Below are 72,089 nucleotides of genomic sequence, written 5' to 3'. Positions count from 1 at the left end.
TATTCACTACTATGTATATCAAATGACATAAGTCAAAAGTACCCGCCTCCAATCGAAAAGGAAAAAGTCCAAATCCAGTAATCAAGATACTCGTCAAGATACCGTCTCGAATCAGAGTCCTGTGTTATCAAACATACATTTTATTTAGCTACAAATGAAATGAATAGCTAAACAAAAATCCATAAGAACAATTTAGGGGAAAACCCTAAACCAAAATCTCAACCTTCCTAATTAAATCCAACGATTAACTAGGATTAATTTCCTTTAACCCTAATCATAACATTAGAAAAAATCTAAATCTAATCCAATCTACCAATTCCCAACATAACCAAATCAATATACATGAAGCTCAAAAACCCTAAACCTTACCTTACTTCTCAGCGGGGATGTTGCTGTCGGAGAAAGGTAGCCGCTGGAAGGTGGATGCCGGATCCAAGAGCAGAGTTGCTGCTGGAAAGTAGAAACAAATATGATCAACTAATCCACCAGCACGAAAATTTGGAAAACAAAACACCACCTGCCTTACCCTAGTCTCTTTTCCTCTCTGCCAGTAGACAGTAACTGGTTGAAACCAAAAATGGGTGGCCGGCAGATAGGGCACAGAACTAGCAGACCTGGGGTGCTCGATTTCTGTCGGCTACACCTTGACTGGCACCGCCAATCAAGTGGACCCAAACTAGGGCACGAAGCTAGGGAAGATGAAAAGAAACTTCGGTGGTTACTCGGGTCAAGAGTCGGCGGCGGCTGCAAAGCACAGTGGTAGTCGAGTGATGATGGCCGACGATCGGGAGGTAGAGCAGTCGGTCGGCTCTTGCTCTGCCAGAAGAAAGGAAGAGAGGTGAAACAAAAATCTTGGTCGGCGCTAGGGCATAAGTAAAACTCTCGTCGGGGATGGGAAGAAGAAGAGAAAAGTGGAGGCTCATGGCTCGCTGGGGCACAGAAGAGTGGTGCTGTGAGATGGGTGTCGCGGCTGAGGCTAGGGCACAGGACAATTGGGAAGAAGAAGAAGAGATGAGAAATAGTCGGGCGCGTCTTAAATCGCGAGGAGAAGGGAACTGCCGCCGGTTAGGGCACGGCGTCGGGCGCAAGGGGGAGAAGGCGCGCGGAAAAAATCGTCGAGGAAGAGAAAGAAAAGAAATAAAAAAAATGAAAAGAAGAAAAAGAAATAAAAAGGAAAAGGAAACTTTTCCTCGTTAAAATGGGGTAGCCTAAACAGGCTTTTTCCGTGCCCCGTTTTTATCCCCGTTAACTCGTCCGTACGAGCTCCGAAAAATTCCTGAAGAATTTCCAAAAATTCTGAAAAATTCCTTTATTCATATTCGCCTATTTTTGGTATTTTACATTCTCCCCCACTAATAAAAATTTGGTCCCCAAATTTCGTTATCTACCATCAGCAAATACTAACATCAGGTAAAGTGTACAAAATGCTGAACGGTAAATTAAATCACATACCTCAAGTGAAAAGATGGGGATATCGAGCTCGGATAGTATCCTCGAGCTCCCAAGTCGCCTCCTCGTTCGAATGATGCTGCCATCCGACTTTAACCAGCCGGATAGTCTTGTTCCGCAACTGACGCTCTTTCCGGTCGAGAATCCGTACCAGAACGTCCTCATAAGTAATGTCAGGCTGAACTGGAACTGGAATATCTCCCAGCACATGCGTCGGGTCGGGCACGTATCTCCGCAGCATAGATACGTGGAATACATTGTGAACGCCTGACAGGGACGGTGGTAGTGTCAGTCGGTAAGCTACCGCTCCAATCCTCTCCATGATCTCGAAAGGGCCAATGTACCGCGGAGCTAACTTACCTCTGAGGCCAAATCTCTTCACCCCTTTCGTGGGTGAAACTCGCAGAAACACATGGTCGCCAACAGAGAACTCTAGTGGTCTGCGTCTCCGATCAGCATAACTCTTCTGGTGATCCTGCGCCTTTGACATCCTCCGTCTGATAGTACGGACCAACTCTGCATCTTGCTGAACTCTATGAGGTCCCAACATCTGGGCCTCTCTAACCTCATCCCAGAGGACGGGTGTCCGACAAGGCATACCAAACAACGCCTCAAACGGTGCCATCTAGATAGTCGAATGAAAGCTGTTGTTGTAAGCAAACTCTACCAACGACAGATGGTCCTCCCAACTGCCTCTGAAATCCATAACATATGACCTCAGCAGGTCCTCTAAAGTCTAAATGTTCCACTTTGACTGTCCATCTGTCTGTGGATGGAAAGCTGTACTGAAACGGAGCTATGTGCCCAAGGCCTGCTGTAGACTCTGCCAGAAACGAGACGTGAACCGTGGATCTCTATCTGAAATGATACTCAACGGAACACCATGTAGTCGGATGATCTCTCGGCAATACAGATCTGTCAATCGATCCAGGGAATCAGTCCTCCTAATCGCCAAGAAATGAGCGGATTTGGTTAATCGATCAACGATTACCCAAATCGCGTCATGGCCTCGTCGTGTCCTCGGCAACCCTACCACAAAGTCCATGGTAATGTGATCCTACTTCCACTCAGGAATAGAAATCCGCTGAAGTAATCCTGCAGGTTTCTGGTGCTCAGCCTTCATCTGCTGACAAACATGACTTCTAGCTACGAAATCCGCGATGTCTTTCTTCATGTCGTTCCACCAATAGGAACGCCTCAAGTCTCGATACATACGGGTCCCGCCTGGATGGATCACAAATCGAGAGCGGTGTGCCTCCTGGAGTAGCTCCTGTAAGACCGGATGAGACTGAGGTACGCATAATCTACCTCGGAAGTATATAATACCCTCCTCGTCTCGTGTAAACTCGGTCTGCTGCCTGGAAGCTATCTGACTACTAATGAACTGCAAATGCTCACCAGCCTAGGCCTCACGGATTCTCGTCCTGATCGACGATTGAGCAACCATGGTAACCAGAATACCTTGCTCTGTCGGTCCCTGCTCCTCAAGATCTAACTCAGAGAAACCCTGAATCAAGTCCGTGACTGAAGTCCGGTGGCAAGCCAAAGTCCCTCTGGACTTTCTGCTGAGTGCATCGGCAACCACATTAGCTTTTCCCGGGTCATAGCTAATGGTATAATCATAGTCCTTTAGGAACTCCATCCATCTCCTCTGTCGGAGATTAAGCTCCTTCTGAGTGAAAATATATTTGAGACTCTTATGATAAGTGAGAATCTCAAATGTAATACCATATAAATGATGCCGCCAAAGCCTCAGAGCAAAGATGATGGCAGCTAACTCCAAGTCATGAACTGGGTAGTTCTTCTCATGATCCTTCAACTGACGAGAAGCATAAGAGACTACTCTACCGTGCTGCATCAGAACAGCACCCAAACCCTGAAGAGAAGCGTCGGTGTAGAGTACAAATCCGTCCTCTCCAAAAGGTAAAACCAAAACTGGAGCCGACACTAATCTTCGCTTCAGCTCATGAAAGCTGGTCTCGCAATCCTTGGACCACATGAACTTCACGCCTTTCCTGGTAAGGTGTGTCAGCGACATAGCAATACACGAGAAACTCTCGACAAAACGCCGGTAATATCCGCCAATCCCAGAAAACTGCGGATCTCCTGAACTGACTTCGGCTGCTCCAAACTGGTGACAGCCTCGATCTTCTGAGGATTAACTGAAATACCTCTGCTAGAAACCACATGTCCCAGAAAACCGACTGAAGATAGCCAGAATGCACACTTGCTAAACTTCGCGTACAACTGATGTCGTCTAAGAGTCTCCAAGACTATAAGAAGATGATGTGCATGCTCCTCCTCGGAATGCGAGTAGACCAATATGTCATCAATGAAAACGATAACAAACTGGTCCAGATACTCCAAAAAGATGCGGTTCATCAAGTCCATAAACACCGCTGGAGCATTGGAAAGCCCAAATGGCATTACCAAAAACTCATAATGACCGTATCTCGTACGGAAAGCTGTCTTCTGGATATCTGAGTCTTTGACCCTCAACTGATGATATCCAGATCGCAAATCAATCTTAGAATACACTGATGTACCTCTGAGCTGGTCAAACAAATCCTCAATCCGTGGTAAAGGATATTTATTTCTGACGGTTACTGCATTCAGTTGTCTGTAATCAATACATAACCTCATAGTGCCGTCCTTTTTCTTGACAAATAATACCGGAGAACCCCATGGAGAAACACTAGGGCGAATGAATCCCCTATCTAAAAGCTCCTGGAGTCGAACCTTCAGCTCGTTCAACTCTTTAGGTGCCATACGATACGGAGCTTTCGATGTCGGCGCGGTTCCCGGAATCAGCTCAATAACAAACTCCACTGGCCTTCTGGGAGGCAAATCAGGTAGATCCTCTGGAAGCACATCCGGGTACTCACGGACCACAGGAACGTCAGAGAGCTGCGAACTACTGCTGTCTTCAGTACTAATCAGAGATAATAGGAAACCGTGACAGCCGTGAGACAACAGCTTCTGCGCCAGAATCGCCGAAATAATCGAGATGCCATCATCTCTAATGCCAGTGAAACTCCACGAGGGTTGGTTCGGAGGCCGGAAGGTGACCACCCTCATCTGGCAATCAACGGTAGCATGATATACTGACAGCCAATCCATGCCAAGTATGATATCAAACTCGACCATCTCCAATACTAAAAGATCTACCGTAAGTATTATGTTGCTAAAGTCTAACGGGCAACCTCTGACCTCTTGGGTGACGTCTAAAGTATCACCGGACGGTAGGGAGACGGTCAATCGCTGCAGTCTAAAAGTAGGTAATCTACCAATCTCCCGCATAAAGGTACGGGATATAAAAGAGTGCGAGCTACCTGTATCAATCAATATATCAGCGGAAAATGCATAAATGGAAATCGTACCGCGGAAAACGGATCCGTCGGCTCGCTGCGCATCCTCTCTGGTAATCGCATGAACACGTCCAGTCTCTGGCGGAGGAGGAGGTGGTAACGCTGCCAGCGGCTACTGCGGCTGGGCAGAAGCCTGCCACTGAGGCGGTGCTGGATAATATGCTAGAGGAGACTGAGAGGACGGTGACTAATACTGTGCCGATGAATGGGACTGAGTCTGGTACTGGCCTAGAGGCTGAGGCTGCAACTGATACTGCCCCTGCGTCGGATAATAAGGTCCTAGAACATAACTCTGGGGTGCTATGGAAGCACTGGAGTACTCCTGTCCAAGCATGCTAAATGCTGCTGCTGCAGGTGAAGCTATCCCCTGCTGACGATGTGAAGATTGGGCTTTCTGCCCTCCTCGATATGCCCCTAACTGACTAGACTGTCCCCTCTGACCTGACCCTCCGGAAGCCGTGTGCTGATCCTTCAGCTGACAATCTCGGCTCTGGTGCCCAAGCAGTTTGCAATAAAGCAAACTGGCTGTCCCAGAGAGCAAGCTGGGGTGAGGTGATCTCTGGGCCCACATATGAAACAGTGAGTATCGCTGGAAGGTGGTTGCCGGTTCTGCTGAGAAAACTGGGAACGTCCTGAAGAAGACCGCCCTGACTTCTGAGGCCTACGAGATACCCCAGAAGTACCCTGACCTGACCGACTGCGACTACTCTGTTGCTGTCCTGTCGCCGGTGTCTGCTGGATCTATCCGGATGCCTGACCCGTATGCTTCCTCTTCCTGTCCGGAAATGCTCTCTGCTGAGCCAACTCTATCATCAAAGCTCGATCCAGTGCGTCTGAATAAGATACGATCCCTAAATCAGTAAGCCTTACTTGCAGATAACCATCCAGTCCCTGTATAAACTGCATCATGCGAGATCTGTCCTCCGCAACTAACTCTGGACAAAACTTAGCCAACCGGTTGAATTCAGTATTATACTCTGTCACCGTGTAATTGTTCTGACGCAGACTCATGAAATCCTGCCGGCGAGCCATCTGATATGATAGTGGGAAAAAACGGCTTTCAAAAGCCTCTCTGAACCTGGCCCAAGTAATGTTCCGCTCGCCGATGATGGAACGCTGAGTAATCCACTAGGCGTTAGCCTCATCCCGTAAGTGGAAAGCGGCCAGCTCTGCTTTCTCCCACTCGGAGCAAGTCATGTAGAAGAAAGTCTGCTCCATAGTCTCTATCCATGATAGGGCCATACCTGGATCAAGGTCTCCTCGAAAGAGAGTGAATCGAGTCTTCATCGACTCATCCAATGCTGGAATCTTAGCTCGTGCTGCGACAATATCAGTGAGCTATGTTGGGACGGCTGCAGTAACTGACGGAACCACTAAAACTGGTGCTACAAGTGGTACCGTGGAATAAACCGGAGGAGGAACTGTAAAATACCGGAAAATAGGCGAATAAGAATAAAGGAATCTTTCAGAATTTTTGGAAATTTTCCGGAAATTTTTCGGAGTTCGTATGGACGAGTTAACGGGGATAAAAACGGAACCCGGGAAAGCCTGTTTAGGCTACCCATTTAAGTGAGGAAAAGTTGGTTTATATTTATTTACTTTTCCTTTCTTATTTATTTTCTCCCTCATTTTTATTTTATTTCCCCGCGTGCCATTCTTCTTCTCCTTCACCGAATTCTCTCGAGCCCTAACCGGCGCCGAGCAGTTCCTTCTCCCTCTCTTCATTTCTTCTGCGACGTCGACGCCATTTTTTTTTCCCTCTTCTATACTTCTCCCTCGCTGAGCCTTTCCTTCTTCCCCACCGAATCTGTGCCCTAGCCTTCAGCCACCCGAGCCTAACACCGCCGGGAGCCACCCCTTCTATAGCCGTCACCTATGCCCTAGCGCCGGCAGCCGGCCTTTCCTTCTCCTCTTCTTCGAGCGTCGGCCACCAGGTCCACCGGGCTCTAGCCGCGTTGCCGTCACTCCGACCCGACGCCGAGCCTAAGCACTGACGCCCTCTCCGACAGCCACCTCTCGCCACCACCGAACCTCCTCCTCTGCCTGTGCCCTAGGTTTGAGCTCACAGCCGGCCTTGCCTCCTTTTTCTCGGAGACGCCCTATTCACGGCAGAAGCAAGACCTAGATGAGCCCTGCCGATCTTCGGTTGCCAGCCATTGGAATTTTTCCTAGCCGGCCAAACATTTCTGCCCTAGACCTCACCACCGGATCCTCCTTCTTCGTCACCAGCCACCGGCAGTGAGGAGAACAGGGGGTAGCGAGTTAGGTAAGGCAAAAAGGGGTATTTGGATTTTTGATTTGGATCCTGTGCTGAATTTGTTGGTTGATAACTATGGTACTTGTCACTGTTTTCCCACAGCAGTTTCTCTGGGTCTCGACAGTAAGTTCTTCAGGATTTGAGCAGCACTGAGGCATCAAAAAATTTGAGGTAAGGTTTAGGGTTTTTGAGCTTCGTGTATATTGATTAGGTATATTGGTGATTATTATTTAGGGTTTTTGCCCTAAATAGTTTTAAGGATTTATTTAGCAATTCATTTGAATTTTAGCTAAATAAAATATATCTATATGTTCGACACAGGACCTTGACACGAGACGAGTATCTCGACGTCGTGTTCGGACCAGATTGGACTTTTCTTATCGGAGGCGGGTACTTTTGACTTATTGTCTTTGATATGCTTAGTAATGAAATTAATATGTTGCATTAATTGTGTTTCTTATTTGTTTCGGTTAATCACTGCCCAATACATGTTACCTGTTTGATTGGTTGTTTGTTTGCATCTCGTATTGATCTTGTACCTGATTTTTTATGCTCATGTGTAGTGATATAACCATGTTTCACATGTTCAAGACCTAGGTTTGATACCTTATTGATCAGTATATCTTGATATGATTTATTCACTATGGTGTCCATTGTTATATGTCCAGAGGTTGGTTTAGTATATTACCATGCTTAGTGACATGCACCATTTGCATGATCGCATGCTGTGCGATAGATTGCTCCATTATTGTTGAGCACATTGCCAGTTTCATCACTGTTCGGTTCTCCATTGTGACGCTCAGAGGTAGCTTGACACAGCGTGGTAGCACGTCAGTTTGGCTCTTCCGGTGTTCCGTTGGTCCGCTCATGGGTAGTGTGACGCAGCGTGTAGCATGTTAGAGATCCCTCCCCGTCATAGCGTACCGGGAGATGAGAGCATTACGCTCCCCCATTTATGATTTGGGGTAGGAGTACGTGTGTACTCCGACAGCATCCCGTCCTCTCGGTCACTCATCAGGAGTAGTGATGCAGAGTGCACGGTCATCACAGCCCTACCCACTCGGTCCCACTTTTGTTGTGAGTTGGCTGACTGGCGTCAGGGGTGACCATGACATTGGCATCATATGCATGTTGCATTTATTGTTTGTGATTGTGTTTGCCGCATTTATATGCTGCATATTGTTTGGATACCTATGTTTGACATGCATACAGGTCTTCTATACCTTTCGGACTGTTTGTCCTTATACCGGGTCCTGGTTAGTACAGATTCTATCCTGTCTAATTCGGTTTGCATTTATCTTTATTTTTATTAGGAGACTGTACGCATGATTAGTGCTTGGTGTTATTTCTTTACTTTGCATATCAATTGTACCTACTGAGTGTTGGACTCACCGCGCCTTCATTGTTGTTATTTTTCAGGTTAATGCTGTCAGGAGAGAGTTCCAGTTGCTAGTCCCCTGCAGATCTCAAGCTGTATTTATCTTTTGGGTTTCTTATTTAGACTGTGTTAGACTTATTCTATTTGAGGATTTGGATATTGTATGGATTTATATGATCGATGGATTTTGTATGTTTTGGATTTGTTCTACTACATGCCTGCCTGGACGGCAGAAGAGGTAAGTTAATCTTATCGTCGGATTTTGAGATTTACGAGTGTAGTTGAGTAGGGTTATTTTTGAGTCATATGTTCATTGTTACAGTGTGTTTATTATTAACTGCGTGTGATGGTTATATATATGTTTGTTTATTTCTGTTATTATTCCAGTGGCATGTGGCTGAGGTATGTGACTATGTAGAAAGTTTCAGATTATCCGCCGTACAGAGGAGATGCTGCCGAAATTTCTTCGGACAGGGACTCCTCCGGGGCGTGACAATTTAGTGGTATCAGAGCACAGGTATACGATCTTTTATTTTCGTATTTTTGATGTTTGGGATAACCTGATACCAATTTATTTACTTGGTATCAGAGCGCCAAGTTTGGCGATACTTGTTGGATTTTTTTTGTATTTTGGATTTTTGAGATTTATCTGATACCAATTTATTGGTATCAGAGCTGGTTATGGATACCTGCTTTTGGTGTTGTGGATTTTTGGATGTCTATTTCGATTTGTACGAATTTCCGTTATGGTTATGTTTCGGACTTCCATTTCGGATTTATATGGATTCCGACGATTTTCTCGTTCGGAATTTTGAGGTCAAAAGTTGGGGACTGGACAGCAATGGAACATCTCCAGACGGTAAATAGGTATGATGTTTATTTTATGATAGTTAGGACATCTATTAGCACTTTATCTTTATTACCTGTCTGGTTATTGTGGCCATATTACATGTGATGGGTTAGCCACTGATCTTGGTCGACCCTAATAGAGATCAAGGATTATAGTCACTGGTGATTTTTCATATCATACCATCAGTAGTTTTAGCTTCTGTTACTACTATTAGGAGATGGAGACACATATCAGCCTCTGCTATTGTTAGCTGGGTAATGGATGATACCTATATATTCCTGTGGACTTAGCTAGTAGAGTTTTTATACTCGTATCTTTTGGATATTAGGGTATCCGATACGATGAAAATTGGTCATTGGAGAGTTATCATGTTTGATCATTGTTGAGAATGATTTGAGGTTGAGGGATATTGGGAGATCAGATATTGTGATATGTTGATTTCTAATGGTTTGTGAGAGTAAATGTTATGTGGTTGTCTGATGATCTATTACTGGATATATGTTTCGATGATCTATTAGTGGATAACTATTTTGATGATCTATTATTTGGGTTGTCGTTGATGGTGACATAGTGAGTGTCATGTATGATATTCACAGGTTTGATGATTATAATTCCTGATCAGATTATAAATTGGGTGCTAGAGAGTTTATGGTTTAGAGTGCCTATGAGATTTTAATAAATCTGGTTAGTTGTGTTTAGTTAACAGGATGATAAAAATTGATATTTGTTTCATCTGATATTGAACTATGTGGATAAATAATGATCGATGTTTTGAATGCTAATTTGCCCTCATGGGAGTAGAGACTGATTCATCTGATATTATGTGGGCTGATATTTTTGAGGATAAAAATGAGAGTGTCTTGATGTTCTTGAAATCTGACTTTATCTTTTGGGTTATACACATTTATACATATGATTATTGTGGGTTTCTAGTAGATTATACTCGAGTGGTTAGACATACATGTTTGATTGTTTATTGGAGGTATTTGTCAATTAAAAACTATGTTGTGGAATGTGCGCATATGTTTGAGTGTTTTATTGGATGTATCTTATCGATTCAATCTGAGTTGTGATATGTACATATGTGTTCGGTGTAATATTTGAGGTATCTTGTTTATTATATGATTGTTCTGAGAGTATACTCGTGTCGATTATGATTTGTTGGAAGTATTACGTTGATTATACTCTTGGCATAGGTGTATATATGCCATGTGAGGTTGTTTGAGGTGTATGTCGATTATACATATGTTGTGTGTGCATGTGTACCAGGTGTATGGTGGGTAGCATCATGATGATTCTACCTATGTTGAATGTAGAATGCTGAGTGTCTACATTATGTTATTGGTTGTATAACCCTGTCAATTAATTCTCCTATTAGTGGGTGACCAACCCACTAGGATGATGATAGAGTTGACTATGGATTTGATTTGTTTACTAGGTTGTTTATACCTTTGGCTGCCTACAGTGATATGTGGTTGAGTGATCTCGTGCAGCCTTTAGTTGGATAGTTAAGTGCCTTGGACACTAATGGATCGTTTGTGGTGGAGCGGAGTTCCCACATATACATATTTCGGATTGCTTGTAGCGGAGCATTGCTCCCATATCTATTGTAGATACATGTTATAGATTATTTGTAGTGGAGTGTTACTCCTACATATTGAGGATTTCTTGTGGTAGAGCGTTGCTCCCACATATATGGTATTTTCTGTGATGGAGCGTTGCTCTCACACTGGAGGATCTATGCTTAGATGATTTATATCGTTGGTGATCATATTTCAGATTTATTGTCGAGGATCTTATGGATTGGGAATGTCTGTGATACGGACATTATGTGTATTGGTTTTACCATTAGGGCTTGCGGAGCCTTAGATGTTTTCATGGACTAGATGATTTGGGTATCCCTAGGATATTGGATCAGAATTCGTTATCGTTATTGACGATGCGGTGTTTTATTCCTGATCTGAGGTGTATCACGCACATCATTTTTGCATAGTTCTAGAGATGTTTCGATGGAAACATCTAGATGTGAAGATCAGTAGTGCGTATTTTGATTGTCTTCTGTGAGATGTTTGAGACACACGGTCACCAGTAGGAGTATACCATGGTTCCACAGGAGATCGAGGTTATTACCGTTGGAAGTAGACGGAGTCTATAAAAGAGGCTCGCAACTTCCTTTATTTGGCTCGATATTTCCGGAGATACGTTTAGGGTTTCTCTCGGATAGCTATGTCACTGACACGCCTGACCTGGAAAGGCGTGAAGTTCACTTGGACTGAGGATGACAAGACCAGCTTCTAGGAGCTGAAGCGGAGACTAGTGTCGGCTCCGATTTTAAATTTTTACCTTCTGGAGAGGACGGATATGTCCTCTACACCGACGCATCTATTCAGGGTTTGAGCGCTGTTCTGATGCAGCACGATATGGTAGTCTCCTATGCTTCTCGTCGACTGAAGGAACATGAGAAGAACTACCCTGTACATGATCTGGAGCAAGTCGTCATTGTTTTTGCCATGAAGATTTGGCGACATTATTTATATGGCGTTACATTTGAGATTCTCACTGACCATAAGAGTCTCAAATATCTGTTTACTTAGAAGGAACTTAATCTCCGACAGAGGAGATGGATGGAGTTCCTGAAGGATTATGATTGTACCATTAGCTATCACCCGAGAATAGCTAATGTGGCTGCTGATGCACTCAGCAGGAAATCCAGAGGGACTTTAGCTTGCCATCGAGTTGTGGTCACAGACCTGATTCAAGGTTTCTCCGAGTTGTGCCTTTAGGGATAAGGATAGACAGAGCAGGGTACTCTGGTTACCATGGTTGCTCAGTCGTTAATCAGGACGAGGATCCGAGAGCCTTAGGCTGCTGATCAGTATTTGCAGTTTATTTACAGCCAGATAGCTTCCGGGTAGCATACCGAGTTCACACGAGACGAGGAGGGTATTATATACTTCCGAGATAGATTATGCGTACCTCAGTCTCATCCGGTCTTACATGAGCTACTTCAGGAAGCTCATCGCTCTCGATTTGTTGTCCACCTAGGCGGTACCCATATGTACCAAGATTTGAGGTGTTTCTATTGGTGGAACGACAAGAAGGACGACATGAAGGAAGACATCGCGAATTTTGTAGCTAGATGTCTTGTCTGTCAGCAGGTGAAGGCTGAACACCAGAGACCTGCAGGGTTACTTCAGCGGATTCCTATTCCTGAGTGGAAGTGGGATCACATTATCATGGACTTGTGGTAGGGTTGCCGAGGACACGACGAGGCCATGACGCGATTTGGGTAATCGTTGATTGATTAACCAAATCCGCATACTCATTAGCGATCCGGAAGACTGATTTCCTGGATTGATTGGTAGATCTGTTTTGCCAGGAGATTATCAGATCACGTGGTATTCCGTTGACTATTATTTCGGATAGAGACCCCCGGTTCACGTCTCATTTTTGACAGAGACTGCAGCAGACCTTGGGCACGCAGCTCTGTTTCAGTACAACTTTCCATCCGCAGACAGATAGACTGTTAGAGCGGACCTTTCAGACTCTAGAGGACTTGCTGAGGTCTTGTGTATTTGATTTTCGGAGGCAGTTGGGAGGACCATCTGTCGTTAGTAGAGTTTGCTTACAACAACAGCTTCCATTCGGCTATCCAGATGGCACCGTTTGAGGCGTTGTATGGTAGACCTTGTCGGACACCCGTCCTCTGGGATGAGGTTGGAGAGGCCCAGTTGTTGTGACCTCATAGAGTTCAGCAGGATGCAGAGTTGGTCCGTACTATCAGACGGAGGTTGTCAGAGGCGCAGGATCGCCAGAAGAGTTATGCTGACCGGAGTCGGAGACTCTTAGAGTTCTCTATTTGCGACCATGTATTTCTGCGAGTTTCACCCGCGAAAGGGGTGAAGAGATTTTGTTTCAGAGGTAAGCTAGTTCCACGATACATTGGACCTTTCTAGATCTCGGAAAGGATTGGAGCGGTAGCTTACCGGTTGGCACTACCACCGCCTTTGGCAGGAGTGCACGATGTATTCCACATATCTATGCTGAGGAGATACGTACCCGAACCGACACATGTGCTGACAGATATCTCAGTTTCAGTACAGCCTGACGTCACTTATGAGGAGATTCCGATACGGATTTTAGACCGGAAGGAGAGTCAGTTGTGGAACAAGACTATCCGGCTTGTTAAGGTTATATGGTAGTATCATTCGGACGAGGAGGCTACTTGGGAGCTCGAGGATATTATCCGAGCTTGATATTCCCATCTTTTTACTTGAGGTGTATGATTTAATTTACCGTTCAGCAATGATACTCTTTATCTGTTGTTAGTACTTGCTCATGGTAGATAATGAAATTTGGGGACCAAATTTTTATTAGTGGGGGAGAATGTAAAATACCGGAAAATAGGCGAATATGAATAAAGGAATTTTTCGGAATTTTTGGAAATTTTCCAAGAATTTTTCGGAGTTCGTATGGACGAGTTAACGGGGATAAAAACGGAGCCCGGGAAAGCCAGTTTAGGCTACCCATTTAAGTGAGGAAAAGTTGGTTTTTATTTATTTACTTTTCCTTTCTTATTTCTTTTCTCCCTCATTTTTATTTTATTTCCCCGCGTGCCATTCTTCTTCTCCTTCGCCAAATTCTCCTGAGCCCTAACCGGCGCCGAGCAGTTCCTTCTCCCTCTCTTCATTTCTTCTGCGACGTCGACGCCATTTTTTTTCCCTCTTCTATACTTCTCCCTCGCTGAGCCTTTCCTTCTTCCCCACCGAATCTGTGCCCTAGCCGTCAGCCACCCGAGCCTAACACCGCCGGGAGCCACCCCTTCTATAGCCGTCACCTGTGCCCTAGCGCCGGCAGCCGACCTTTCCTTCTCCTCTAGCCGCGTTGCCGTCACTCCGACCCGACGCTAAGCCTAAGCACTGACGCCCTCTCCGACAGCCACCTCTCGCCACCACCGAACCTCCTCCTCTGCCTGTGCCCTAGGTTTGAGCTCACAGCCGGCCTTGCCTCCTTTTTCTCGGAGACGCCCTATTCACGGCAGAAGCAAGCCCTAGATGAGCCCTGCCGATCTTCGGTTGCCAGCCATTGGAATTTTTCCTAGCTGGCCAAACATTTCTGCCCTAGAACGCACCACCGGATCCTCCTTCTTCGCCACCAGTGAGGAGAACAGGGTGTAGCGAGTTAGGTAAGGCAAAAGGGGCATTTGGATTTTTGATTTGGATCCTGTGTTGAATTTGTTACTTGTCACTGTTTTCCCACAGCAGTTTCTCCGGGTCTCGACAGTAAGTTCTTCAGGATTTGAGCAGCACTGAGGCATCGAAAAATTTGAGGTAAGGTTTAGGGTTTTTGAGCTTCGTGTATATTGATTAGGTATATTGGTGATTATTATTTAGGGTTTTTGCCCTAAATAGTTTTAAGGATTTATTTAGCAATTCATTTGAAATTTAGCTAAATAAAATATATCTATATGTTCGACACAGGACCTTGACGCGAGACGAGTATCTCGACGTCGTGTTCGGACCAGATTGTACTTTTCTTATCGGAGGCGGGTACTTTTGACTTATTGTCTTTGATATGCTTAGTAATGAAATTAATATGTTGCATTAATTGTGTTTCTTATTTGTTTCGGTTAATCACTGCCCAATACATGTTACCTGTTTGATTGGTTGTTTGTTTGCATCTCGTATTGATCTTGTACCTGATTTTTTATGCTCATGGGTTGTGATATAACCATGTTTCACATGTTCATGACCTAGGTTTGATACCTTATTGATCAGTATATCTTGATATGATTTATTCACTATGGTGCCCATTGTTATATGTCCAGAGGTTGGTTTAGTATATTACCATGCTTAGTGACATGCACCATTTGCAAGATCGCATGCTGTGCGATAGATTGCTCAATTATTGTTGAGCACATTGCCAGTTTCATCACTGTTCGGTGCTCCATTGTGACGCTCAGAGGTAGCTTGACACAGCGTGGTAGCACGTCAGTTTGGCTCTTCCGGTGCTCCGTTGGTCCGCTCATGGGTAGTGTGACGCAGCGTGTAGCACGTTAGAGATCCCTCCCCGTCATAGCGTACCGGGAGATGAGAGCATTACGCTTCCCTATTTATGATTTGGGGTAGGAGTACGTGTGTACTCCGACAGCATCCCGTCCTCTCGGTCACTCATCAGGAGTAGTTATGCAGAGTGCACGGTCGTCACAGCCCTACCCACTCGGTCCCACTTTTGTTGTGAGTTGGCTGACTGACGTCAGGGGTGACCATGACATTGGCATCATATGCATGATGCATTTATTGTTTGTGATTGTGTTTGCTGCATTTATATGCTGCATATTGTTTGGATACCTATGTTTGACATGCATACAGGTCTTCTATACCTTTCGGACTATTTGTCCTTATACCGGTTCCTGGTTAGTACAGATTCTTTCCTGTCTACTTCGGTTTGCATTTATCTTTATTTTTATCAGGAGACTGTACGCATGATTAGTGCTAGGTGTTATTTCTTTACTTTGCATATCAATTGTACCTGCTGAGTGTTGGACTCACCTCGCCTCCATTGTTGTTATTTTTCAGGTTAATGCTGTCAGGAGAGAGTTCCAGTTGCTAGTCCCCTGCAGATCTCAAGCTGTATTTATCTTTTGGGTTTCTTATTTAGACTGTGTTAGACTTATTCTATTTGAGGATTTGGATATTGTATGGATTCATATGATCGATGGATTTTGTATGTTTTGGATTTGTTCTACTACATGCCTGCCTGGACGGCAGAAGAGGTAAGTTAATCTTATCGTCGGATTTTGAGATTTACGAGTGTAGTTGAGTAGGGTTATTTTTGAGTCATATGTTCATTGTTACAGTGTGTTTATTATTAACTGCGTGTGATGGTTATATATATGTTTGTTTATTTCTGTTATTATTCCAGCCGCATGTGGCTGAGGTATGTGACTATGTAGAAAGTTTCAGATTGTCCGCCATACAGAGGAGATGCTGCCAAAATTTCTTCGGACAGGGACTCCTCCGGGGCGTGACAGGAACTCCCGGTGTTGCTGTATAAACTGGAGCATAAGCCGTCGGTGGTACTACCGGGTGAACATAGGTGGTCGTGACTGGAGGTACAGTAGGTAGTGATACCGGAGGTGGAGCAGCTGCTGCTACTGTAGGCACTGGGGGCACAGGTGCCACTGGTGTCGGGTACACTGTAGGTCCAGGTGGCGGTGGTGCTGAGTACGCTGTAGGCTGCGCTGAAGCAGATGTCGGGTATACCAATGGTACCCCTGGTGGTACCGGGAATACGGTAGGGATAGGTACACTCGGCACAGCCGAGGTAGGTACCTCTATAGGAGCCATCGGGGTCTGAGATCCTGACGCGCCCGCAGTATGCTGAGTCTGTCCCTGACTGACAGGCTCATCAACAGTAGGCATCTCTGGCATATCTAGAGATCTCGTGGTCCTCGTACATGGTCGTCCAGCACCACGTCTCGCCGCAATACGCGTAGATCTCCTCATATTTGTTAAGTTATATTACAGATATTACTACCAATAAAACAATAATCAAATAAACATCATACTTATTTGCTGTCTGGAGATGTTCCGTCGCTGCCCAGTCCCCAATTTGACCTCAAAATTCTGAACAAGAAAATCGCCGAAAATCCATATAAATCGGAAATGGAAATCCGAAACATAACCATAACGAAAATCCAAAAATGCCCAGTTTGACTCGCAAGCTTGGCTCTGATACCAAATAAATTGTCACGCCCGGAGGAGTCTCCCTGTCCGAAGAAATTTCGGCAGCATCTCCCCTGTACGGTGGACAATCTGAAACTTTCTACATATCCACATACCTCAGCCACATGCGGCTGGAATAATAGCAGAAATAAAATACAATACACAGACATTCCACGCAGTTTATATAACAAGTAAACGGAAGAATAATACTCTTACTCGAAATCAACCCTACTCCACTACACTCGTAAAGCTCAAATCCAACAAACTCACCTCTTCTGCCGTCCAGGCAGGCATGGAGTAAAACATATCCAGACCACAACAAAGTCCATCAACGATAGGAATCCATACAAGATCCATAAGTAAAACAATCCAAAACATAACAAGTTCAAAACATAGTCTAATAAAGAAGAAAACTAAAAGATCAATTAGTCCTCGTGGTTTGCAGGGGACTAGCAATTGGAACTCTCTCCTGAAAGCATCAACTTGGAAATAACAACAATGGAGGCGGGGTGAGTCCAACACTCAGCAAGTACAACTGATATACAAAGTAGGGAAATAACACCTAGCACTAATCATGCGTACAGTCTCCTGATATAAGAAAGATAAAAATGCATCTAAAGTAAACAGGAGAGAAACTGTACTAACCAGAACCTGGGTATAAGGACAAACAGTCCGAGTGATATGGAAATCCTGTATGCATGTCAAACATAGGTATCCAAACAATATGCAGCATATAAATGCAGCAAACACAAACACAAGCAATAAATGCATCATGCACATGATGCCAATGATGCGTCCTGGTCACCTCTGACGCCAGTCGATCATCTCACACAATAGTGAGGCCGAGTGGGTAGGGCTATGACAACCGTGCACTCTGTCGTCACTGCTCCTGATGAGTGACCGAGTGGACGGGATGCTGTCGGAGTACACCTATCCTCTTATCCCAAATCATAAATGAGGGAGTGCAATGCTCTCAACTCCCAGTACACGATGACGGGGAGGAATCCCTGCCGGATAACACGTTGTGTCACACTACCCATGAGCGGACCAACGGTGCCTAACAGAGTCCCTGCTGCAACACACTCTGCCTGAATCGACCACTAACCCATGAGTGGTGGTGTGTGCAGATCCATGTAACTGACGATGTGCTCAACAATAATGGAGCGAACTATCGCACAACATGCAATCATGCAAATGGTGCATGACACTAACCACAAAATATCCTGACCTAATCCATATATATATAAAAGTGCATCATAGGTCAACGAATCAAATCAAATCAAAGGTACACAGAAGGTATAAAACTTAGGTCCTGAACATGGTGAAGCATGGTATATCACTACCCCTATAAGCATGTATCAACCGGTAAGGATTACATGAGATGCAAAACAAGCAATCAATAAATCATGTAACAAGTATCGGGTAGTGATTAACCGGAACAAATAAGAAACATAATTAATGCAACTTGTTATATTCACTACTATGTATATCAAATGACATAAGTCAAAAGTACCCGCCTCCAATCGAAAAGGAAAAAGTCCAAATCCGGTAATCAAGATACTCGTCAAGATACCGTCTCGAATCAGAGTCCTGTGTTATCAAACATACATTTTATTTAGCTACAAATGAAATGAATAGCTAAACAAAAATCCTTAAGAACAATTTAGGGGAAAACCCTAAACCAAAATCTCGACCTTCCTAATTAAATCCAACGATTAAGTAGGATTAATTTCCTTTAACCCTTATCATAACATTAGAAAAAAAATCTTAATCTAATCCAATCTACCAATTCCCAACATAACCAAATCAATATACACGAAGCTCAAAAACCCTAAACCTTACCTTACTTCTCAGCGGGGATGTTGCTGCCGGAGAAAGGTAGCCGCTGCAAGGTGGCTGCCGGATCCAAGAGCAGAGTTACTGCTGGAAAGCAGAAACAAATATGATCAACTAATCCACCAGCACAAAAATTTGGAAAACAAAACACCACCTGCCTTACCCTAGTCTCTTTTCCTCTCTGCCAGTAGACAGTAACCGGTTGAAACCAAAAATGGGTGGCCGGCAGATAGGGCACAGAACTAGCACACCTAGGGTGCTCGATTTTTGTCGGCTACACCTTGACTGGGACCGCCAATCAAGTGGCCCAAACTAGGGCACGAAGCTAGGGCAGATGAAAAGAAGCTTTGGTGGTTGCTCGGGTCAAGAGTCGGCGGCGGCGGCAAAGCACAGTGGTAGTCTAGTGATGATGGCCGACGATCGGGAGGTAGAGCATTCGGTCGGCTCTTGCTCTTCCAGAAGAAAGGAAGAGAGGTGAAACAAAAATCTTGGTCGGCACTAGGGCATAAGCAAAAATCGCGTCGGGATGGGAAGAAGAGAAAAGTGGAGGCTCGCGCCTCGCTAGGGCACAGAAGAGTGGCGCTGTGAGATGGGTGTCGCGGCTGAGGCTAGGGCACAGGACAATTGGGAAGAAGAAGAAGAGATGAGAAATAGTCGGGCGCGTCTTAAATCGCGAGGAGAAGGGAACTGCCACCGATTAGGGCACGACGTCGGGCGCAAGGGGGAGAAGGCGCGCGGGAAAAATCGGTGAGGAAGAGAAAGAAAAGAAATAAAAAAAAAGAAAAGAAGAAAAAGAAATAAAAAGGAAAAGGAAACTTTTCCTCGTTAAAATGGGGTAGCCTAAACAGGCTTTTTCCGGACCCCGTTTTTATCCCCGTTAACTCGTCCGTACGAGCTCCGAAAAATTCTCGAAAAATTTCCAAAAATTCCAGAAAATTACTTTATTCATATTCGCCTATTTTCGGTATTTTACAATTACTTTTCCAAATTTAACAAGCTTTTGAGAGACACTTGGCATAAAATTTTTCTTTTTTGAAATTGCTTTAAATGTTAAGTTTGAAAAACTTTTAGCTAAGTGTGTTATTTTGAAAGTAACTTAGCTAATTTTTTAGATACACTGAACAAGAAAAACTTAGTCAAATTTGAAAGAATTTTTTTTATAAAATAATACTTAGATAATTTTTGAAAAATGCTTAACTTGAAAAACATGTAAAAATTTTAACTAAGGTCATTTTCACTTTGGAGAATAAACCAAATAGAAAAATATACCTAAAATCTAAGCATGAGTAACTGAAATTCCTTGACCACATGTCTAACCATTAGTTATTAGCTGATTACCTAGAGGGCAACAACTTTCACTTGGCTAGTCAAGTTAAGTTAGTGATCCAGTTATATTTGACTAAGTCTGGATAACTTAACTCAATTACTGTTATTTTGGTATTTATTGTCCAGACTTACTGCGATGCACAGAAATAAACATTCTGAAGTCTAGATTGTACCCTATGCATCTCACCCCATTCTAAGTGTTTCAAACACAAACAAGTTATGCCTAGTGTGTTTGTGAGATGCTTTGGCTGAAATATAGGGGAATATGATTTCTAGGGTTAATGCCTAGGCTAAATCCAAATTGTGAAAATCTAAGAAATTAGGATTTTTGGAAATGTCATTTTTCTTAGAATTTTGAAAACAAGATCATGAAAATCATAGCAACAACTAAGTACTACGATTTTAAAATAGAGGTACTATTAAGCATAAGGAATTTTGAAAGAGTAAGTACGACTAATCAAATATCTAAGTAAACAAAGTACTAGTGAGATGTCCAAGTCTAATATACAATGCATGGAAAGATAGAATCAGGTAGAAGGATCATCAGCTGGAGGATCGTCATCTGGTGGTGGGGGCTGCTCGGGTGCAGGCTGCCCTTGACGAAGAGAGGTAAAGCCAGAGGCTATCTCTGCACGAAGTATGTGAAATTTGTCCAAGATAAGCCATCGTGTCTGTGCGGACTGAACCTCGAGACGTGTAAGTCAGTCCTCAATCGATAAGGAGGTGGATGGCTGTGTCGAGGTCGAGGGCCCTGCCGAAGTGGAGGGCTATCCATGAATATCCTTGGTAGTAAACTCTAACCAGTCCTCTCCTTTGGCTGGAGCGAAGAAGGCAACAAACTTGTCATCTGCCTCGGGCTCTATCGGAGCAGCGGTTGGCTGTGGTCTACCTCTCCAAGCTAGGATCCCCTCTGCGGTGATGTTAATGCGGGCTAATCTAAGATTACGCTGCCCTAACTCATCATAAAGCCTCAGAGAGACAACTGTCCCCTGGGTGGTATCAATCCCAAGGGTCGAGAATATAGATGTCAAAATGTGACAGTAGGGCATGTGGATCTCAAGGGACATGACTAAAATAGATGCATGAATGATGTTATGGAACATATGTAATGCTATATCTATGTCTAAGTGCTGGCATAATGCATACAGGAAAAAGGAATGTTAAGGTCGCATCTTTGGGACATCCCGAGATGTGATCGGTAAAATACATGCTGTCAGGACTCTGTACTTAACAAAGTCCTGAATCCTAAGAGAGAGTGACCTGAACTCAGTCAGGACCTCTGGTCTCTCCTCCTCAAAAAATACATGTAGATGGTGTCTAATGTAATGGGAATAGGGGACACCAAATGGCAAATCCCTAGCAGGGTAACATATAAAGGGACATGCAGATGATCTAAGCTCTAGACTAGTGCAAATCAAGGAAGGGGTAAACTAGATATCCTGTCCACCAACTCTGGTGGAATAGGTTAGGTTGTCAACCTTCTCGAGGTTGTTGAAGAACTAAGCACATAGGTCCTGATTTACTGCATTACTACAGTAAACCAATTTATTAAGCTGATAGTGCTCTATCATCTGGACTATAGGCTAACAATACTGAGCAAAAAATGATCTACTCAAGTACCTAGGCTTAATATGGGAAAATTTATGTCTGGTGAACTCAATCCTATGTCGCTCTGAGGGAACCTAGGATCAGTGGAAGGTATACTAGCGGGAGCAGGACTAATGTTTCGTTGTTTCCTATTTTGATTCAAGCAACCCATACAGTAAAGAAATGGAAAAAATAATATATACAAATGATAGATAAGTTAAGATTATACCTAGGAGACATTCTGAGATTTTAATGGAGGTGTAGATCTCCAATCTGCTGGTATAAAAGTGGTGAACAGAAAGAACTAGAACTTCAGACAGATCTAGTAGCAGATACCACAGCAGCTATACAATATATCCGCCAGAGGATAGAGATAGCTCAGAGCTGCCAGAAAAGCTATGCTGATACACGACACAGACCCCTAGAGTTTTCAGTTGGGGATACAGTATTTCTCCGAGTGTCTCCCATGAAGGGAGTAATGCATTTTGGGAAGAAGGGCAAATTAAGTCCCAGATATGTGGGACCATACCTTATCACTAGAAGAGTGTGCAAGGTAGCATATGAGCTAGAGATACCCCAGCAGATGTCAGCTATCCACAATGTATTTCATGTCTCTATGCTGAAGAAGCATATCCCAGATGCCACCCAGGTGATTGAGCTCCAATCGGTACAAGTCCGTGAAGACCTCAGCTATGATAGTCGCCCTATTCAGATAATAGACCGAGCAGTTAAGAAATTGCGAAATAAAGAGGTACCATTAGTAAAAGTTATTTGGTAAAGTCACACAGCAGAAGAGGCAACTTGGGAGACAGAAGCCAGTATGAGACAGAAGTACCCAGAGTTATTCTAAGTTCGAGGATGAACTTTTTATAAGTTATGGGGGATTGTAACGCCCAAAAATTCTCAAAAGACTTTTATAAATATCCTACTATTTATCCGGAATTTTAGGATATTTTTATGGAATTTTTAGAGTAGCGGAAGTAGCAAAAACAAATAGAAACGCAAAATAGCCTAAGCGAGAATTGAACCCGAGACCTATAGGACTCTAAGTCTTATAGATAACTCTAGTAACCAAGTGAACCCAGCAGGGCCGTGCTGAAAGAAAAGGGAATCAATTATATTTATGTTAGAGTTGGGCCGAATTACCCACTTAATATAAATAGGAAAATTGTTAAGTGGGGGATGGGGTTTTAACGAAACTTTCTCTTCCTAAAAACCCTCACACGCCGCCCCTCTTCCTCTCCACCCTCTCGGCGCCCAAGACCTAGGAACCTAGGGTTTCGTTCAAAGGGCCATAGGAGCACCTTCCGGCGATGACTCCAGCACGAGAACGTTCCTCTCCGCGAGAAAGGCACGTAGACGTGAGGAGATCGACAAAGGGATCTTCTCCACCGGAAACCTAGCGTTTAGATTTGTAAGAAACTTCGAGCAGGAGGTAAGAAACCCCTCACCTGCAGTATAACTAGCTCTTTTCACGATTTTATGCCTTAGTTTAGTTGCATGCAGATTTTCAGCACATAGGGTGTGAATTAGTGCACACCAAATGTTTGATAAAATATTTAGCTCAGTTAAATGCAACATAGGCATTTTTAATAGCTTAGATAAATGCAATAGGAGCATTTTATAGCATACTTAGCCTTGCTTCAGCTTATATGGGACTATGGTCCAATGGGTGGGCTCCCACAGTCGCCTCTAGGTTCAGATAACCTAGTTCTAGGTTCAGATAACTTAGTAAGAGCAAGGTAAGGTGTATTAGCTACAAATCAGTATTTTACATTTCAGTGGCACTATACTGGACTTCAGTTGTCCTTAGGTTGGGCTCCCACAGTCGTCCCTAGGTTTAGATAACCTAGTAAACCCTACTAGAATCGAGATTTACAACCTCGAGTTTAGTTAGGGATACGCGCACAGCAAGTACAGTTGCCATGCCCAACATCAGCATGATTAGTATATTTATGTATTTATGATAAATAGTTTTTCAAAGCATCATAATTTAGTTATGTGATTACAGTTCAGAATTTGTATCAGCTTAGCATTAGTTTAGTTAGCTATCATATCCGTTTAGTTCTATCTTGTTGATACTAGAAGATATTGCCATGATCAGCTATGGATTTCTATGTTTTGTATGATAGTATGTCATGCCATGCTCTAACATGTTCAGTATATATTTCAAATAGCATGTTTTAAAAGCATAAGTTGCATCGTATGCATGTTTTGTGAGGTAGATGGTTTCTTACTAAGCTCTCGAGCTTATAGATAATTCTTTTCCTTATACTGCAGATAAAGGTAAAGGAAGGATGGATTAGCGGAAGTTGGAGGACAATGCTACAAAGATGTGTGTGGGCAGGAACTTGGAATAAAGATCTTAGGGTTCCAGCAAGTTTTGTTTTGAGCATTAGAACTCAATAGTATTTCATTATTCCGCACCTTAGTATGTTAAATGCCATGAACTAGCAAATTTAAAGAACTATAACCTTTTGTTCTTTAATGTTTATGCACCTCTAGAATGTTTAAGAATTCTGAATTGTGAAACCATGCTTATGCCATGCCTAGGACACTAGTTAGCTTATTGATGAGTAGTAAATCATGCATAATGTTAGTGAAGACCTATTACGATGTTCTCTAAGAATTTTAGGTTTATTATAGTGAGTTGTGTATGATCGAGCTCTAAAATCAGAGTTTTGCAGCGAAATCAGAAACTCCAATCGATCGACCGATCGATTAGAGGGACCTCAATCGATCGGTTGATCGATTGAGAGCTGATTTCCGCGAACAGTAATCTCTGGAATCGATCATTGGATCGATCGAAGAATTAGCCTCGCGAACAGAGAGCTTCTGAATCGATCACTGGATCGATTGGTATAGTTGGATCGATCAGCCGATCGATCCATAAATTCTTCCGTGCACAGTAGCATGCTGAATCGATCAGGGGATCGATCAGATGACTCCAATCGATCAGCCGATCGATTGGAGTGTCTGATTTCAGCTGGAAGGGTCTCATTTCAGTCTTTCGATCAAATTGAAGGTTCGGGTTCCTTCCCTAGTGTATGCATGTCAATGGAAAGGTCTTTGAACCTAGTCCTACAGACTGTAATAGTCATTAGCAGAGTAAGATTTTAATTAGTACGGTTTTCCGCACCTTATAGCTTAGCATAGCATAATGTAATGGTCTGGCCTCACAGCTTAGTGTTAGTAGGAGGCGGGTCGTTATAGAGTGGTATCAGAGCAAAAGTTCCATACTTCCTACACACACATCAGCATTGAACCTGCAGCTTCCAAGTAAGAACATCTCTCACTTAATTTATATTTTGTTTGTTTTCATGTTCCTAGATAACTAAAGCATGCTTGTATATGTATGATAGTACCTAACATGATAACAATGGTTATGCAACATGATCCTACTAGTTATGTATGTCTTCTGTGTCTTTAGAAAATGGTACGAGGACGCCCAGCTAGAAACACCAGCTACTGAGCCCCAGCATGAGGCAGACAGCTCAGTGCCTCCTCCAGACCTTATAGCAGTAGTGGCTCAGTTACAACAGCAATTAGCTGAATAGCAACAGGAAATAGCCACTTTAAGGGCTAATCAGCAGAACACTCCCACTGTCACCCTAGAGCCTAACTTGGCAACTCCAGTAGTGATAGAGGTTCCACCAGTCCAACCTGAAGCACCAGTGGCCCCAGCAGCGGGGACACAGAGAGAAGTCTATCTGATCCAGTGGCAGAAAGTCAAGCTGGAGAATTTCTCAGGCACCAGTGAACCATGGGATGCTCAAGCCTGGTTCAAAACACTGGAGAGTAAGATAGAGCTTCTGGACTGGCCAGAGCATGAGAAGGTGAAGTGCGCCTCTTTCTGTCTGACAGGAGATGCACATATGTGGTGGGAGAAAGTTAAAGCGAAGCGCCCAGTGAATTAGATGACAAGGGCTGACTTCGAGAGAGAATTCTTTGAAGAGTTCTTTCACATGCGGGTCACAAACCGCCACTACGACGAGTTCTCTGAATTTCGCCAGGGCAACCTTTCAGTGGAGGAAGTCGTGAAGAAATTCAACAGATTGGCTCATCTATGCCCTGAATTAGTCAGCACTGAAAAAGAACGAGTCCGGTTGATGCTCAAGATGCTAAGGCCGGAAATAGCAATGAACGTGACCAGCGGCGACTAGAGGGCACGAACCACTGAAGTGTTAGTTAGAGCTCTAGAGTCAATCATTTGATGATTGTATGGACTCATTGTATCATATTCTTGTATATTAATAAAGGTATTTGGATTTTGATTATTATACTTACTTGTATTGGTGCCAAATAAACTAAGTATAATAATGTCCTTGAGTAGATGGTTCTCACCTATATCAATCGGTTAGTTGAACCGATAGTGAGATGATATAGGGAACACTACTCTTAATCATTCCTAGTCGAGTATTAACATTCAGGGACAATGTTAATGCAATAAGACTAGCATGTAGGTCAACTCGATGACTTGATCTCACAAGTCATGGATATAGAGATATCAAGTTGACACATGGGTATACATTAGAGAATGTATACTGAATGACCCGCCATGAGAAAATATCATGGATCGTTATATGAGTGTCATATACTTTCTCATGTGGCTATTAGTATGACTACTAGTCCTTAGACCTGAAGTTACCAAAGATCCCTACATAAGGAGTTATGTACTTTAGTTTCGTCAAACGTCACCCGTAACTGGGTGGACTATAAAGGCGATTACTGGGTATGTAACAAATTATGCGGAGGGATGTGAGTGATGTAGATGGGATCTATCCCTCCTATATGACGGGAGTGACATCGATATTCTTGATAGAGTGAGACCACGAAGTGCATGGCCATGCCCAAATGAGTCAATATAGGATATTGAGCTCATTTGATTTAGTGTGTCTACTTGGAGTTCAAGATTTAGATTGATTAGAGGATGACATGATCTATGCCTCATAATAATCAATCTAGATGTCTAGGATAGAAGGGCACTTGTCATATATTGTGAGGAGTCACAATTAGTAGTCACAAGGTGATGTCGGATCTCGATATTCTTGTAACTTGGGTAGTAATGATGTGTTGCTAGATACCACTCATTACTTATGCTCCTAAATGGGTTTAGGGCATTGCCAACGTTACTAGAACCTATAGGGTCACACACTTAGGACAATTAGATAGAGATTATGATCATACGATGAACCAAGAGGATTAGATTCATTTGATGAATCAAATTGGATTAAGAGTAATCCTAATTGGGCTAACTTGAGTTCGACTCAAGTTGATTCATGTGTACAATGAGTCTAATTTAGATTTTGACTCATTGAATCAATTTAATTAAATGAATTAGATTCATTATATTGAGTTGGCTTGAATCAAATGGTTGGATTCGATCAACCATGGAAGAGATTTGGTCAAGTTTGACTTGACTTGAGAGGAAGATTAAAAGTCAAGTTAGACTTGACTTTATGCCACCTCATTGGTGAGTTGGCATTGAAGTGGACCAATGATGTTACTCCACATCATCATGGGTGCCACCTCATGGAAGTTACAAAGCCATTTTCTTAATAACTTCACATTAATTGCATTTAATGGGGAGTTACACTATGGAAATGTGGCCGGCCACAATTTGAATGAAAATGGATTCATTTTCATTCAAGTGATTATTATTGCATCTTCTTCCTCTCAAGATCTCCCTCTCCCTCTCCTCCTTGCTTGGCCGAATCTTACCAAGGTGCTAGCACACCTTTGTGTGAGGTTTTCTCCACCTACGTGTCCGTGTGGATACTTCTAGAGGACTGACGCTTGACGGTCTAGAGATCCGGCAATTCCTTGGACGAGTGGGAACGCGAAAGGGCACGCTTCAAGGTATACTTCTTAACACATAGATCTAGGAGTAGATCTAGAAGTTTTGAAACTCGTACTCGTAATTTTCATTTGGTTTTCCTTGCACGGATCTACGGCTTTGGGTAATTCGGGGTTTCCGCGACACGAAAAGCGGTTTTCGCAGCCCGAAAAACCCAACAGTGGTATCAGAGCCACGTGCAAGGCTTGTACGAGTTTAATTTTTTGGTTTTATGAAAACTAAACCTTCTGTGATTTTCTGTAAAAATTTAGTTTTTTATGTTTTTATGGGTAATATTTCCGTAGAAGCAAAGCACAAGTATCTTGGCACTTGTAGGCTTCGGCTACCGGGAAGTTTTTCCTTAAACGGCTTCGTTTTGCCCCAAATCCGTTTGGGACAGTGGGCTTGGGTGCCATTAGATCGCAAAGGAGCAACTCACGATGGTTAGATCGTGGGTAGGGGTACTGCCCCTAACCCCGCAAGGGGATTTGCTCCGCGATTGCACTCGAAATCGCTAAAAACGAACCTGCCGGGAAGATTTTTCCGAAACGGCAATGTCTCGACCCAAATCATTTTGGGACAGCGAGTTTGGGCACTGTTGGATCGCAAAGGAACCCTCGCGATGGTTAGATTGCGGGTAGGGGCTCTTGCCCCTGGCCCCGCAAGGGGATCCGTTCTGCGATTGCGCCCGAAACCGCTAAACGGGACCACCGGGAAATTTTACTCGTAAAAATTGTAAAAATTATTTTTAAAATTATAGAAAATTATGAAAAATATATAATTTTGAATTATATATTAATTTTGTGATAGTCATGGCCCAAAAACCCAATATGATTGGATTGTGTTGTAATTCATAATACCGTGCTGTGTTTGCGCGTGTTGTATGTTTTTATTTTTCCGCGACCTGCGCGTCGTGCCTTTCTCATATATTCTGGTTGTAAATTAGATTTAGACTCGAATGTAACTCGAGTTTCAAATTGTAATGTACAAATTGGAGCGGTGGAGGGTCCACACGAGACGGAGTTCCGAGGCAGGCACGAGCAACACAAGGTGGTCAAAGGGAGGAGCTTGGAGAAGCTGTTGACCCTAGGTTGACCATTCAATCTTCTCATTGGCTTGAGAGGATCGTAGTAGGGCCATGACTAAATCACAAATAGATTAATTAGTTAATTGCTTATGTATATGATGCATGTTTAATAAGTAATTAATTAATTAGTGCCTTACGATTAGATTAGATCTAAGTCGTGCACATGATGCACCCTTGCGATTAGATTAGATCTAAGTCGTGCACAAGATGCATCTTTTTCGATTAGATTAGATCTCGATCGAATCAACTCTAAATGCCTAACCGTGCCGTGATACCTATCACTACCTCGATCACATGTATTGTTGAATCTGCCAAAGCAAAGCAATACATATTATCTTGGTAGGGTACGGAGGGACAATCTTGGTCCCGCCTATCAATGCATGGGTGAATACAAACTCAATTAGATTGAGTATTCCTAGTTGCTCGGTTAGATCGAGTCAACTATAGGCATTCTTCCAACGGTTGGAAAAGATAGGTCAAAATCACTTCTATATTAACTCTCGGGCGTATTAGCCAAAGCTAACTCGAGTTTTAATATAAATGCGGATATTGATTTTATAAACAAGAGTCGCATAGAGATGTAATTGGTAATCGTTACCTACTGATCATACTAAGCCTTGGGCGTATTAGCCAAAGCTAACTCAAGGGTTAGTATGATGTGGATCTTGTCCCACAAGAATTATAGAATTCAGTGGGAGCATCATTTAATTAAAGGCCTAATTAAATGATTTTAAAAGAATATGATATTTATTTCTGCTTTTATTCTGTTGTAGATAACCATGACGTCAAATACGAACACCTTCTCCCTGCGATCTGTCCTTGAGAAGGACAAGCTCAACGGAGCAAACTTCCTGGACTGGTACAGGAACCTGAGAATAGTTCTCACTCAGGAACGTAAGTTGTACGTTCTGGAGCAGCCCATTCCGGAGGCTCCTCTTGCCAATGCCCCGCGAGCTGACAAAGATGCTTACAAGAAGCATCAAGATGACGCATTAGATGTGTCATGTCTAATGCTCACGACCATGAACTCTGAGCTTCAGAAGCAACACGAGTTGATGGGTGCTTATGATATGGTTGAGCATCTTCGCCAACTATATCAGGGACAAGCGAGGCATGAGAGATTTGAGATCTCTAATGCACTGTTTCAGTGCAAGATGTCAGACGGGGCTCCCGTAGGTCCTTATGTACTCAAGATGATTGGGTACATAGAGAACCTACAAAGACTGGGGTTCCCACTTGGCCAAGAGCTGGCCACTGACTTAATCTTGCAATCCTTGCCGGATAACTATAGTCAATTCGTTCTGAACTATAACATGTACGAGATTGACAAGCCACTGCCCGAGCTCCTTAGTATGTTACGAACTGCTGAGGTTAACCTTAAGAAGGTTAAGCCCATTCTGATGGTCTAGAAGCATAGGGGCAAAGGCAAGCCCAAAGGCAAGGGAAAGTCCCAAGCCAAGGGCAAAGGCAAGGCACTGAAGCCTAAAGGAGGATGCTACCTGCTTCCACTGCGGTCAGACCGGGCACTGGAAGAGGAACTGCAAGGTATACTTGGAGGATCTTAAGAAGAAGCGAAGTGAGACTTCCACTTCAGGTATATATGTTATAGAAGTCAATCTATCTATTTCTACATCATGGGTATTAGATACTGGATGTGCTTCTCACATTTGTACTGATGTGCTGAGAAATAGCAGGCATTGACAAAGGCGAGGTGGACCTCACGAGTAGGCAATGGAGCACGGGTTCTTGCTATTGTTGTAGGGACTTATTTTCTATCTCGGCCTCTGAGCTTGTATTAGAATTAGATGAATGTTGTTATGTGCTGCTTTGACTAAGAACATTGTATCGGTTTCTTGTTTAGACAAGAAAGGTTTCTGCTTACAATAAAGAACAAATGTTGTTCCGCCTATTTAAACGATATGTTCTATTGTAGTGCACCTCGGATAACGGACTCTACATTCTAGATCTTGAGAGCCCTATTTATAACATAAATACCAAGAAGTTCAAGTCAAATGACTGAACCAAACTTATCTCTGCACTGTCGCTAGGTCATATAAATGACAAGCGCTTATCCCACTTCATAAGGATGGTTTTGGACTCATTTGATTTTGAATCATATGAGATATCGAGTCATGCCTACGAGGCAAGATGACCAAGACTCCTTTAGTGGGCACAGCGACTGATTTGTTAGGACTCATACATAGTGATGTATGTGGCCCTTTCAATGTCATTGCTAGGCGGTTATAGATACTTCATCACATTTATTGATGTCAGTAGATATGGTTATGTGTACTTGATGACACATAAGTCCGAATCCTTTGAAAAGTTCAAAGAATTCAAGAATGAAGTACAGAACCAGCTTGGCAAGAGTATTAAAATACTTCGATCAGATCGAGGTGGTGAATACTTAAGCCATGAGTTTCGTGACTATTTAGCTGAGTGTGGGATTCTATCCCAACTCACTCCTCCTGGAACACCACAGTGGAATGGTGTATCCGAAAGGAGGAATCGTACCCTATTAGATATGGTATGATCTATGATGAGTCACACTAATCTTCCGACATACCTTTGGGGCTATGCTCTAGACACGGCAGCTTTTATACTCAACTGAGTTCCATCCAAGGCCGTGATAAAGACACCATATAGGATATGGACTGGGAGAGATGCCCAGGTGTCTTTCATGAGGATTTGGGGTTGTGAGGCTTACGTTCGACGTCAAGTCTCAGACAAATTAGGACCTAAATCCGACAAGTGCTATTTCATCGGATATCCCAAGGAAACTAAGGGATATTACTTCTATATTCCTAGTCAGCACAAGGTAGTTGTGGCAAAGACTGGGGTCTTTCTAGAAAGGGACTTTGTTTCTAGAAAGACTAGTGGGAGCGCGTTCGATCTTGAAGAAGTTCAAGATGCGAACAATAGCACTGATGCCTCGATGGAAATTGAACTGGAACCACAAAGTGTTGTGGATGATGTTGTTCCACAAGGAGTTGAGGAACAACAACCGGTTCAAGTAGACATACCTCTTCGCAGGTCTGATAGGGTACGTCGTCAGCCTGAGAGATATTCATTTCTCTTGTCTGACCATGATGACGTTATGCTCATAGAGGATGAGCCTACCACCTATCGAGAAGCTGTGATGAGATTCGAGAAATGGCTAGAGACCATGAGATCGAAATGGAATCCATGTACACCAACCAAGTTTGGACTTTGGTTGATCCACCAAGGGTAAAACCCATAGGGTGCAAGTGGGTCTTTAAGAGAAAGACCGACATGGATGGACTTATTTATAAGGGTCGCTTGGTAGCTAAAGGTTTCAAGCGATTCATGGTATTGACTATGATGAAACCTTTTCTCCAATATATTTAAGTCCATTCGGATCATGCTTGCTATTACGACCTACCATGACTATGAGATATGGCGGATGGATGTCAAAACCGCGTTTAGAATGGAAAACTGCTCGAGGATGTGTACATGACACAACCTGACGGTTTTGTAGATCCACAGCATACTAGTAGAGTATGCAAGCTGCATAGGTCCATTTATGGACTAAAGCAAGCTTCTCGGAGCTGGAATCTTCGATTTGATGATGCAATCAAACAGTTCGGTTTCATCAAGAACGAAGATGAACCTTGTGTCTACAAGAAGGTTGTAGGGGATATAGTTATCTTCCTCATATTGTATGTGGATGACATACTACTCATTGGGAAGGACATCCCTATGCTTCAGTCTGTCAAGACCTGGCTAGGGAGTTTGCTTCTCAATGAAGGACTTAGGTGAGGCATCTCGTATTCTAGGGATACAGATCTATAGAGATAGATCTAAGAGATTGCTTGGCCTAAGTCAGAGTACATACATTGACAAGGTACTCCTTCGGTTTGCCATGCAGAACTCCAAGAAGGGATTTCTGCCAATGTCACATGGCGTGAGTCTTTCGAAGACTCAAGGTCCCTCTTCTAGAGAGGAGAGAGACCTCATGGATCAGATCCCTTATGCCTCAGCCATAGGATCGATCATGTACGCCATGCTATGTACTCGACCTGATGTCTCATATGCTTTGAGCATGACGAGCAGATACCAGTCAGATCCAGGTGAAAGTCACTGGATAGCGGTCAAGAATATTCTTAAGTACTTAAGAAGGACTAAAGAATATTTCTTAATATATGGAGGCAATGATGAGCTAGCTGTAAAGGGTTACAGTGATGCTAGCTTCCAGACCATGCAGTCGGGGTTCGTATTTTGCATTAATGGTGGTGCTGTCAGCTGGAAGAGTTCGAAGCAGGATATAGTAGTTGATTCTACAACAGAAGCCGAGTATATTGCTGCATTAGAGGCAGCAAAGGAGGTAGTTTGGATCCGCAAGTTCATCACTGAACTTGGGGTGGTTCCTAGCATCGCTGACCCAGTTGAGCTCTATTGTGACAACAATGGAGCTATAGCACAGGCGAAGGAACCTCGCTCACACCAGCGGACCAAGCACATACTACGGCGCTTCCATCTCATTCGAGAGATTATCGATTGAGGAGATGTGAAGATTTGCAGAGTACCTACAGAGGCTAACATCACAGATCCCTTGACCAAGGCTTTGGCACAGAGAAAGCATGATGGTCACACTAGGTCATTAGGCCTTAGAGCATATACTGATTGGCACTAGTGCTAGTGGGAGATTGTTAGTTAGAGCCCTAGAGCCAATCATTTGATGATTGTATGGACTCATTGTATCATATTCTTGTATATTAATGAAGGCATTTGGATTTTGGTTATTATACTTACTTGTATTGATGCCAAAAAAACTAAGTATAATAATATCCTTGAGTAGATGGTTCTCGCCTATATCAATCGGTTAGTTGAACCGATAGTGAGATGATATAGGGAACACTACTCTTAATCATTCCTAGTCGAGTATTAACATTCAGGGACAATGTTAATGCAATAAGACTAGCATGTAGATCAACTCGATGACTTGATCTCACAAGTCATGGATATAGAGATATCAAGTTGACACATGGGTATACATTAGAGAATGTATACTGAATGACCCGCCATGAGAAAGTATCATGGATCGTTATCTGAGTGTCATATACTTTCTCATGTGGCTATTAGTATGACTACTAGTCCTTAGACCTGAAGTTACCAAAGATCCCTACATAAGGAGTTATGTACTTTAGTTTCGTCAAACGTCACCCGTAACTGGGTGGACTATAAAGGCGATTACTGGGTATGTAACAAATTATGCGGAGGGATGTGAGTGATGTAGATGGGATCTATCCCTCCTATATGACGGGAGTGACATCGGTATTCTTGATAGAATGAGACCACGAAGTGCATGGCCATGCCCAAATGAGTCAATATAGGATATTGAGCTCATTTGATTTAGTGTGTCTACTTAGAGTTCAAGATTTAGATTGATTATAGGATGACACGATCTATGCCTCATAATAATCAATCTAGATGTCTAGGATAGAAGGGCACTTGTCATATATTGTGAGGAGTCACAATTAGTAGTCACAAGGTGATGTCGGATCTCGATATTCTTGTAACTTGGGTAGTAATGATGTGTTGCTAGATACCGCTCATTACTTATGCTCCTAAATGGGTTTAGGGCATTGCCAACGTTACAAGAACCTATAGGGTCACACACTTAGGACAATTAGATGGAGATTAGGTTCATATGATGAACCAAGAGGATTAGATTCATTTGATGAATCAAATTGGATTAAGAGTAATCCTAATTGGGCTAACTTGAGTTCGACTCAAGTTGATTCATGTGTACAATGAGTCTAATTTAGATTTTGACTCATTGAATCAATTTAATTAAATGAATTAGATTCATTATATTAAGTTGGCTTGAATCAAATGGTTGGATTCGATCAACCATGGAAGAGATTTGGTCAAGTTTGATTTGACTTGAGAGGAAGATTAAAAGTCAAGTTAGACTTGACTTTATGCCACCTCATTGGTGAGTTGACATTGAAGTGGACCAATGATGTTACTCCACATCATCATGGGTGCCACCTCATGGAAGTTACAAAGTCATTTTCTTAATAACTTCACATTAATTGCATTTAATGGGGAGTTACACTATGAAAATGTGGCCGGCCACAATTTGAATGAAAATGGATTCATTTTCATTCAAGTGATTATTATTGCATCTTCTTCCTCTCAAGCTCTCCCTCTCCCTCTCCTCCTTGCTTGGACGAATCTTACCAAGGTGCTAGCACACCTTTGTGTGAGGTTTTCTCCACCTACGTGTCCGTGTGGATACTTCTAGAGGACCGACACTTGACGGTCTAGAGATCCGGCAATTCCTTGGACGAGCGGGAATGCGAAAGGGCACGCTTCAAGGTATACTTCTTAACACATAGATCTAGGAGTAGATCTAGAAGTTTTGAAACTCGTACTTGTAATTTTCGTTTGGTTTTGCTTGCACGAATCTACGGCTTTGGGTAATTCGGGGTTTCCGCGACGCGAAAAGCGGTTTTCGCGGCCCAAAAAACCCAACATGAAGAACTAGTAAGCAGTGCTTTGACCACCGAACACTACCAGAACAATATCAAACAGCAGAAGCAAGTCCTCTCAGAGTCCAAATGTCAGGGAGTCTCAGGTACTCAGAATCACCAGGGCCACAGCTCCCACGGCTCTAACTGGAAAGGGAACTCCAACAACAAATGTAAACTAGGGAGTTACCCAAGAGGAGGACCAGCCAACAAACTGCCTAGTTATCCCAAGTGTTCTACTTGTGGGAGATTCCACCCAGGAGTTTGTCGCAAGGGCACACGGGGATGCTTCGAATGTGGACAAGAGGGGAATATGGCTAAGCAGTGCCTGAACAAGACCGGTTTTCCTCAACCACAACCGATTCAGCATGGAGGCCAGCCAGCCCAGTTACACCAGATGCAGGCTGCTTTAGACGGTCCATCCATCAGCCAGGGCAGACTAGAAGCTCCTTTAGCCACGACGAACGCAAGGATCTATTCACTCACCAGAGAGGATGTAGCGAATGCCTCGACAGTTGTTACAGGTCAGATTAGTATTTTACAGCAAAGTGCAACTGTCTTATTCGATACTGGGGCAACCCATTCTTATATATCCAGGGCATTCACCGAAAAGTTAGCAGTACCCCCAGTGGTATTCAGTGGTCAGTTTCTGACAACACTACTTTCGAGAGAAATTATGGCATCCAAGAACTGGCTCAGAGCAGTGTCAGTCATTATAGCAGACAGAGAACTCTTTTGTGACCTGATAGTGCTAGATATGACTGATTACGATGTCATTTTTGGAATGGACTTTCTGATGAAGTACGACGCCTCTATAGAGTGCCATAAACAGAGAATTGTATTCCAACCCGAAGCAGGAGTGCAGTTTGGGTTCGTCGGAGAACCAAAGAGGAAGGCCAAGAAGTTTCTCTCAGCTCTGAAGGCACAGAAACTACTAGATTGAGGATATACGGGATTCTTAGCACATGTAGTCAGTAGCAGCCAGGACAAGGACAGAAAGCTAGAGGAGGTCCGAGTCATATGTGACTACCCAGCAGTCTTTCATGAGGAATTACCAGGCCTAGCACCAGACAGGGAGATAGAATTTGAGATAGAACTCATTCCCGGTACAAATCCCATCTCCAAAGCACCCTACCGCATGGCTCCAGCAGAACTGAAGGAACTTCAGGAGCTGCTTGACAAGGGCTTCATACGTCCTAGTCACTCACCATGGGGAGCGCCTGTATTGTTCATGAAGAAGAAGGACGGGAGCATGCGCCTGTGTATAGATTACAGAGCACTAAACCAAGTCACAATCAAGAACAGGTATCCTCTTCCCAGAATAGATGACCTATTTGATCAGCTAAAGGGGGCAGCAGTGTTCTCTAAGATAGATCTCAGATTGGGATATCACCAAGTGAGAGTTAAAGAAGGTGATATACCCAAGACAGCCTTCAGGACCAGATACAGACACTATGAGTTCGTAGTCATGCCCTTTGGCATGACAAATGCTCCAGCTACTTTCATGGATCTCATGAACAGAGTATTCAAGGAATACTTAGATAAGTTTGTTATCGTGTTCATCGATGATATTCTTATCTATTCCAGAACTCAGGAAGAACATGCAGCGCACCTGAAAATAGTATTGCAGACTCTTCAGCAGAACCAGCTGTACGCCAAGTTCACGAAATGTGAATTCTGGCTAGATCAGGTAGCCTTTCTGGGTCACATCATCTCCAAAGATGGTATTATGGTAGACCCCAGTAAGATAGAAGCAGTGAGTAACTGGAAAAGGCCCAAGAACGCCAGTGAGACCAGAAGCTTTTTGGGACTAACAGGTTATTACAGAAAATTCGTAGAGGACTTCTCCAAGATAGCCTCCCCACTGACAACTCTTACCAGAAAGAACAGAAAATTTCAGTGGACAGAGAACTGTGAGAACAGCTTCAGTGAGCTAAAGAGGAGATTGATCAGTGCTCCCATTCTGGCTCTACCAGAAAACACAGACAGCTTTGACATTTATAGTGATGCCTCTAAGTTGGGACTAGGAGCAGTACTGATGTAAAATGGCAAGGTGATCGCCTATGCCTCCAGACAACTCAAGGATTATGAAAGGAACTACCCTACTCATGACCTTGAGCTTGCAGCAGTCGTCTTCACTCTCAAAATTTGGAGACATTACTTGTATGGAGCTCAGTGTAGAGTGTATACGGATCATCAGAGTCTGAAGTACTTCTTCACTCAGAAGGATCTGAATATGCGACAGCGCAGATGGCTGACCTGGTCAAGGACTGTGATATAGACATCCTCTACCACCCAGGGAAGGCCAATAAGGTGGCAGACGCACTTAGCAGGAAGTCCAGTGCCACCTTACTATCCCTGGAAGCCATGTCACCAACCTTACGGAAGGAGATTACAGATTTTGGTCTCGAACTTATAGCGGGACAACTCTCTACTATGACTTTAGCATCTACCCTGCTTGGTGACATCCAGACAGCTCAGGGTCAAGACCCTGAAATTCAGAAAATCAAGCAAGGGTTAACAGAATCAGAAAGGGGAAAGTTCAGGGTCTCAGATAGTGGAGTATTATATTTTGGTGACAGACTTTATGTTCCAGATAAGGAGGAACTAAAGAGAAAGATTTTAGACGAGGCTCACAAGACTCCCTATGGGATGCATCCGGGCTCCACCAAAATGTACCAAGACCTGAAGAAACGTTTTTGGTGGCCTGGGATGAAAAGAGACGTCGCTAGATATGTTAGTATTTGTCTGACCTGCCAGAGGGTCAAGGCAGAACATCAGAGACCAGGAGGAGTTCTGCAACCCATTCAGATCCCGAAATGGAAGTGGGAGGATATTTCCATGGATTTCATAGTGGGATTACCCAGAACCACGAATGGTTTTGATACCATCTGGGTAATAATTGACAGGTTGACTAAATTAGCCTACTTCCTAGCTATCAGGATATCCTACTCCATAGAGCAGCTAGCTCAGTTGTATCTCAAGGAGATCGTTAGACTACATGGAGTCCCACGGACCATTATTTCAGACAGAGACAGTAGATTCACATCACACTTCTGGGAGTGTGTACAGTCAGCATTGGGCACCAAGTTAAAATTTAGCACAACCTTCCATCCTCAGACAGATGGTCAGACGGAGTGAGTGAATCAGGTACTTGAAGATATGCTCCGAGCATGTGCCCTAGACTTCAAGGGAAGTTGGTGCAAATATCTGAGTTTAGCAGAATTTGCATACAACAATAGCTATCAGGCCACCATCGGCATGGCACCTTACGAGGCTCTCTATGGGCGGAGGTGTAGATCTCCAATCTGCTGGTATGAAAGTGGTGAACAGAAAGAACTAGAACTTCAGACAGATCTAGTAGCAGATACCAAAGCAGCTATAAAGCAGATCCGCCAGAGGATAGAGACAGCTCATAGCCGCCAGAAAAGCTATGCTGATACACGGCGTAGACCCCTAGAGTTTTCAGTTAGGGATACAGCATTTCTCCGAGTGTCTCCCATGAAGGGAGTAATGCATTTTGGGAAGAAGGGCAAATTAAGTCCCAGATATGTGGGACCATACCTTATCACTAGAAGAGTGTGCAAGGTAGCATATGTAACGACCCAATTTTCCTTATTTTAAATTCTAAAAGTCCATAAAATATTTGGAAATACTTCTAAAATATCCTAGAGATTTTTAGGAATTTTTAGAATATTTTTATGCAATTTTTTGAGTCCGTTTGGTATTTTTACCAAGTGGAGGAAGTTTAAAAAAAAAATGCAAGAGCTAGGGTTCGAACCCACAACCCCGAACCCAAGTTAAGCCGGACACGACGCAACCGACTGAGCTGGGAACCCTTTCGTTAACTATATATGTAACGAAGCGTATTTAAGCGGTAATTAGGAAAGTGGAAATAAAAAGTGGACGCGGCAGGATTCGAACCCAGTCTCTCGGCCCAAGCAATATTCGACCCAACCAACTGTGCCAGCGAGTTATGTTAATTAAGGAAAGAACGGATTATATTTAAGGTATAGTTAGTAATAGAAAAACTTAGTTATAAAGGGATTAAGTTTTCCCTTTCTCGCCGAAAACCCTATTTGCCCTTTCTTTCTCTCGCGACGGCGCACGACGGTCTCGGGCGGAAACGCAGCAAGGTTAGGGTTCCTCCTCCGGCGGCCGGCGAGGGGCTTTTCCGAGAATCCTTCTCATTCTCGTGCTCTCCCCGACGTGGAGAGCCCGTGGACGCGTAGAAGGTGCTGTGATTTCGAGTCTCGCCGAACCCTAGCAACCCTTTTCTTCGGTTGTAAGTTCAAGAACCCGAGGTAAGTGCTTCTCACCTGCGGTAGGAGTAGCTCTCGGGATTTTCGTTTGCGTTTTGTTGTTGTGTAATGAACAAGAGCAGTTTTTTTCATTCCAGCATATGGTTTTGATTTCAATCCTTGCCCTAACAATTCGGTTTAAGGTGTGGGATAGGTTCTTTTGGCTATTTTAATACACGGACAGAATCTTGATGTTTCCCTTGTTTATCACAGCATGTCTTTTGATGTGTTTACCTCACAATTCAAGCATGTTTAAGTAAATATAAATTACTTCAAGCTACAGCATGATCAAAGATTGTTAGGTTCATGAATAAGTTAGTTGTTACAAGCTTGATGTGTGGAAACTTTTCCTGCCGTGAGCCTGTCTAAGGTTACCTTCTATGACCATGTGGGTTTTTGTTATTGGCTGTAGAATTCAGTTTGAACATATAATGTACATACCAGTGGTATAGTTGTCCTTAAATTTCTGTGGAGTTTAGTTTTGAATATGTACTGGTTTATATCAGTGAGTGACATATAGTGTAGAATCTCTTGTATAATAAATATATGAGAGAAGTACAAGTAAAGCAATACTAAGTCACAATCTGATCCTAAATTTCAGAGTTTAGAATCAAAGCACACTAAGTGCTTAAATAAATGCCAAGGCATTTTATTAGAAGAAGTATTTAAAGAAGGATATAAAGAAAAGTATTTTACTTTTAAAGGGCATGTACCGGACACAAGGTCCAAGGGATGGGCTCCAAGTTGCCCCTAGACATAAGGTCTAGAAGTGTCTTAATGGTTTTGGGATTAGCTACCTCAATTCTCATTAAGAAAGGCGCGCAAAGTGGTACAATGCCGGGCCCAAGTAAAGTTGAATATTATTTTTAAAGTATAAAAGTATTAATTTGGAAACAAATAGAACAAGTTTCTTTTATCTAAGTTGTAAATTCTAGCAAGTTAAATTGTTGTTTCCTTTAGAGATGCATGATGTAGTTCTTTATTGCTATTTTCATGTTGAGCATGTATTCCCTGCTTTTCTTTAATGCTTATGCATTCTTATTCGGATTTTGTGAGTAGAAAGCACTTACTAAGCTTTTAGCTTATAGATACTACCTTTCCTCCTACTGCAGATACAGATAAAAATAAAGGAAAGGCTAAAGTGGTATAGAAGAAGGCGACAAGGAGACGTTGATGGTGTGTGTGGTGGCTGATATGGAAGCTTGGGATCTTGTAATAGGATTTAATCAGATGCTTTCATTTAATTGATAAGATAGCTAGACGGATTATTTCCCTTGGGTCACTGGACTTTGTTTATTTCGCATTGTTTTATTTTTATTTACCATTGCTAGGTACGCTAGTCCGGTTGTTGAAAGTTTGGCCGGACTTGATTGCTTTGGTTGCATGTTAAAATTAGGTGCAGTATTGTTATTCCTTGCACTACTGGAGTTTAGTAATTTCTAAAATTTCTGCCATTGAACTACCATGTACGTATTTTTTATAAAAGTCGTAGCATTATTTGTGTTGGGATACACTGCTGTTTGAATTCAGAAAAAATCTGCATGCTCAGTTGCTGTATCAAATAGGATTGCATGATACATCCGTAACCTGCATTTGTTCATAAATGTGCTGCAATTGCTTTCAAGCCTTGAAATGAGTAAAGTGCATGTTAGACTTGTTTATGCCGTGTTGTTAAAAATATTCCTATCAGAATTGTTGCTATGGTGTCTTAAATTGTATGCTAAGAAGGTTAATGGTGTACCTGGAAGAAAAATGTCGCTCTTTCTGTTTTGGGAGAATAAATTGTTAGCTGTTACTTATTTTATTCTTTTGTATTAGTTAGGTTGCTAGTACGGTTAGAAGCAGCAACTGATCCTGTTAGTATATCATGCAGCTGGTTATTCTTTTTTTTCCAATTGCTCTAAACTGAGAATTCTATGTGAAACCATAACATGCATGGACTTACCTTTAAGCTTGAAGGTAGTATACTGAGGACTAGTTTCTCTATAACTCTGCTTATAACAATTTCTAGGTATACTAGTTTATTGTTCGAGTTAGTTCTCATAGCAGGAGTTCTTTAGTTCCTTAGCATGTAATCACATATATAAATGTTTAAATTGCATGATATGAAGGGCGTTTTCAGTAAGAACAGTGGAAAAGTTTTGCATGGCAGTCCGAATTTTTTTAGCTTTGCTTTTACTAGCATGAGCAACAGTACTTAAGTAAAGTTATAGTTAAGTAGCATCCATCCTTAGAGATTAGTAAAGAAGGGTGGTTGTTACAGTTGGTATCAGAGCAGGTCCATTTTCCCGCAGCACACACACATCAGCATCATCCTTGCCGTCTTCAAGTAAGAAAGTATTTAAGTTCTTTCTTTATTGCCTTCCTTTATTTACATTATTATTTGCAGTATGGATTGATAGTTATAAGTGAATGAGTAAGATAAGAGTTTTATTTTTTTTAGCTATTTCCTTTCTTAATATATAAATGGGTATGTTTAGAAAGGGTAGAGAAATCATCAAATTTTCTTATTTGTTTAACTAGATGTCGAGAAGAGGACGTCCCCGTACCGCTCGTATTGAGGACCAAGTTCAGGAGAATGAGGTGCCAGGCTCAACTGAGCCCAATCTTTCTGAAGTTGTTGCCCAACTTCAGAAACAAGTAGCTGAGCAGCAGCAAGTAATTGCCAATCTGATGGCAAATCAACAACCAGCCCCTCCTACTCCTCAAACAGTAACTGTGGAGACTCCAGTGGTAACTGAGGTTCCACCAGCTGCCCAAGGAGTCGTCACAGCACCCCAGAGACAAGAAGCCTACCTCATACAGTGGCTGAAACTGAAACCAGAGAGCTTCTCAGGCACGACTGAGCCCTGGGATGCCCAGGCTTGGTTCAAGACACTGGAGAGCACCATGGAGCTTCTTGACTGGCCAGAAGTCGAGAAGGTCAAGTGTGCCTCCTTCTGCCTGACTGGAGACGCACGCATGTGGTGGGAGAGAGTCAAAAGCAAGAGGGCAGTCAATCAGATGAGATGGATTGATTTTGAGACAGAGTTCTACGACGAGTTCTTTCGCCAAAAGATCACCAACAAGCACTACGAGGAGTTTATGGAGTTCAGACAGGGGGATCTGACAGTGGAGGAAGCAGTTAAAAGATTCAACAGGCTAGCTCGTCTCTGCCCAGAACTAGTAAGTACAGAGAAGGAGCGAGTCAGACTAATGCTCAGAATGCTGAAGCCTGTGATATCACTTAATGTGAGCAGTGGGACTCATCAGCCCCTTACTGGAGAAGAGTTGGTCAGTAGAGCCTTAGTAGCTGAGCACTACTTGAGCAGCATGAAGGCACAAAGAGAGCAACACAAGCCAATCAAGATGGAGACCAAGACTGGGGGAAATCAGAAACCCCAGTCAAATAATCAGAACTGGAAAGGCAAGGGCACTAAAAGAAAGCAGTGGGATTCAGGAAGTAACCAGAAGGGAGGACCAGAAACCAAACAGACTAAGCTCCCTCCCTGCCCTAAATGTGGGAGAACACATCCAGGATCCTGCCTCTTGGGTAAGACTGGATGTTATTCTTGTGGTCAAGAAGGACACATGGCCAAACAGTGTCCTAACAAGTTCAAAGCACCCCAGCTACAGCCAATACAATATGGAGCCAAGCCTCAACTACATTATATGCCTGCAACTCTGGAAGGACCTCAGATCAGTCAAGGAAGGTTGGAAGCTCCACCAGTTCCAGCCTTTGACAATGCCAGAGTATTCTCCCTTACTAAAGAGGAAGCTGCTAGTGCCTCCACGGTCGTAACAGGTCAAGTAGTTATTTTTCAGCATATAGCTACTGCACTATTTGATACTGGGGCGACCCATTCTTTTGTATCCATACCTTTTGCCAAAGAATTACAGGTACCTACAGAAAGTATGAATTCCAAGTTCCTGACAACCCTACCTTCTGGGGAAGTCATGGAATCTAGTCAGTGGCTTCGGTCTGTACCAGTCAGAATTTCAGACCGAGAGCTATGTGTTAATCTGGTAGTCCTCGCTATGCAGGATTTCCTTCAGTGGACTGCCGCAGAAGAAAAGTGATCTTTAGTCCAGAAGGTGAACCATCCTTTGAATTTACTGGAGTACCAAAGAGGAAGACCCAGAAATTCCTCTCTTCTCTCACAGCTCACCAGATGTTAGCTAAAGGGTGTCTTGGTTTTCTTGCATTCATTGTGAGTACAGAGGAAGAAGAAAGACCTAAGCAAGAGGAAGTTCGGGTAGTCTGTGAGTATCCGAGGTGTTCCCAGGCCTCCCAACCGAGAAGTGGAGTTTGAGATTGAACTGGTTCCTGGTACCGCCAATTTCAAAAGCTCCATATCGCATATCTCCAGAGAGCTAAAAGAGTTGCAAGAGCAACTTCAGGAGCTACACAAGGGTTTCATACGCCCTAGTCACTCACCATGGGAGCTCTGTGTTGTTTGTCAAGAAGAAGGATGGATCTATGCGGATGTGCATAGATTATAGAGCTCTGAATCAAGTGACCATCAAGAACAGGTATCCACTGCCCAGGATCGATGATTTATTTGATCAATTGAAAGGGGCAACAGTGTTCTCCAAGATAGATCTGCGCTCTGGGTACCATCAGTTGAAAGTAAAGGAGAGTGATATACCCAGAACTGCTTTCAGGACCAGATATGGACACTATGAATTCGTGGTCATGCCTTTTGGTGTGACTAATGCACCTGCAGTCTTCATGGACTTGATGAATAGAGTGTTCAGTGAATACCTTGACAAGTTTGTCATTGTGTTCATCGACGACATTCTAATCTATTCCAGAACCCCAGAGGAGCATGATGCGCATTTGAGAATAGTCCTACAGACTCTTCAGCAGAGACAGCTCTATGCTAAATTCTCAAAGTGCGAATTTTGGTTGGAACAGGTGGCATTTCTAGGGCACATTGTTTCAAAAGAAGGCATTCAAGTGGATCCAGCCAAAGTAGAAGCGGTCAACAACTGGAAGAGACCCAAGAATGCCAGGGAGATCAGAAGCTTCCTTGGTTTAGCTGGATACTACAGGAAATTTGTGGAGGACTTTTCCAGGATAGCCTCTCCACTTACAGCCCTCACCAGGAAAGATAAGAAGTTTGAATGGTCAGATAAATGTGAGCAGAGTTTTCAAGAACTCAAGAAGAGACTGACCAGTGCTCCTATACTGACTGTTCCAGAGGGCGACAAGAGTTTCGACATTTATAGTGATGCTTCCAAGATGGGATTAGGAGCTGTACTCATGCAGGAAGGAAAAGTTATAGCTTATGCTTCCAGACAACTCAAAGACTACGAGAAGAATTACCCACTCATGATCTAGAGTGGCAACTGTAGTCTTTGCATTGAAACTCGGCGACACTACTTGTATGGAGTCCAGTGCAGAATCTTCACAGACCATCGAAGTCTTAAGTACTTCTTCATTCGAAGGACTTAAACATGAGACAGCGTAGGTGGCTAGAGTTGGTCAAAGATTATGACTGTGAAATCCTCTACCACCAGGTAAAGCTAATAAAGTGGCAGATGCACTAAGCAGAAAGTCCAGTGCATCCTTGATGTCCTTATCATCATTAGCTCTACCACTGCAGAAGGAGTTGTCAGGTTTCGGACTTGAAATTATTTATGGGCAACTTTCTGCATTGACCCTAGAGTCAACCCTGCTTGAGGATATACAGAAAAAGCAAAGTGAAGATCCAGATATCCAAAAGATCAAGCAAGGGATACAAGAGGAAGGAAGTTCAGAATTTCGAGTATCAGACAGTGGAATTCTTTATCAGGGGAATCGCCTTTGTGTTCCAAATGATGAAGAGCTGAGAAAGAAAATTTTAGAAGAAGCCCATAGTACACCATACTCCATGCATCCTGGTTCCACCAAGATGTACCAAGACGTGAAGCAGAAGTTCTGGTGGTCGGGACTCAAAAGAGATGTGGCTAAATATGTCAGTACCTGCCTGACATGCCAGAGAGTCAAAGCAGAACACCAGATACCAGGAGGGATGCTACAACCTCTCTCAATACCAGAGTGGAAGTGGGAAGACATATCCATGGACTTTATAACAGGTCTCCCAAGAACTACGAATGGATACGATGCAATATGGGTGATAGTGGACAGATTGACCAAGTCTGCTCATTTTCTAGCCATCAAAGTGTCTCACTCTATAGAGCAGTTAGCACAGCTGTATGTTAAAGAGGTGATCAGACTTCACGGAGTTCCTAAATCTATTATTTCTGATAGAGATGGGCGCTTCACCTCTCACTTTTGGGAGTGTGTACAGACTGCACTAGGCACCAAGCTCAAGTTCAGCACAGCCTTCCATCCTCAGACTGATGGACAGACAGAGCGAGTAAATCAGATCCTAGAAGATATGCTCAGGGCTTGTGCACTAGATTTTAAAGGCAGTTGGTGCAAGTATCTGTGCTTAGCTGAGTTTGCCTACAACAACAGCTACCAAGCCACCATCAGGATGGCACCATATGAGGCGTTGTATGGCAGAAAGTGCAGATCACCTATATGCTGGCAAGAAGCAGGTGAAAGAAAGGAAATGGAAGTGGAGCTGGGCATTCAGACAGAGCTGATAGAAGAAACCACTCAGGCTGTCCAGAAAATCAGACAGAGGATTGAGACTGCCCAGAGTAGACAGAAAAGCTATGCTGACACACGCCGTAGGCCACTGGAATTTCAAGTAGGAGATTCAGTTTTTCTCAAAGTTGCTCCTATGAAGGGAGTGATGAGATTTGGCAAGAAGGGCAAATTGAGTCCTCGCTATGTAGGACCTTACCTGATTACAGACAGGATTGGGAAGGTAGCTTACAAACTGGAGTTACCACAAGACATGTCAACAATACACAATGTGTTTCATGTCTCCATGTTAAAGAAGTGTCTCCAGGACCCTAGCCAAGTGATTGAGCCTCAGTCAGTGCAGATCCAAGAGGATCTTAGTTTTGAGAGTAGACCTACACAGATAGTGGACAGAGCAGTCAAGAGACTAAGAAGCAAAGAAGTACCACTAGTGAAGGTCGTCTGGCAGAACCAGAAGCACGAGGAAGTCACTTGGGAGCGGGAGGACAGTATGAGACAGAAGTATCCAGAGCTATTCTAAGTTCGAGGACGAACTTTTTATAAGGTATGGGGAATTGTAACGACCCAATTTTCCTTATTTTAAATTCTAAAAGTCCATAAAATATTTGGAAATACTTCTAAAATATCCTAGAGATTTTTAGGAATTTTTAGAATATTTTTATGCAATTTTTTTGAGTCCGTTTGGTATTTTTACCAAGTGGAGGAAGTTTAAAAAAAAAATTTCAAGAGCTAGGGTTCGAACCCACAACCCCGAACCCAAGTTAAGCTGGACACGACGCAACCGACTGAGCTGGGAACCCTTTCGTTAACTATATATGTAACGAAGCGTATTTAAGCGGTAATTAGGAAAGTGGAAATAAAAAGTGGACGCGGCAGGATTCGAACCCAGTCTCTCGGCCCAAGCAATATTCGACCCAACCAACTGTGCCAGCGAGTTATGTTAATTAAGGAAAGAACGGATTATATTTAAGGTATAGTTAGTAATAGAAAAACTTAGTTATAAAGGGATTAAGTTTTCCCTTTCTCGCCGAAAACCCTATTTGCCCTTTCTTTCTCTCGCGACGGCGCACGACGGTCTCGGGCGGAAACGCAGCAAGGTTAGGGTTCCTCCTCCGGTGGCCGGCGAGGGGCTTTTCCGAGAATCCTTCTCATTCTCGTGCTCTCCCCGACGTGGAGAGCCCGTGGACGCGTAGAAGGTGCTGTGATTTCGAGTCTCGCCGAACCCTAGCAACCCTTTTCTTCGGTTGTAAGTTCAAGAACCCGATGTAAGTGCTTCTCACCTGCGGTAGGAGTAGCTCTCGGGATTTTCGTTTGCGTTTTGTTGTTGTGTAATGAACAAGAGCAGTTTTTTTTTCATTCCAGCATATGGTTTTGATTTCAATCCTTGCCCTAACAATTCGGTTTAAGGTGTGGGATAGGTTCTTTTGGCTATTTTAATACACGGACAGAATCTTGATGTTTCCCTTGTTTATCACAGCATGTCTCTTGATGTGTTTACCTCACAATTCAAGCATGTTTAAGTAAATATAAATTACTTCAAGCTACAGCATGATCAAAGATTGTTAGGTTCATGAATAAGTTAGTTGTTACAAGCTTGATGTGTGGAAACTTTTACTGCCGTGAGCCTGTCTAAGGTTACTTTCTATGACCATGTGGGTTTTTGTTATTGGCTGTAGAATTCAGTTTGAACATATAATGTACATACCAGTGGTATAGTTGTCCTTAAATTTCTGTGGAGTTTAGTTTTGAATATGTACTGGTTTATATCAGTGAGTGACATATGGTGTAGAATCTCTTGTATAATAAATATATGAGAGAAGTACAAGTAAAGCAATACTAAGTCACAATCTGATCCTAAATTTCAGAGTTTAGAATCAAAGCACACTAAGTGCTTAAATAAATGCCAAGGCATTTTATTAGAAGAAGTATTTAAAGAAGGATATAAAGAAAAGTATTTTACTTTTAAAGGGCATGTACCGGACACAAGGTCCAAGGGATGGGCTCCAAGTTGCCCCTAGACATAAGGTCTAGAAGTGTCTTAATGGTTTTGGGATTAGCTACCTCAATTCTCATTAAGAAAGGCGCGCAAAGTGGTACAATGCCGGGCCCAAGTAAAGTTGAATATTATTTTTAAAGTATAAAAGTATTAATTTGGAAACAAATAGAACAAGTTTCTTTTATCTAAGTTGCAAATTCTAGCAAGTTAAATTGTTGTTTCCTTTAGAGATGCATGATGTAGTTCTTTATTGCTATTTTCATGTTGAGCATGAATTCCCTGCTTTTCTTTAATGCTTATGCATTCTTATTCGGATTTTGTGAGTAGAAAGCACTTACTAAGCTTTTAGCTTATAGATACTACCTTTCCTCCTACTGCAGATACAGATAAAAATAAAGGAAAGGCTAAAGTGGTATAGAAGAAGGCGACAAGGAGACGTTGATGGTGTGTGTGGTGGCTGATATGGAAGCTTGGGATCTTGTAATAGGATTTAATCAGATGCTTTCATTTAATTGATAAGATAGCTAGACGGATTATTTCCCTTGGGTCACTGGACTTTGTTTATTTCGCATTGTTTTATTTTTATTTACCATTGCTAGGTACGCTAGTCCGGTTGTTGAAAGTTTGGCCGGACTTGATTGCTTTGGTTGCATGTTAAAATTAGGTGCAGTATTGTTATTCCTTGCACTACTGGAGTTTAGTAATTTCTAAAATTTCTGCCATTGAACTACCATGTACGTATTTTTTTTATAAAAGTCGTAGCATTATTTGTGTTGGGATACACTGCTGTTTGAATTCAGAAAAAATCTGCATGCTCAGTTGCTGTATCAAATAGGATTGCATGATACATCCGTAACCTGCATTTGTTCATAAATGTGCTGCAATTGCTTTCAAGCCTTGAAATGAGTAAAGTGCATGTTAGACTTGTTTATGCCGTGTTGTTAAAAATATTCCTATCAGAATTGTTGCTATGGTGTCTTAAATTGTATGCTAAGAAGGTTAATGGTGTACCTGGAAGAAAAATGTCGCTCTTTCTGTTTTGGGAGAATAAATTGTTAGCTGTTACTTATTTTATTCTTTTGTATTAGTTAGGTTGCTAGTACGGTTAGAAGCAGCAACTGATCCTGTTAGTATATCATGCAGCTGGTTATTCTTTTTTTTTTTTTCCAATTGCTCTAAACTGAGAATTCTATGTGAAACCATAACATGCATGGACTTACCTTTAAGCTTGAAGGTAGTATACTGAGGACTAGTTTCTCTATAACTCTGCTTATAACAATTTCTAGGTATACTAGTTTATTGTTCGAGTTAGTTCTCATAGCAGGAGTTCTTTAGTTCCTTAGCATGTAATCACGTATATAAATGTTTAAATTGCATGATATGAAGGGCGTTTTCAGTAAGAACAGTGGAAAAGTTTTGCATGGCAGTCCGAATTTTTTTAGCTTTGCTTTTACTAGCATGAGCAATAGTACTTAAGTAAAGTTATAGTTAAGTAGCATCCATCCTTAGAGATTAGTAAAGAAGGGTGGTTGTTACAGCATATGAGCTAGAGCTACCCCAGCAGATGTCAGCTATCCACAATGTATTTCATGTCTCTATGCTGAAGAAGCATATCCCAGATGCCACCCAGGTGATTGAGCCCCAATCGGTACAAGTCCGTGAAGACCTCAGCTATGACAGTCGGCCTATTCAGATAATAGACCGAGCAGTTAAGAAATTGCGGAATAAAGAGGTACCATTAGTAAAAGTTATTTGGCAAAGTCACACAGCAGAAGAGGCAACTTGGGAGACAGAAGGCAGTATGAGACAGAAGTACCCATAGTTATTCTAAGTTTGAGGATGAACTTTTTATAAGTTATGGGGGATTGTAACGCCCGAAAATTCTCAAAAGACTTTTATAAATATCCTACTATTTATCCGAAACTTTAGAATATTTTTATGGAATTTTTAGAGTAGCGGAAGTAGCAAAAACAAATAGAAACGCAAAATAGCCTAAGCGGGAATTGAACCCGAGCCTTATAGGACTCTAAGTCTTATAGATAACTCTAGTAACCAAGTGAACCCAGCAGGGCCGTGCTAAAAGAAAAGGAAATCAATTATATTAATGTTAGAGTTGGGCCGAATTACCCACTTAATATAAATAGTAAAATTGTTAAGTGGGGGATGGGGTTTTAACGCAACTTTCTCTTCCTAAAAACCCTCACACGCCGCCCCTCTTCCTCTCCACCCTCTCGGCGCCCAAGACCTAGGAACCTAGGGTTTCGTTCCAAGGGCCATAGGAGCACATTCCGGCGATGACTCCAGCACGAGAACGTTCCTCTCCGCTAGAAAGGCACGTAGACGCGAGGAGATCGACAAAGGGATCTTCTCCACCGGAAACCTAGCGTTTAGATTTGTAAGAAAATTTGAGCAGGAGGTAAGAAACCCCTCACCTGCAGTATAACTAGCTCTTTTCATGATTTTATGCCTTAGTTTAGTTGCATGCAGATTTTCAGCACATATGGTGTGAATTAATGCACACCAAATGTTTGATAAAATATTTAGCTCAGTTAAATGCAACATAGGCATTTTTAATAGCTTAGATAAATGCAATAGGAGCATTTTATAGCATACTTAGCCTTGCTTCAGCTTATATGGGACTATGGTCCAATGGGTGGGCTCCCACAGTCGCCTCTAGGTTCAGATAACCTAGTTCTAGGTTCAGATAACCTAGTAAGAGCAAGGTAAGGTATATTAGCTACAAATCAGTATTTTACTTTTCAGTGGCACTGTACTGGACTTCAGTTATCCTTGGGTTGGGCTCCCACAATCGTCCCTAGGTTTAGATAACCTAGTAAACCCTACTAGAATCAGGATTTGTAACCCCGAGTTTAGTTAGGGATGCACGCATAGCAAGTACAGTTGTCGGGCCCAATAGCAGCATGATTAGTATATTTATCTATTTATGATAAATAGTTTTTCAAAGCTTCACAATTTAGTTATGTGATTACAGTTCAGAATTTGTATCAGCTTAGCATTAGTTTAGTTAGCTATCATATCAGTTTAGTTCTATCTTTTTGATACTAGAAGATATTGCCATGATCAGCTATGGATTTCTATGTTTTGTATGATAGTAAGCCATGCCATGCTCTAACATGTTCAGTATATATTTCAAATAGCATGTTTTAAAAGCATAAGTTGCATCGTATGCATGTTTTATGAGGTAGATGATTTCTTACTAAGCTCTCGAGCTTACAGATACTTCTTTTCCTTATACTGCAGATAAAGGTAAAGGAAGGATGGATTAGCGGAAGCTGGAGGACAATGCTACAAAGATGTGTGTGGGCAGGAACTTGGAATAAAGATCTTAGGGTTCCAGCAAGTTTTGTTTTGAGCATTAGAACTCAATAGTATTTCATTATTCCGCACCTTAGTATGTTAAATGCCATGAACTAGCAAATTTAAAGAACTATAACCTTTTGTTCTTTAATGTTTATGCACCTCTAGAATGTTTAAGAATTCTGAATTGTGAAACCATGCTTATGCCATGCCTAGGACACTAGTTAGCTTATTGATGAGTAGTAAATCATGCATAATGTTAGTGAAGACCTATTACGATGTTCTCTAAGAATTTTAGGTTTATTATAGTGAGTTGTGTATGATCGAGCTCTAAAATCAGAGTTTTGCAGCGAAATCAGAAACTCCAATCGATCGACCGATCGATTAGAGGGACCTCAATCGATCGGTTGATCGATTGAGAGCTGATTTCCGTGAACAGTAATCTCTGGAATCGATCATTGGATCGATCGAAGAATTAGCCTCGCGAACAGAGAGCTTCTGAATCGATCACTGGATCGATTGGTATAGTTGGATCGATCAGCCGATCGATCCATAAATTCTTCCGTGCACAGTAGCATGCTGAATCGATCAGGGGATCGATTAGATGACTCCAATCGATCAGCCGATCGATTGGAGTGTCTGATTTCAGCTGGAAGGGTCTCATTTCAGTCTTTCGATCAAATTGAAGGTTCGGGCTCCTTCCCTAGTGTATGCATGTCAATGGAAAGGTCTTTGAACCTAGTTCTACAGACTGTAATAGTCATTAGCAGAGTAAGATTTTTATTACTACGGTTTTCCGCACCTTATAACTTAGCATAGCATAATGTAACGGTCCGGCCTCGCAGCTTAGTGTCAGGAGGAGGTGGGTCGTTACAATCTAAGTTTGAATTAAATAGGCTTAGGTTATACAATAATAACAGTACATCCCAATTAGATCAGTTCAAATGAGATTAAGGGACTAATCCAATGCTTAAAATCTGGATCCTGATTGATCGGTCTAGTGTGTTAATCAACTGGAGCTCCTTAAATAAAGAAAATTTATATTTCTTATTTGCTTATGGATTTTGTGTGTTTGTTTTATGATATGTGTGAATTGAATTGATTTTGTTACTAGTTTGTAAGTTTGTACTAACATTATAATTTTCAATTCCATATGTCATAAATGGTATACATGATAACTCATTGCAACATGCAACTAAATGATCTACGGGAGGAGATTCATGGGATTGAGTATGACCTAGTTTATGAAGTCAGAGGATACATTGGACTGTTCGATCGATTATTCTAGAAACTCGAGCAGGAAGAGTTTCCAATCTTCTATAACTACAGGATCAGGCTTTGATTCAATCATTTTCAGGGCATCCCAAGGTGCTAGCATACCATTTATGAGGGTGCTATGAAGGGTGCATCTTATATGCAGAGTTGTGTGTGGAACTACTTCACTAGGAGGATCTAGAAGAGGATCTTAAAGATTTTGAGGAGAATCTAGAAGATGATCTTAAAGATTTTGAGATCTAGAAGAGGATTCAAATGTGGATCAAATGAAGAATCTTGAAGTTGATATACTTAATCTTGCCCTAATCGAGCCCGAGATGAACATAACAGTACTTCCCACTGCACTAGTATTTTTCCTAGTGGCAGTGGTGTTAGCTTATGTAGCTTATTAGAGTTTTGTTGTTATTACTCTCGTTATGTACAAACAGTATTAGCTCATTTAGGTAATGAAAATAATGTAATAGAAATTATTGTTATGTACGAATACTGCTATATTTTATGAAAAAAGGAATGTTATGTGTTAACAATCTTAAAAGAATTATTAGCTCATTTAAATGATGAGTTCATTTCATGATTTGTTTACTTATTATTTAGTTAATTTGATAGGATGTGTGTAATATAATTGATTAATATTGATTAGATCAAAACATACAAATGAAGTGTTAGAATGTATACTAAAAGTCTAGCTTTTTATATAAACATTTATTTTGAAATAAAAATCACATTGGTCAAATGTCTACATTTATATGCTAAATGTAGTTGTTCATTTAATTTATATTAAAGATAACATGGTGTGTGGTGTCACACAGAAGATCATGTTATCAGTTTCTTATAAATTATAAATAGTTGCTCACAACCAAGATGGAATGGGACAAACCATTGGAATGGTTGTAGTGTAATTTGATATTAGTTTATCTTGACTATAAAATTACACTAGTACACTCTGAGTGTATTGAGCAGGACCATTTGAGGTTGTTCTTTTTATACTGGCTGTAAAAAAAGAACAGGACCTCTGTTATTATGGAAGTGTGTACTCTTAATCATGATATAATAACAAGCATGTATACTTAATATTTATTTCTTTAATTTATCAAAGGGTGAGATTTAGTTCGTTAAATCAATAGGTCCGATAAGTTGGGAAATGATATTATTTATATGGTGTGTTGTTGATTATAGAATGAAATTGTGTCCTAGTGATCTAGGTTGATGATGTCCCCTTGAGGAGCTCATAAGGATTGTCATGTAAACCCTGCAGGTGAACTTAGTTCGACATGACAATAAGGTTGAGTGGTACTACTCTTGGAGCTAGATATTAATTAAGTAAGTTGTCAGTAACTCATTTAATTAATGAACATTTGATATCTTAAACACAGAGAGATTAGCACACTCATGATAAGAAGGAGCCTATATTGTAATATGGGATTGGTGCGGTGGTGCAATAATAACTCTTTAGTGGTATGAATTATTATTGATGAACTTGAGTTGGGTGTTCAGGGCGAACACGGGAAGCTCAAGTTTATTGGAAGACCAAAACCAATTCCTCCTTTCCGTCCGTGTTGTAGCCTCTTATTTATAAAGCCTTATATCTACCCAAAGCCCAGCTTCTTAATCAAACTTAACGGTCGGCCAAGCCAAGCTTAGAGCCCAAGCTAGGGCCAGCCAAGCCTTGCTTGGTGCCCAAGCAAGGTGCTGACCAAGCCAAGCTTGGAGCCCAAGCAAGGGTCAACCAAGGCTTACTTGGTGCCCAAGCAAGGGGTCGACCATCCACACATAGAAAAGGAAGTTTTATTTTTTGTAAAATCTTTCCTTTTATAGAGATCCATTAAAAGGATTTAAAAGGATGATTTTAATTATAAAACTTTCCTTTTTTAGATCGGTCACAAAAGGAAATAAAAGGGAGTTATTATTTTGTTAAAAACTTTCCTTTTATGATGCTTTCCACATGGTTTTAAAAGAGAGTTTCAAATTTTAAAATCTTTCCTTTTATAGCTTTCTACAAAGGATTAAAAGAGAGATTTGAAATCTTTTCTTATTTGTAGTTAACTATAATGTTTAAAAGAATGATTTTAATTTTAAACTTTCCTTTTTGTAACCATGATATAAAAGGATTTTTATTTTAAATCTTTTCTTTTATAGACATCCACAAAAGGATTTAAAAGAGAATATTTTAATTTTATAGCTAACCACCAAAGGGATTTTAAAAGAGAGATTTTAATTTTTTATTTAAAATCTTTCCTTATTTGATGCACAAGTAGGTGGCCGACCATGTAAAGGAATAAAAGGAAGTTTTAATTTTTTGTTTTAAAACTTTCCTTTTTTGGATTCACCAACGATTATAAAAGAGAGGGAGAGGGTGCCTCTTTGAGGACAACCTAAGCCTTGCATCCTCTCTATTGTGGTCGAAACTCCTCTCTTCTATTCCCTTGGTGGTCGACCCTCTTCCTTCTCTCTTCTCCTTTTGTTTTCTTTCTTGGAAGTCGGCGGCATCAAGCTTGGTTTTCTCTTGGTGGTCGGTTGCTTGAAGGAGAAGAAGAAGACAAGGAAGCTCTCTTGTGTAGCATCCCTTAGGATTTCAAATGGCCTTCAACCCACTTGCTGTTATTCTGAAAGAGAACAAACTTACTGGTCCCAATTACATAGATTGGAAAAGAAACCTGGACATTGTCCTAACTGCTGAAGGCTATAAGTTTGTACTGTTAGAGGTCTACCCTGATGTGCCTAATAGTGATTCTAGTGAAGAGGAGATTGAGTATCATAAGAAATGGGTCAAGGCAGATGAGATGGCGTGGTGTTACATTTTGGCTTCTATGTCAAATGTGCTACAACATCAGCATCAGGCCATGCCTACTGCCTATAACATGATGTACAATCTCAAGGAACTCTTCGGACACTAAAATCAGGCTGCTAGACAAGAGGCTATGAGAAACTTAATGACAGCCACCATGTCAAAGGGGATACCCGTAAGGGATCATATCCTCAAAAATGATAACTTACTTGAACGAGATACAAATCCTTGGAGCTAAAATCGATTGGGAAACCCAGGTCGATATTATTCTCCAATCGCTACCCAAAAGTTTTGAGCAGTTTCGCCTGAACTACAATATAAATAAAAGGATTTATTCATTGGTGGAACTATTGACAGAACTTCAAGCAGCAGAAGGGCTATTTCGTCATAGTTCTCAAATTCACTTTGCTGAAAATGTTTCTACTTCTAAGTCGAAAGGCAAGAAGAATAAAAAGAAACAAGCTGACTCGGCAAAGAAAGTAAATCGATCTCTAGGTACTAGACTAAAAGCAGGAGTGAAGAAGCCGAAAGGCAAGTGCTTTATTTGCAAGCAGTCTAGACATTGGAAGGCAGACTGTCCTCGTAGGAAAGAGAACAATAAAGGTATATCTTATTCTCTAGTAGTTGAAACATGTTTAGCGGTGTTATCTACCAGTACCTGGTGTGTAGATACAAGAGCCACTGATCATGTCTTCAATTCATTGCAGGGGTTCCAGGAAACCAGACGACTATATGAAGGAGAGATAACCGTCTACATGGGCAATGCTACGAAAGTGGCCACTGTTGTAGTGGGAGATGTTTACTTATCATTTGATAGGAATAGAACTTTGATTTTGAGAAATTATCTTTATGTACCAAGATTTAGAAAGAATTTAATTTCAGTTTCTAAACTATTTTTGGATGGATATTCTATTTCTTTTGATGACAAAGTGGTTATCAAGACGAATAAGGTAGTTATCTGTTCTGGTACATTAGTTGACAATTTGTATACTCTAAATCTAATAACTCCCACAAAGCAACAAATAGAAATTAATAACACATCCTCTAATTCTAATAAGAGAAAGGAACCTTTGGAAATGAACCAAACATATCTTAGGCATCTAAGGCATGATCATATTAACTTGAGTAGGATTCAAAGGCTAATAGCTGATGGACTTTTGGGTTCATTAGTGGTGGAAAACTTTCCAACCTGCGAATCTTGCTTGGAAGGAAAAATGACCAAGAGACCTTTTAAGGCCAAGGGGTATAGAGCAAAAGATGTGTTGGAATTAGTTCATTCTGATTTGTGTGGACCTATGACTATCCAAGCGAGAGGTGGATTCAAATATTTTGTCTCTTTTATAGATGACTATTAAAGATATTGATACATTTAATTGTTGTGTCGCAAGTCTAAGTACTTTGATAAGTTCAAAGAGTACAAGGTTGATATGGAGAAATGTCATGGTAAAAGTATCAAGACACTACGGTCTGATCGTGATGGCGAGTACCTCTCAGGAGAGTTTAGGAATTACTTATCAAAGGTTGAGATTCAATCCCAGTTATCTGCACCTGGTACACCCCAACAGAATGGTGTGGCAGAACGAAAGAATAAGACTCTTATGGAAATGGTTAGATCGATGATGAGTTATTTAGAATTACCAAATTTATTCTAGGGATATGCTCTAGAAACGACAGTGTACATTCTGAACTTGGTACCTTCTAAATCATTACCCTCTACTCCCACAGAATTGTGGAATGGACATAAGCCTAGTCTGAGATATGTTCAGATTTGGGGTAGTCTAGCACATGTTCTGAAGAGAGATGCTGATAAGTTGGAATCTCGTACAGAAGTTCGCTTGTTTATAGGTTATCCTAAAGGAACGAAAGGTGATTTGTTTTATAGTCTTAAAGATCAGAAGGTCATTGTTAGCACTAATGCCCGATTTTTAGAAGAGGACTATGTAATGAACCACAAGCCCATGAGTGAAATTGTTCTAGAAGAAATGAAAGAGGGCACGTCTACTTTAGTACTAATAGTGCAAGATGAAATATTATAAGAAACTACAACACGTATCACAAATGATGCACAAATACAGACAGTGCCTCGTCATAGTGGGAGGGTTGTTAGGCAACCTGAAAGATTCATATTTTTGGGAGAGTCTTCAGATTTGATCCCAGGTAAACATGAACCTGATCCCCGAACATATGATGAAGCACTCCAAGATAAAGATGCAACATCTTGGCAAAAAGCAATGAATCTAGAAATAGAATCTATGTATTCTAACAAAGTCTGGGAGCAAGTAGAACCACCAAATAGTGTAAAAGATATTGGATGTAAATGGGTCTACAAAAGAAAAAGAGGGACAGACGGGAAGGTGGAAACCTTCAAAACAAGGCTTGTTGCGAAGGGGTATACTCAGAAAGAGGGAATCGATTATGAGGAAACCTTTTCGCCGGTAGCTATGCTTAAGTCACTCTGAATACTTTTATCTATTGCTGCTCAAATGGATTATGAGGTTTGGCAAATTGAGGTCAAGACAGCTTTCCTTAATGGAAGTTATGAAGAAAACATCCATATGAAGCAACTAGAGGGGTTTATTGCAAAGGGCAAAGAGCATCTTGTATGTAAGCTCAATCGATCTATTTTTGGATTAAAGCAAGTTTCAAGATCTTGGAACATCCGGTTTAATGAAGTAATCCAGTCTTATGGATTTATTCAGTGTCCGGATGAGTCTTGTGTATACAAGAAGTGTGATGAAAACGTGGTGGTATTTCTTGTACTATATGTAGATGACATTTTATTAATTGACAATAATGTCAAAGTGTTGTCAGAAGTAAGGGTATGGTTGTCTAAGCAATTCGATATGAAGGACTTGGGATAATGCGGACATATTCTTGGGATCAAAGTAATAAGGGATCTCAAGAAAAGAATGTTGTGCTTATCCCAATCTTCATATATCGATACTATCCTAGCTCGTTTTAGCATGCAAAACTCCAAGAAAGGTTTTCTACCTTTTCGGCATGGAGTATCTTTATCTAAAGAGATGTCTCCTAAGACATCAAAAGAGATAGAGGAAATAAAGGCAGTTCCTTATGCTTCAGCTGTAGGAAGTCTAATGTATGCAATATTATGTACGAGACCGGACATCTGTTTTGCCATGGGCATGGTTAGCAGATATCAAAGTAATCCAGGATAGGGACATTGGACTGCCGTAAAACATATATTAAAATACCTGAGAAGGACTAGAGATTATATGCTGTTTTACCAAGCAGATGTTTTGCTCCCTGTGGGTTACACGGATTCTGACTTCCAATCAGATAGGGACAATAGTAAGTCTACCTCAGGTTATGTGTTTACTTTAGGAGGTGGATGTAACGCCCGAAAATTCTCAAAACTATTTTAGGATTATTCTATGATTTTACTGAAATTATTAGATATTTTTCCGGAATTTTTCGAGTAGCGGAAGTAGCAAAAATTATTAGAAAAGTAAAATAGCTTAGGCGGGAATCGAACCCGGAACCTCTCGGATCCAATAACTTTTAGTTAGCCTTAGTAACCGGTGAACCCAACAGGACCGTGCTGAAAGAAAGAGGAATCAATTATATTTATATTAGAGTTGGGTTCAATTATCCACTTAATATAAATAGAAGAGTTAGGTTGGGTTTGGTTTATTTTAGAGTTTGGTTCGGCAACTTTCTTCTCCTCAACCTAACTCACGCCGACCCCCTCTTCTCCTCTCCTTCTCTCGGCGCCACAACAAGGGAAGAACTAGGGTTCCATCCCTAGGGTCCCAAGGTCACTTTCCGGCGATGATTTCAGCACAAGGACGTTCCCCTCCGCGAGTAAAGCATGTGGACGCGAGCGAATCGTCGAGAAGTCGTCTCCACCGGAATTTCTAGCGATTAGATTTGTAAGAAATCTAGCACACAAGGTAAGAAACCCCTCACCTGCAGTATAAGTAGCTCTCGCGTGTTTTCTTTTATGCATTAGATTAGTTTATTGAATTTTGTCAGCATATAGTGTGTATTTTAACTCTTCTCACAGATTTAGGGATTAGTGAGCATCTCTAGATGGGTCGAGCACGTGTATCCTCTGTAGATAGGGGTTTAGACGCTGCTGGGTGCCTAGAGGTGGTGTCCCTGATCGAGAGGAGAGTTAGAGAGTGCCAAATGATCGACAAAATGCCTAGCACAGCCTTATGATACAGTGGGCATTTAGTTAAATGCCATAGAACATGTTAATTAGCATGATCAGTTTTTATTTCATCTTTTACGAGACTAGATGTCCAAATGGGTGGGCTCCCACAGTCGCCTCTAGGTTCAGACAACCTAGTTCTAGGTTCAGATAACCTAGATTCAGCAAAATAGTATTAGCTATTTCAGTATTTTACTTTTCAGTGGCACTGTACTGGATTAGATATCCATTGGGTTGGGCTCCCATAGTCGTCCCTAGGTTTAGCTAACCTAGTAAACCCTACTAGATTCGGAACTTGCAATCCCGGGTCTAGTTAGGGATGCGCGCACAGCAAGTACAGTTGTCAGGGCCCATCAACAGCATGTTTAGTATTTTCACTTACTATATGTATATGGTTTTCAACCTTGTCACAAATTAGTTCGTGAATTCAGTACAGTCCTAGCAGTAGCTCAGTATTAGCTTAGCTCAGTTTTTAGTATCAGCTTAGTTCTTCATTGATACCATGTGATTGATATCATGTTCAACTTTAGATATGCCATGATTGTATGCTTATATGTCATGTCATGTTTAGTTTATTCAGTATACTTAGCATATCCTTTCAAACAGCATGATTTAAAAATCATATTTGCATCGTATGCATGTTTTAGTGAGGTAGATGGTTTCTTACTAAGCTTTTTAGCTTACAGATACTATTTTCCTTATACTGCAGATACAGGTAAAAGGAAAATGGACTAGCAGTGGAGGCCGGAGGTCAATGAAGATCAAGATGTGTGTAGAAGGAACTGGAATAAAGATCCTAGGGATCTAGTTTTATTTTATTATGCATTAGAACGTGTTCAGTATGCATTAGTACTTATAGCAAGCGTTATCTTATGTTTCTGTTAGTTAGCAAGAGAACAGTTTAAAACCTTGTTAGTTTTGGTTTCCATATGTTTACATGCCGTGAATTAGTATTCTATGCCTTAATCATGTTTAGTATGTTAGCCATTACCTAGTAGAATGTTTCTCTTAGCTTTTATAGTGTTGTGTAATGACTTTGGCACGCATCAGTGCTGATATGAAATCAGAAACCCCTGATTGGTCAGCAGACCGATCAGGGAGTCTCTGATCGGTCGGTAGACCGATCAGGGACCTGGTTTCTGCGAACAGAACTTTCTGTTCGTTCCCTGATCGATCTGTGGCTCGATCAGGAGCTGGGTCGCGAAAAAAATGGCTCACTAATCGGTCAGCAAACCGATCAGTAAGCCACTGATCGGTCTTATTGACCGATCAGGGACCGGCTGGATCGGTCGATAGACCGATCCAGCAGCGTACAGGATTGCAGTGTAGTTTATGGATCGGTCGGTTGAACGATCCGGAGTTTCCTACTGTGCCAGTATCAGTAGATCGGTCTGTGGATCGATCCGAAGTTTATTACCAGTTGTAAACACCTCCCCTAGCATGTGTACAACTCCTAGGTACACCCAGAACACTAAGTTAAACTTTACAGCATTTAGTTCAGTAAAATTTTAAATTAGCCAATTTTCATTCCGCATTAATAGTCCAGCATAGCATAATGTAGCGATCGGCCTCGCAGCCTAGCTAGTAGGAGGCTGGTCGTTACAGAGTGGTATCAGAGCAGTGTTCCATACTTCCTACACACACATCAGCATTGAACCTACAGCTTCCAAGTAAGAATACCTCTACTTTATTTATGCTTTCTGTTTCCTTGTTATAGATCATGTTTATAGATAAACTGCTGCATGATAGTATGTGATAGTATATAACATGATAACGATAGTTATACAATTATGATTGTAATAGTTATTCATGTTCTGTCCTCTATGTCTTTAGCAATGGCACGAGGACGCCCAGCTAGAAGGGCACTAGCTACTGAGCCCCAGCAAGAGGCAGGCAGTTGCTCAGTTACAGCAGCAGCTAGCTGAACAGCAACACGAAATAGCCACCTTAAAGGCTAATCAGTAGAGTACCCCAGTCACCCGGAACCGAACCTGACGACTCCAGAAGTCTTAGAAGTTCCACCACCCTCTGACAAGACCAAGATAACACCAATTCCAGCGGTGATCCAAGAAAGGAAGTCTATCGATCCAGTGGCGTGAGTCAAGCCGAGAACTTCTCGGGCACTAGTGAACCATGGGATGCACAAGCCTGGTTCAAAACACTGGAGTTCTGGACTGGCCATAACACGAGAAGGTGAAGTGTGCCTCCTTCACCTGACAGGAGACGCACGCATGTGGTGGGAAAGAATCAGAACGAAGCGCCCAGTGAACCAGATGTCATGGGCTGACTTCGAGAAGGAATTCTTCGAGGAGTTCTTTCACATACGGGTTACAAACCGCCACTACGACGAGTTCACTGAGTTTCGTCAGGGCAACCTTTCAGTTGAGGAAGCCGTGAAGAAATTCAACAGGTTGGCTCGTCTATGCCCAGAGCTAGTCAGCACAGAGAAGGAACGAATCCGGTTGATGCTCAAGATGCTGACGCCAGAGATAGCAGTGAACATGGCTGGTGGCATACATAGGCCACAAACCACAGAGGAGTTAGTGAGCAGTGCCTTGACCACAGAGCATTACCAGAACAGCATAAAGCAGCAGAAGCAAGTCTCCTCAGAGTCCAAAGGCCAAGGAAACTCTCACACTAAAAAACAGCAAGGCCACAGCTCTAACTGGAAAGGGAACTCCAACAGCAAGCGCAAATCAGGGAGTGACCCAAAAGGAGGACCATCTAGCAAGCGACCCAGTTATCCAAAGTGTGCTACTTGTGGGAAATTCTACCCAGGGGTTTGTCGCAAGGGCACACGAGGATGCTTTAAATGTGGACAAGAAGGGCACACGGCCAAGTAGTGCCCGAATAAGACCGGTCTTCCTCAGCCACAGCAGATTCAGTATGCAGGCCAGCCAGCTCAGTTATATCAGATGCAGGCCGCTCTAGAAGGTCCACTTATCAGCTAGGGCAGATTAGAAGCCCCTCTAGTTATGGTGGATGCGAGGATCTACTCACTCACCAGAGAGGACGTAGCCAATGCCTCGACAGTTGTCACAGGTCAGATTAGCATTTTACAGTATAGTGCTACTGTTCTATTTGATACTGGGGCAACCCATTCATATATAGCTAGGATGTTCTCAAAAAAATTAGAAATACCCCCAGAGGTACTCAGTGGTCATTTTTTGACGGCACTACCTTCAGGAGAGAGCATGGCATCCACGCACTGGCTCAGAGCAGTGCCGGTCATTATAGCAGACAGAGAGCTCTTTTGTGATCCAATAGTGCTAGAGATGACCGACTATGACGTTATCTTTGGAATGGACTTTCTGATCAGATACGGTGCTACCATAGAGTGCCGTAAACAGAAAGTCATCTTCCAACCTGAAGCGGCAGTGCAATTTGAATACAGCGGGGAACCAAAGAGAAAGGCCAAGAAGTTTCTCTCAGCTATGAAAGCATAGAAGCTACTGGATTCAGGATGTACAGGATTCCTAGCACACGTAGTCAACGCCAGCCAGGATAAGAACCAACAGCTAGCAGAGGTTCGAGTCGTATGTGACTACCCAGCAGTCTTCCCTAAAGAGTTACCAGGCTTAGCACCAGACAGGGAGATTGACTTTGAGATAGAGCTCATTCCCGGTACAAACCCTATCTCCAAAGCGTCTTATCGCATGGCTCCAGCAGAACTAAAGGAACATCAGGAGCAACTACAGGAGCTGCTTGACAAGGGTTTCATACGCCCGAGTCATTCACCATGGGGAGCGCCTGTATTGTTCGTGAAGAAGAAGGATGGAAGCATGCGACTGTGCATAGACTACAGATCACTGATCCAAGTCACGATCAAGAACAGGTATCCCCTTCCCAGAATCGAAGACCTATTCGACCAGCTGAAGGGAGCAGCAATGTTCTCTAAGATAGATCTCAGATCAGGTTATCATCAGGTAAAGGTTAAAGAAGGGGATATACCCAACACAGCATTCAGAACCAGATACGGACACTACGAGTTCGTAGTCATGCCCTTTGGCGTGACCAATGCTCCAGCTACATTCATGGATCTCATGAACAAAGTATTCAGGGAGTATTTAGATAAGTTTGTTATTGTATTTATCGATGACATTTTTATCTACTCAGGAACTCAGGAAGAACACTCAGAGCACCTGAAACTAGTATTGCAGACCCTTCAGCAGAACTAGCTATACGCCAAGTTCACGAAATGTGAATTTTGGCTAGATCAGGTGTCCTTCCTGGGTCACATCATCTCAAAGGATGGTATTATGGTAGATCCCAGCAAGATAGAAGCAGTAAGTAACTGGAAGAGACCTAAGAACGCCAGCAAAATCAGGAGCTTTCTGGGATTAGCAGGATATTACAGAAAGTTTGTAGAGGACTTCTCCAGGATAGCCTCCCCACTGACAGCTCTTACCAGAAAGAACAGGAAATTTCAGTGGACAGAGGACTGTGAGAACAGTTTCAGCGAGCTAAAAAGGAGATTGACCAGTGCTCCCATTTTGGCTCTACCAGACAACACCAGCAGCTTTGACATCTATAGTGATGCCTCTAAGTTGGGACTAGGAGCAGTATTGATGCAAAACGGCAAGGTGATCGCCTATGCCTCCAGACAACTCAAGGATTATGAGAAGAATTACCCTACTCATGACCTTGAGCTTGCAGCAGTAGTGTTCGCTCTCAAAATTTGGAGACATTACTTATATGGAGCTCAGTGCAGAGTGTATACAGATCATCAAAGTTTGAAGTACTTCTTCACTCAGAAGGATCTGAATATGCGACAGCTCAGATGACTTGAGCTGGTCAAAGACTACGATATAGACATCCTCTACCATCCAGGGAAAGCCAATAAGGTAGCCGACGCACTTAGCAGAAAATCCAGTGCTACCTTATTATCTCTTACAGCCATGTCACCGCCCCTACAGAAGGAGATCGTAGATTTCGGTCTCGAACTCATCGTTGGACAGCTCTCTACTATGACCTTAGAGTCTACCTTGCTTGGTGATATTCAGTCAGCTCAGGAGCAGGACCCTGAAATTCAGAAAATCAAGCAAGGGCTAGCAGAATCAGAAAGTAGAGAATTCAGAGTGTCCGATAGCGGGGTGTTGTATTTTGGTGACAGACTCTGTGTTCCAGATCAGGAGACTGATTTTAGATGAGGCTCACAAGACTCCCTATGCGATGCATCCAAGTTCCACCAAAATGTATCAAGACCAAGAACCATTTTGGTGGCCCGGATGAAGCGAGACATTGCAGATATGTTAGCATCGCCTCACCGCCGAGGGTCAAGGCGTAACATCGACCGTGAGGAGTCCTGCGGCCTATCTGAATCTAGAATGGAAGTGGGAGGATATCTCTATGGATTTCATAGTGGGACCGAACCACGAATGGTTTTGACGCCATCCGGGTAATAGTCGAGTTGACTAAATCAGCCCACTTCATAGCTATCAAGATATCCTAGTCCATTGAGAAGCTAGCTCGGTTGTATCTCAAGGAGATCGTCAGACTACATGGAGTCTCACATCACACTTCTGGGAGTGTGTACAGTCAGCGTTGGGCACTAAGTTAAAGTTCAGCACAGCATTCCATCCTCAGACAGATGGTCAAAAGGAGCGAGTGAATCAGGTACTCGAAGATATGCTCCGAGCGTGTGCCCTAGACTTCAAGGGAAGTTGGTGCAAATATCTGAGCTTAGTAGAATTTGCATACAACAACAGCTATCAGGCCACTATTGGCATGGCACCTTATGAGGCTCTCTATGGGCGGAGGTGTAGATCTCCAATCTGCTGGTATGAGAGTGGTGAACAGAAAGAACTAGAACTTCAGACAGATCTAGTAGCAAATACCACAGCAGCTATACAGCAGATCCGCCAAGGGATAGAGACAGCTTAGAGCCGCCAGAAAAGCTATGCTAATACACGGCGCAGACCCTTAGAGTTTTCAGTCGGGGATACAGTGTTCCTCAGAGTAGCTCCCATGAAGGGAGTGATGCATTTTGGGAAGAAGGGCAAACTTAGTCCCAGATATGTGGGACCATACCTTATCAGCAGAAGAGTGGGCAAGGTAGCATATGAGCTAGAGCTACCCCAGGAAATGTCAGCTGTCCACAATGTATTTCATGTCTCTATGCTGAAGAAGCATACCCCAGATGCCACCCAGGTGATTGAGCCCCAGTCGGTACAGATCCGCGAAGACCTCAGCTATGATAGTCGGCCTATTCAGATAATAGACCGAGCAGTTAAGAAATTACGGAGCAAGGAAGTACCATTAGTCAAAGTCATTTGGCACAGTCACACAGCAGAAGAGGCAACTTGGGAGACAGAAGCCAGCATGAGACAGAAGTATCCAGAATTATTCTAAGTTCGAGGACGAACTTTTTATAATGTATGGGGGATTGTAATGCCCAAAAATTCTCAAAAATATTTTAGGAATATTCTATGATTTTTCTGGAATTATTAGATATTTTTTCGGAATTTTTCGAGTAGCGGAAGTAGCAAAAATTATTAGAAAAGTAAAATAGCTTAGGCGGGAATCGAACCCGGAACCTCTCGGATCCAATAACTTTTAGTTAACCTTAGTAACCGGTGAACCCAGCAGGGCCGTGTTGAAAGAAAGAGGAATCAATTATATTTATATTAGAGTTGGGTTCAATTATCCACTTAATATAAATAGAAGAGTTAGGTTGGGTTTGGTTTATTTTAGAGTTTGGTTCGGCAACTTTCTTCTCCTCACCCTAACTCACGTCGACCCCCTCTTCTCCTCTCCTTCTCTCGGCGCCACAACAAGGGAAGAACTAGGGTTCCATCCCTAGGGTCCCAAGGTCACTTTCCGGTGACGATTTCAGCACAAGGACGTTCCCCTCCGCGAGTAGAGCACGTGGATGCGAGCGAATCGTCGAGAAGTCGTCTCCACCGGAATTTCTAGCGATTAGATTTGTAAGAAATCTAGCACACAAGGTAAGAAACCCCTCACCTGCAGTATAAGTAGCTCTCGCGTGTTTTCTTTTATGCATTAGATTAGTTTATTGAATTTTGTCAGCATATAGTGTGTATTTTAACTCTTCTCACAGATTTAGGGATTAGTGAGCATCTCTAGATGGGCCGAGCATGTGTATCCTCTGTAGATAGGGGTTTAGACGCTGCTGGGTGCCTAGAGGTGGTCTCCCTGATCGAGAGGAGAGTTAGAGAGCGTCAAATGCTCGACAAAATGCCTAGCACAGCCTTATGATACAGTGGGCATTTAGTTAAATGCCATAGAACATGTTAATTAGCATGATCAGTTTTAATTTCAGCTTTTACGAGACTAGATGTCCAAATGGGTGGGCTCCCACAGTCGCCTCTAGGTTCAGACAACCTAGTTCTAGGTTCAGATAACCTAGATTCAGCAAAATAGTATTAGCTATTTCAGTATTTTACTTTTCAGTGGCACTGTACTGGATTAGATATCCATTAGGTTGGGCTCCCATAGTCGTCCCTAGGTTTAGCTAACCTAGTAAACCCTACTAGATTCAGAACTTGCAATCCCGGGTCTAGTTAGGGATGCGCGCATAGCAAGTACAGTTGCCAGAGCCCATCAGCAGCATGTTTAGTATTTTCACTTACTATATGTATATGGTTTTCAACCTTGTCACAAATTAGTTCATGAATTCAGTACAGTCCTAGCAGTAGCTCAGTATTAGCTTAACTCAGTTTTTAGTATCAGCTTAGTTCTTTATTGATACCATGTGATTGATATCATGTTCAACTTTAGATATGCCATGATTGTATGCTTATATGCCATGCCATGTTTAGTTTATTCAGTATACTTAGCATATCCTTTCAAACAGCATGATTTAAAAATCATATTTGCATCGTATGCATGTTTTAGTGAGGTAGATGGTTTCTTACTAAGCTTTTTAGCTTACAGATACTATTTTCCTTATACTGCAGATACAGGTAAAAGGAAAATGGACTAGCAGTGGAGGTCAATGAAGATCAAGATGTGTGTGGAAGGAACTTGAATAAAGATCCTAGGGATCTAGTTTTATTTTATTATGCATTAGAACGTGTTCAGTATGCATTAGTACTTATAGCAAGCGTTATCTTATGTTTCTGTTAGTTAGCAAGAGAACAGTTTAAAACCTTGTTAGTTTTGGTTTCCATATGTTTACATGCCGTGAATTAGTATTCTATGCCTTAATCATGTTTAGTATGTTAGCCATTACCTAGTAGAATGTTTCTCTTAGCTTTTATAGTGTTGTGTAATGACTTTGGCACGCATCGGTGCTGATATCAGGGGCCTGATACGAAATCAGAAACCCCTGATCGGTCAGCAGGCCGATCAGGGTGTCTCTGATCGGTCGGTAGACCGATCAGGGACCTGGTTTCTGCGAACAGAACTTTCTGTTCGTTCCTTGATCGATCCGTGGCTCGATCAGGAGCTGGGTCGCGAAAAAAATGGCTCACTAATCGGTCAGCAGACCAATCAGTAAGCCACTGATCGGTCTTATTGACCGATCAGGGACCGGCTGGATCGGTCGGCAGACCGATCCAGCAGTGTACAGGATTGCAGTGTAGTTTATGGATCGGTCGGTTGAACGATCCAGAGTTTCCTACCATGCCAGTATTAGTAGATCGGTCTGTGGATCGATTCGAAGTTTATTACCAGTTGTAAACACCTCCCCTAGCATGTGTACAACTCCTAGGTACACCCAGAACACTAAGTTAAACTTTACAGCATTTAGTTCAGTAAAATTTTAAATTAGCCAGTTTTCATTCCGCATTAATAGTCCAGCACAGCATAATGTAGCGATCGGGCTCGCAGCCTAGCTAGTAGGAGGCGGGTCGTTACAGTGGAGCCACAGCATGGAGGAGTGTTAAGCAGAAATACGTTTCAGACTCCACCATGGAAGCTGAGGATGTGGCAGCCTCTGAGGCAACCAAAGAAGTTGTATGGTTCAAGAACTTCTTGATGGACTTAGATGTGATTCTTGGTTTGCCCAAAATCATCACAATTTATTATGATAATAATGGTAAAGTAAAAAATTCGAAGGAACCACGATCCCATAAGGCGAGTAAACACATTGAGCGCAAGTACCACCTGATACGAGATATTGTAAAGCGAGGAGAATTTATTGTCGCCAAGATTGCATCAGCAGATAAACTGACAGATCCTTTCACTAAGGCCCTTTCGGCGAAAGCTTTTGATCGGCATGTTGAGGGGATGGGAATCAGATGTATGGCAGAATTTATAAGTGGGAGATTGTTAGAATGTATACTAAAACTCTAGCTTTTTGTATAAACATTTATTTTGAAATAAGAATCACATTGGTCAAATGTCTACATTTATATGCTAAATGTAGTTGTTCATTTAATTTATATTGATGATAACATGGTGTGTGGTGTCACACAGAAGATCATGTTATCAGTTCCTTATAAATTATAAATAGTTGCTCACAACCAAGATGGAATGGGACGAACCATTGGAATGGTTGTAGTATAATTTGGTATTACTTTATCTTAACTATAAAATTACACTAGTATACTCTGAGTGTATTGAGCAGGACCATTTGAGGTTGTTCTTTTTATACTGGCTGTAAAAAAAGAATAGGACCTCTGTTATTATGGAAGTGTGCACTCTTAATCATGATATAATAACAAGCACGTATACTTAATATTTATTTCTTTAATTTATCAAATGGTGAGATTTAGTTCGTTAAATCAATAAGCCTAATAAGTTGAGAAATGATATTATTTATATGGTGTGTTGTTGATTATAGAATGAAAGTGTGTCCTAGTGATCTAGGTTGATGAAGCCCCCTTGAGGAGCTCATAAAGATTGTCATGTAAACCCTGCAGGTGGACTTAGTTCGACATGTCAATAAGGTTGAGTGGTACTACTCTTGGAGCTAGATATTAATTATGTGAGTTGTCAGTAACTCATTTAATTAATGGACATTTGATATCTTAAACACATAGAGATTAGCGCACTCATGATAAGAAGGAGCCCATATTGTAATATGAGATTGGTGCGGTAGTGCAATAATAACTCTTTAGTGGTATGAATTATTATTGATGAACTTGAGTTGGGTGTTCGGGACGAACACGGGAAGCTCAAGCTCATCTGGAGACAAAAATCAATTCTTTCTCTCGGTCCATGTTGTAGTCTTTTATTTATAAAGCCTTATATATTCCTAAAGCCCAGCTTCTTAACCAAGCTTAAGGGCCGGCCACATCCTTGCTTGGAGTCCAAGCAATGGGTCGGCCAAGCCAAGCTTGGAGCCCAAGCTAGGGCCGGCCAAGCCTTGCTTGGTGCCCAAGCAAGGGGCCGACCATCCACACATCGAAAAGGAAGTTTTATTTTTTGTAAAATCTTTCCTTTTATAGAGATCCATTAAAAGGATTTAAAAGGATGATTTTAATTATAAAACTTTCCTTTTTTAGATCGGCCACAAAAGGAAATAAAAGGGAGTTTTTATTTTGTTAAAAACTTTCCTTTTATGATGCTTTCCACATGGTTTTAAAAGAGAGTTTTAAATTTTAAAATCTTTCCTTTTATAGCTTTCTACAAAGGATTAAAAGAGAGTTTTGAAATCTTTCCTTATTTGTAGTTAACTATAATGTTTAAAAGAAGATTTTTAATTTTAAACTTTCCTTTTTGTAATCATGATATAAAAGGAGTTTTATTTTAAATTTTTTCTTTTATAGATATCCACAAAAGGATTTAAAAGAGAAGATTTTAATTTTATAGCTAACCACAAAAGGGATTTTAATAGAGAGATTTTAATTTTTTGTTTAAAATCTTTCCTTGTTTGATGCACAAGTAGGTGACCGGCCATGTAAAGGAATAAAAGGAAGTTTTAATTTTTTGTTTTAAAACTTTTCTTTTTTGGATTCACCAAGGATTATAAAAGAGAAGGAGAGGGTGCCTCATTGAGAACAACCTAAGCCTTGCATCCTCTCTATTGTGGTTGAAACTCCTCTCTTCTATTTCCTTGGTGGCCGTCCCTCTTCCTTCTCTCTTCTACTTTTGTTTTCTTTCTTGGAGGCCGGCGGCATCAAGCTTGGTTTTCTCTTGGTGGCCGGTTGCTTGAAGGAGAAGAAGAAGAGAAGGAAGCTCTCTTGTCTAGCATCCCTTGGAGGTTAGTTGGTGGCCGAAACTTAGAAGCAAAGGAAGAGGCTTGGATGGATTTTATCTTGGTAGATCGTCGCCCGCACGACGTCCAAGAGAAGGAGAGAAATACAATAGAAGATCAAGAGGTCTATAAGCTACTAAGATAGGTGTAACTGGTTATTTGTTTCCGCATCATAACTAGTTCATCTTCTTTGTATAGATCTTGAAAAACCAAACATAAGAGACTATCGGTTTTAGGTTATCATTTTGTTATCGATTTTATTTTTCATTTTCATGTTTCGATATTATACTTCTATTGAGGTCTCTGTAATTAAACCTAGTTTACTGTAAGAAGTTAAATACTCGATTTCTTTGAAAGGCTTTGTCTAGAAAGTGGTGGATGATCCCATACCTAAAAATGCCTAGTGCCTCGCCATGTTTAACTTGGAAGCCGATCTTTGAAATAGATATATAATCAACTTCTGTAATATGGTTTAACTTAGGAAGATCACATCGATCAAACTTGGAGTAAAAATATTAAGTATCGTTTCCAATCCAAGTTTAACTTTTAAAGGATAATTTGGATTAATAATGTTAAGCATCGTTTGAAATCCAAATTTAACTTCAGTAGAGCACATGGGTAGCTAGGATAGTTCAATGCTTGTACAAATTTTTATACAGGGGAACTAAAATGGTATTCCATGTAGCAACCAACAGGAAGATCCTGTAAATGGTTCTACAACACAACATAAACGAGATATAGATGCCTATAAGGCATGAAAGAAAAAAAAATTCCACTACTAAGGGCATCATGATTAGTTCAATGGTGGATAATCTGGTCTTTGAATATGAGCCATTAGCTCATGCTGTCTGGGTATCCCTTAGAAAGAAGTATAGTGGAGTAAGTCTAAGCAAGCTTTGTCAACTGATAATTAAGTTTGGCAGCTGTAAAAAGTATCTAAATGTATCCATGACTCATCATATGAGGAAAATGACAAATGTGATTTAGGATTTAAAGGAAGTTGGTCACAAGTTGACTGATGAGCAACAGATTCAGGTAGTTATCCATTCCTTTCTTAATTCTTGGGAAATAATGAAATAGAATCTGACTCAAAGTGAAAATATCAAGATTTTCACTGATGTCTCGCACCATGTTGAACTGGAGGTGGAGAGAATAGAATCCACAAGGATTTCTAGACAAACTTTTGCAGCTGAAGGTCTATTGGAGCATCTGGTTCCAAGAATAAGAAAAGATGGTTCAAGAAAGGAAAGGGAAATGGAAAAAAGATGGTGCTACTACAAGACAAGACCCAATCAAGAATAAAGGAAATAAGTATGGAAAGAAATCTAAAAATAAGTTGACTTGCTATAACTGTGGTA

The sequence above is a fragment of the Zingiber officinale genome, chromosome 10A, assembly GCF_018446385.1.
Source record: "Zingiber officinale cultivar Zhangliang chromosome 10A, Zo_v1.1, whole genome shotgun sequence".
NCBI lineage: Eukaryota > Viridiplantae > Streptophyta > Magnoliopsida > Zingiberales > Zingiberaceae > Zingiber > Zingiber officinale.
Note: the sequence above shows the minus strand (reverse complement) of the source record.